This window comes from Mercenaria mercenaria, unplaced genomic scaffold (genome assembly GCF_021730395.1).
Source record: "Mercenaria mercenaria strain notata unplaced genomic scaffold, MADL_Memer_1 contig_4711, whole genome shotgun sequence".
NCBI lineage: Eukaryota > Metazoa > Mollusca > Bivalvia > Venerida > Veneridae > Mercenaria > Mercenaria mercenaria.
In genome coordinates this window covers 1-60,592 of record NW_026462961.1, presented here as the reverse complement: position 1 = coordinate 60,592, position 60,592 = coordinate 1, and the positions used below count along the sequence as shown (strand labels likewise).

Sequence of the window (60,592 nt, the reverse complement as noted above, 5' to 3'; positions counted from 1 at the left end):
AATCTGTTACAGTAGTTCATCAACTAATTGGCAAGCATCGTCTTCTTCTTAAAGAAAAAGTGGGACCTTAATGTGCTAACAAATAACTTCCTCTTCTTCATTTGCAACTATTTTCCCTATAGCAGAAACATACAGTCAGAAATGGTCATTACATTTGCACAGTTTTAAAACAATATCTTCTCTGTTATCATGGTATCTGTTCATCCAAAATACCCGATTATGCCTTGCTCGCAACCGATAGGCTAACCAAATGTCTATATTTACATTGGCCCTATTCTTTTCCATTGAAAATAAGAACGTGTAACAGAGTTATCAACTTCCCCCGCCTAAGGACATTTTTCATAAAATATATTGCATGCTAATACAACATCTTCTACGTAATAGGCAACATTCGAACAAAGTATATAAATCAAAACTATATATCAAATTCATGAAAATGTTATAAACTTTGACAAATGTCTGCAAAGCTGGTGAATGCTTTCAAATGCTAATATCTGTATTTTAAAGATTTAATACGATTTTATTTTTTTAATTTGTAAGGAAAAATAATAAATATATAATGAAATATTTAATCATATTAAAGGGAGGTAAAAAATAAACTAATGAAATACATGTCATTTATGTATATGGTACTAAAAAACTTGTTTTAAATTACACTGTTGCTCTGTGCAGAGCTGCACTGCATACCAACCTAACGTATTGCAACCACAGTAATGCTTCATTTACCTATACATTGTATATACCATTAAGTTATAATTAAATTTTGTATCTGTGGTCTACAGTTGTTAACAACTTTTTATATCTATCAAAACTAATCATCTCACTGAAACATAACTTCATTTTTAAATTAATGGGAAAGCTGATATGAAAACACATGATTTGCTCTTTATCATATAAAAGGGAGGTAATTTCAGGTACAGACAGAAGAAGATAATTATCTTGGGTGCCTGCGACCTTGACCTTTGCACATGACACAATGTCTTGTTATGGTGAATATTAATGCCATGTTATCTAAATATACACCAATGCATAAAAATGTTACAAACCAGACAAAAAAAATACAAAAAATGTTCTCCAAAAGTGACATTGACCTTGCAGCTAGGGGTCTGCATCTTGCACATGGTACATCAACTTATTATGGGGAAAATTTCTGCCAAGTAAATAAAAAACCCTTTCATGAATGACAGAGTTATAGACCGGACAAGTAACAGACCATGTTAACCTTTGACTTGTGATCTTGACCTTGGAGCTCGGGTCAAGGTCTTGTGCATGACACATACACACATTATAGGGACCATTTGTGCCAAGTAATTTTAAAATCCCTTGATAAATGGCTGAGTAATGAACCGTATAAATGGCTGAGTAACGAACCGGACAAGACACAGACTTTGCTAACCTTTACCTTGACCTTAGAGCTAGGGGTCTGGATCTTGCGCATGCCATATTGCCTCATTATGGAAAACGTTTGTGCAAAATCATTTTAAAATTCCTTCATGGATGGCAGAGTTAAGGACCGGACACGAAGTGTGACAGACGGGCGGACGGTCGGGCGGACGGACGGAAGGATGGGCGTTCCTACATATGGATATTTATATGGCTACTCTTTTGTTCTCTCTATTGTTCTTTTAGCTACGTAAAAGAAAAATAGCATAGCCACATGAAAGCCTTACTGACTGAATGACATGAAAGAAAAAGTTTTAAAGTTTTATTTAACTATTGTTCCCATAGCCCACTAGGTATGCAAATTTGGACACAGCCTATTTCTATGTCCCCCGTTGTTTTGTTGTTGTTGTTGTTTTTTCTTTTTTTTTTTTGAAAAAGGCGGGGACAATTATGACGTTCATTTTGTATGAACAGCAAAAGAAAAGGCGCGACAGTATCGTCGACGCTGCTTAGTGATAACGGGCCGCTGTTTTGACGAGGTCTGCGTAAAGTCAGGGAGATCGTTCCATAGATGACGTCGCAGTTGTTCCGTCTGGTAAACAGAGTGGCCGTGAAGCTGATTTTAATGTTAAACGCAACAAAACGTGTGCAGTTTATAATATAATATTGGTTAACAAATGGAAAGGAAATATAATGTAAATATAAGAAATGAAACTCTTTTTTTTCGGTGTTCATGCGAAATGAACGACAGAATAGGATCGGCAAATTCAACATGAATCGCTAGCGCAATTCATGGATTTGCCGGTCCTATTCCGTCGTTCGTTTCGCATGAACACCGAAAATAAATTATTTCTTAATTAAATATGTTTATTTACTCAATCAACACAGAACAATTTATTTCTGTTAAGCATTCGTTATCTACAAGCTAATTAAAATTTCATTTTGTTTAAAATACTAGGAAAAAGACCATGTTTAAAGTAACTGAATTTAGGAAAACAAGATCAAGTCAATACAACCTGTACGGACACCAGAGACTGCAAAACCGCGAAATATATTTTTCATTTAAATGAACAGAATAAAAAATATAGACAGCAACAATTACTAGAAGTCAGTAGGGATATCGTCTCATTCGTGGAGGCAATATAAACATTATATGATATAGAATTACAAAACATACTTATGGTGACCTACTGCATTGAGAAAACAAGGCCATCGGAACAGATGAGTTTTACCTTCTTTGCTGAAGACCTTATCATCAACGGCAATGTCTCTACGAGGTATAAATCTGTTATGTTTTTCCTCCATACAAAGCCTGCATCGTCACTTAAGTAACCTAGTATCAGCAAGTTGAAAAGAAGATTATCAACTCCTTGTTGGACCTAAGGAAGATATAATGTCATATTTTGTTATGATTATTATCAGTAACCGACATGTAGTTTACATAAAAGAATTTAAAATGTAAACAGAAATATTCTATTTTAGTTATGTTTCGTTTAAATGTTATAACAAGTCTTGAAGTGGCTCTCTGTTAAGCCTACAGTGTAGATGTATTTAAAACAGTTTCTGCTGGGACAAGAAGTCTGTAGGAGATTACGTTTTGGCAGGTCTGATCTTGTAAAAGCACGCTTAAAAGTAAATAAACATTATATTAGATAGAAACCCCACCACTATGGTAACACCTGACCAAAAAGCCAAACTTTTGAAATGTGACACATATCTTAATGACGTCTCTATATTTCTGAAGAAATAGCTCTCTGATAAAAGCTCGGCTACCAAATTATGTCTGGTGCTAGAATATCTTAATGCCTTAACAGTAAACCAAGTACAGACTATAGCAGTATTTAAGCCATGGTAAGTGTTATCTGTTCAGCGGAAATGTTTTGAAGGAACAATATTGTTGTGTACAATCTAGACAAAATATAAAGGCTAAGTAAGTAAATTGACATTGACAACACCTGAATAGAATTGTTACGCTGAATATAATTCCTACAAATAACCAGACAAAAATTTGTTGTTCGTAACATTTGTATTGCGTATTTTACATATATAACACAACACATGAAATAATTTTGTTGAAGAAATGTTTGTTTGAATTTACCGATACTGTTAATACTTTTTTTTCTTATAAAATTTCAAATTTTATTCATGAAATCCGGAATGCTGTCATCTAACTACCGCTACAGCTAGCTTTTTAAAACTACCAACTGCGGTCAAATAAATATTATAAAGCAATGAGTAATACTCGGGGAGTTTAAACCCCGTATATATTATTGCCAAACCTCACTACAAAATCACACCCTTGTTCCTATATAACAAGGCAGTGTAAATAGAATTAATGCCAACCATGTCATTCCCTTAAATACTAACAGGTAAACACAAGTACACATTGCATAACACAAATGTCCATGTAAATATGTTTCAGTCAAAACCCACGGAACCGTAACTTTATGCACGCAATGGGCACATTCGGCATACAAACCCGTGTAACTCTGACTAGATCACCCGAGTTCACCTGAGAGACACGAGTAACAATTGTAGTCCGAACGCTTTATCGGGTAACTGAAAATGTTTGAGAACGTTACCTATATGCTAACAGTTCAAAATCTTCCGAGCTGTAACAATAATAAAGAATGGTTGCTACTTTTGACACATAATGAGGACAGTCTAGTATCGTTGTTAGAGTTGAACTGGTACGACTTCTGTCAGAGTGAAAAATCAGACTGGATTATTATCAATCGACTTTTCAGATTCTGGGATCAAGTAACACTTGGAACTAGAGCTATCACTAAAGGTGACGAATGTACCCCCCCCCCCCCGCCCCCATCCCACCCCGCATGCACTGACACAGTACATTGCAATATGACGCACACAAGATTGCATAATTATGTGGACTGTATGCATATAGACTGTATGAATACAGTATAGTAACAAAAAACAAAGTCCCATAACTATGCAGAATATTTATCTAAAAGAATGTAATATGCACCATGCACAACTAGGATTGGTATTGATCACTTGTGTGAAGTTTCATTAAATTGTGTGTAAGGGTTTGGTAGATTAGGCACGCACAAGATTGCATATGCAGACTGTATGTACATAGTATGTTAACAAGAAACAAAGTCCCATAACTCTGCAATTTTTGTCGCTGAAAGAACATAACATGACCCATGCACAACTACTGTTGTTACTGATCACTTGTGTGAAGTTTCATTAAATTGTGTCAAGGGGATGAGGAGAGATGGTGCGCACAAGATTGTGTCTATGTATATAGTATAGTAACAAAAAAACAAAGTCCCATAACTCTGCAAATTTTTTTTCTAAAAGAACCTAACATGCCCCATGCACAACTACTGTTGGTACTGATCACTTGTGTGAAGTTTCATTAAATTGTGTCAAGGGGATGAGGAGAGATGGTGCGCACAAGATTGTGTCTATGTATATAGTATAGTAACAAAAGAACAAAGTCCCATAACTCTGCAACATTTTTTTCTAAAAGAACCTAACATGCCCCATGCACAACTACTGTTGGTACTGATCACTTGTGTGAAGTTTCATTAAATTGTGTCAATGGGATAAAGAGAGATAGTGCGCACAAGATTGCGTCTACGGCCAAGCGGACAGACGGACAGACGGACAGACAGAGAGTCAACCTGAAACCAGTATACACCCCCCCCCCCACCTTACAATTTTGTTGTCGGGGGTACAAAAATGTTCAGCCCATAATGTTTAATAGACTAGAAATTTCTATTTTATGTTAATTTACACTTTAAACTATTTCTGAAGCAAGAGCTCAACTTGTATTAATCCTCTTATGTCTACACATGACTCTACTACCCCGAACCATTTCAAATTAAAAGGGCGTTTGGTATAATTATTTCTTTTTTTTCATTGTTGTGACTGAAACTCATTTAAGAAAACAGTGGAGACCCTGATCACATGATCCGTCTTGCGGTGTTCAATCTGCACTCTTTGCCAAGACTCATCTATAGGACACTCGGCATAAAAATCACTCTGGACGGTAACCATTGCCACGCAGGTGTGAGAGAATCTATTTTCCACATTTGAACTGAATGCCAGGGACAGTTGCTGATACATTTACCATTCAACTATTTTTGTATATCTTGACAGGTGATCGAATCCACAACCTTCCATAGAAGAAATATGTTACGAAAATGAATAAGGTCAACTCTGCTGTCTCTATTCCTCCGAGCTTATGAATTTCTGTTTGTTTCTTTAAAGAAAATGTCTTTGTTTGAAATGACATAACTGAATTCACCATGCTCACAAACAGCACATAACAAACAGTATGCTTTTTTCAAACTTTGTACGTAGTACAGCCATGAAATGTGTTAAATGCTAGACTGACTTTTAGAAGAACAAGTACCAGTTCTTGATGTTGTTCAGTTGGGTTCATCACCATTTCCAACAATCATATTGCCATATATGACTGACGGTCACTAATGATAACAAATGTTCACTCTCCCTGGCAAGCTTAGCAGCCTAAGTGGCTTACCAGTACGCTTTCATAAGGAACTGACAACTATACATTCGTATGAACTGAGGTAGATTGCAAATGGCCATGGAAGGAATTTCTTCGCTAACCGGATCAAACCCGTAACCTTTGGACGGGCAGTACAGTGCATCAACTACTGAGCTAACTAGAGAACAGTACCATATGAGTATGAAAGAAGGTTTGTCGGCAAGTAGGGATGTTGAATTTTTTACTTATAACTTCAACATCAATGTGTGGCTTATTTTGTGGATTATTTGTCCTATCACTAATTATGTGTTCTTAAGCCTACATGTTTTTCTCAAAGTTGTCCCTTGTGAACCTAGAAAGAAAGCTTTAAGAATCAGATCGAGAACCCTCGAAATAGGCTTGACATGGATGTTGCTGTAAGAAGCAGATTTCTCAACCTCTGTCCTATTCAGATGGGGACATGAATGCCAAAAGAGCATTTCAAGGTTACTCTGCATTTAGAAGAAAGTAAAATGTTTTAAAATAACAATGACAGCACGCTCCACTATTCGAAGGCAATTGCCAATATGAATGACTTTCGGTTCTAGAACTGAAATAATGATTCAAGGATTATTTGACTTGATTCTATGATCTCGCTTTAAAACCCTGAATAGATATAAGAAGTTTTCAACCCAGTAACGCCCTTAGTTTTGACAAGAGCATTTTAATGGTAAAATTTTAACCGTCATTTTCTTACTACAAAACAAAGGGACATAACTTTGCCAAGATTAAAGTAAGTGTTATGGAACTTGATGTTTTTACCTTGCTTTACAACCCTGAAAACACGGGAGAATAGTAACTTGCATGCAAAGTTGCAAACACAACAATATCTATGCACAAGAAAGAGGGCATAACTTGTCCAAAATTAAGGTTATGGGAATTGATGCTTTGACCTTTCTTTACATCACTAGAGACATGTACAGAAGATTCAATCAAATATCTGCATTAGTTTCCGAGATAGTAACTTGCATGCAAAACTTTAACCAGCTTTTTTTAAATTTTAAACAGTGGGGCATAACTTGGCCGAAGTAAGAGTTATGGAAGTTGATGCCATGTCCTTTACAACATGGAAGATATGTGTGAAGTTTCAACCCAGTATCTGCATTAGTTTAAAAAATAACTTGCATGCAAACCTTTAACCCCAAAAAGGGGTCTGACTCAAGTAAGAGTTATGAGGCTTGTGATGTGTTGATATGACCTTATTCTACAGACCCGACGAAATGTGTGAAGTTTTAACCAAACATCTGCATTAGTTTGGATATACTAACTTCCATGTAAAACTTAAAACTGCATTTTCTAAGTCCAAAAGGAGTATAATTTTGTCAAAATACATATAACAGTAATGGGACTTTATCATCTGTGGTTAGTTAATGACCTTAAAAAGTAAAAATAGGTTTCAAAGCAATATGTCTATAAATGAGGCCCATAATTTACATTAGATTCGATCAAGAGTTATCTAATTTGATTTGTTTTGGTAGGTCTGATGAGTGGAAAAAGTTGTTTGAAGTTTCAAATTCAATATCATCTGTGGTTACTGAGATAAAGCCTAGATAGTAATTGCACTCAAAAGTTTACAAGTCTACCAATGACGCCATGTTTAAAGTGTTAATGCATTCGGATACGATCACCCGCCTTTCCCAGCTTCAGGAGGTGGGTAGAATTCGGGTGACACAACTACTATCGCCCGGGTTACACGAGTTATACTCGAGAAATACCCAGGGTGACTCGGGTTAGCTCGAGTATGTATGCCGAACGCGCCCAATGACTTTGCATAAATATAATTTAAATCTGGTAAACAGTTTCGTTCAAGTAATAACCTACCTCATGGGCGACATCAATATGGAATAATCTTGCAGACAACTCCTCTGGTTTGTTTGTATGTTCCAGAAGTCGCTGAACAACATTATGTGTGTCAACAGCTTTATCATGGAGTGGAATAGACACGCTCGTAGAAACTACATGTGCTTTGTTGAGATTTTGAAGTTCTTCCTCTCTACGCCGCTTGAACAAACTCTTTCCAACACCCGCTCGCCATGATTTTACAACACGCACTGTTGATCTGGTATTGAACATATGAAGCATTAGATGACGTATTCGTGTTTTCGCCTTATCAGAGTTGTCCCAATTATTGTGCGTTCTATTCGACCTGGCGGGGCGGAGTTAATCTCTGACTAATGCAAATAATGGTAATCTCAAAAAAACGAACAAAATAGGTAGAGCAATTTAATTGTTTATTTCCGTAAACTTTCGGTAATAAACGACGACTAAAATTCAACGCTACATTGGTTACAATGTAAGGCAGATGGCCACTGAATAAGAAATCAGGTTGTCGAATATACTACATATCCTGCACAATAATGCAATGGACCGTCGCGAAACCCCGCCCCGCCAGGTCGATTAAAACGCACAATAGCCAGTAATAGATACCAAACTAAGTGGAGGTGTGCATCGCTACAATAACCTGAGCCCGTGCAATTCGTGAATACCCAGCTGCGGGGCGGCGAGGTATTTACGCTTTGCACGGGCTCAGGTTAATATGCCATGCATACCGACATTAAGGCTCGTTATCTGATTTACCGCATGGTCACATTTAGTTTACATCCATGAAGGCTACGGGAGAATTAGACATGTTTAATGTAGAAGGGCCGTCTGAGGCTTTGGCATGTAGGAGTAAAAACAGTTTTGAACTAGAGCTGCTTTTGAGACAAGCGCATGTCTCTTAATTCTTTAGTGATTCGAAGTAGTGTGGGTGGTTTGGATGAATGGTTCTGATTAGTAATGTATTGGAGGTCTGGATGGTTTGGATGAGTGGCTCCTATCATTAATGTGTGGTTTGTCTGGATGGTTCAGACGAGTGGTTCCCATTATTAATGTCTAGTTTGTCTGGATGGTTCAGACGAGTGGTTCCCATCATTAATGTCTAGTTTGTCTGGATGGTTCAGACGAGTGGTTCCCATCAGTAATTCAAGGGCCATAATTCAACTGCCTGGGCGGATTTGGCTAGTTATCGAACTTGGCCGAGGACTTATGGTCAAACACATTTTGTTCAAGTTTGGTGAAGATCGGATGGAAAATGTTCGACTTAGAGTGCGGACAAGCTTTGTGACAGACAGGCAGACAGACACACTGACAGGAGTAAATCAATATGTCTCCCACACCACTGTGTGGTGGGAGACATAATAAATCAGTTTGATTAATATGAAAATAATTATGATAAGCATGCTGAATCTTTATAAATTGCAACTGCGTAAAGTAGAATTATTGACCAATACAAAAACAATGCAAGTGCAATCGATTAAACAGCCAGTCCGCCCAGTTAGCAAAGGTCTTAGAATAAAAATTTTGCGAGGTAAATGTAGATATCCGGGCGCGATACATGTTATCCTTCATAACTTCACAGAAACAGAACTGTTTTTGAAGTCATTCGTCCTCCATTTAATTGTCAAGTTGGCAAGTTGTAAGTTACATGCGGGAGCAAGTCATTAATAGCGCAGAATCCATGAATATTTTTAAGATAACTGACTGCCGCAACCACTACAGCTGAATACCACGACGTCAAACAGAAAAAAAAATCAGTAACCTCTAAACTCCTCTAAAATTTCACTGTTGGCTCGAAAAATTAGGCTGAAGTAATTTCATAGATGGTTTATTTTGCTCGACTGTGTTTTTTTTTTTTTTTTAGAATTTCTCAATAGTCTTCTGCTAAATGCTTTTACATTTTTTCGTATTTTCAAATGATCGTCCCCAGATAATTGTTTAAAATGTAAAGTGAATGTAGCACAGGATACCTCAATCAGTTGTACAACAAACCTGCCCGGTTAGAGAACAAGACTAGAAAGGTCGCGTGCTCGGTGCCCGGACGCGGTGAGGCTTCATCCTCCACCTACTTTTTATGACAATTTATCTATTACATGCGTAGAACAAGTATTCACAGTCGCGAGTTACGAAATCCAGAACACTGATTTTGTTAACTGACCTCCATATAACTGAAATAAAGTTAAAAATGTGTAAAAGTCGACCGGACGAACAATCAATCGGGGAACAGATATGAAATAATCAAGCTTTGAACATCTCCTTAACAGGCATACATGTAGTTTGCTAGATCTTACTTAGGAAGGTTGGATTTACTGCATGTGGTGTTACCTGAAAATACGTTTTTGTCTTTATATCCTTCTTGAAGAAAGCCACATTATATAATTTAGAAATGAAAATAACTTTTTGAATGAATCATGAATTCGTTTTTCGACATTTAAAACAAATGCATAATTCACAATATGCGTTACGTTTACCTGTACAGAATAGATGTATATTTGCAACATTACAGAATTCGATTAGGGGTATTGTTGTGTTTAGTCGCGCGACGGTACGGTACGAAACGAAACATTTCGTTAATCAAAAAAAAACGTACCTTCGCGCGTCTCGGTACAAAACACCGCCTGTTGCGCGGCCCTGACAACATTCCGTACTAAATAAGCCTTTTCAAAGTAAAATAATGTGCCTATCCAAAGCGCGTTCGTTATATTCTGACTGATAGATCCAAGGTATGCCCAACATGGTCATTTATTATGAATATACGTACATTCATACGAATTTAATTGTATATGTCTGTACAACATTTCGCCTGAAAAGAAACATTTTCTTTTAATCGGCACTTGTAAACTAACTCTTTCAAGCATATATGTTATGCATAAAATTTCAGCTGTAAGGTGTATATTACAACATCAGAGTATTCAAAATTATGTAGAAACCTACAAAATATGCAAATTTATACAATCTAAATTGATAGTATGAGATGAATTGCAGCCAAGTTTCCCTTTTGTTATCGCGTTACCATTGTAATTGCGAGTTTCGTTTTTGTAAACTAATAATGCTAATATTTACTATATGGCTTAGCGCTTAAACTAATAATTCCAAAATTCACTTTACCACTTAGCCCTAACTTTTTATTTAAAGTTTTAAGCAAACAAATATGTATTTTCTGGAGTTTGCCCGAGAAAACAGAACCTAACAAAAACATAACAATGTCTGTTGGACTGTTCGTTCATTACCTATCGGTAGTCAGTTAACAGTACAGAACATACTTTCAAACTAACCAGTGCTTGTGGAGTCCGCACCAGTACTGACTTGCTCTCTGAAGTAACTAACAACATCTCCATATGACTGTAGGACGTATGATTTAAGACACACTGTCATCTGTCAGATGGCTAAGGAGAATATATACCGCTCCCGTGATGCAAAGTACTATGCTCAACAGATTGGTTTAATTAACAAAATAAACGTCTAAATCTAATGTGGTACTCGTATACCTGAACTACAAAATGTGTAGTTAGTTTCAACACTATATTTATTCGTCAGTGTACCTCTGTATTCATACAATGTTCTCACAGTTTTGTAGTTTAATGACAGGGAAATTATTATAACTATGTCTACACGTACTTATCAATGTAAGAAACAAGTTTGATTGTTATACATACATTGTGTGTACGCCGCTTGCCAAGCACGAGCGCAGGTGGATATTCAGATACTAACCCACAGGTCAGGTAAGTATTTGGTTAGCAACCTGCGCTTGTACGCTTTTCGGGTTGATACACTCAATACTAACCCTATCAAAACAAAGGAGCCATGCAATAAGAATATAAGACTGACTTTTTATTCAAGGATATGTGAAACTATCTGTCGCGAAATTTCAATTAGAGATGTACACCCGTAAACCGATGTAAAGATGGACAGTGGATTAGCGACAAAAATGAGGGATCTTCTCAAACATATTTTAGATATAATTTCGGACACTTAACCATTAGGTCACGTTTTCATTTCTTTAGCTCACATATGATCGTCCTGTGTCCGCCGTCAGTTGCCATCATCAATTGGCTAATTAACACTCTAGATGTAACAAAGTTGGCCCATTCCTAATGAAACAGTCTAAGCTTGCAGAAACCTTAACAGTGACGATTTCTTGTAAAACATTACTATAAGTTTGTTACCTCTCCTTGTCTAGTGATGCAGCTGGCCTGATACCGTTTATACTGTTTGCCTGACAGACAAGCTTGTCCTTCAAGTAGTTTCTAATGACATCCATTTTTACAGGTAGAGCAGTACGCTTAAATTTGTCCAAAAATGTCACAAGAGATGACCTGTATTCATTCTCTGAACTACATATCACAATAAGCCTGTACTTTAGATCTGCAATATGCAATTAAATTTCCACTGTTACTGATCAAAGTTTATAGGTTAATTTAGACTAAAACTGAAATACAGTCGAAACCCTAAAGGACACAAGAGCATGATTAATAATTACATAGTATGAGAAAATGTATGTTCAAAAGCTTACATTTTGTCCCGAGCATTTTCGGCTTTAAGAAAACTAGAGCTATCACTGAAGGTAATGAATGTACTCCCCGCACGCACTGATACAGTACATTGCAAGTTGACGCACACAAGACTGCATAATTATGTGGACTGTATGTATATAGTATAGTAACAAAACACGAAGTCCCATAACTCTGCAGATTTTTTTTCTGAAAGAACCTAGCCTGAGCCATGCACAACTAGGGATGGTACTGGTCACCTGTGTGAGGTTTCATTAAATTGCGTTCAAGGGTCCGGGAGATTAGGCGCACACAAGACTGCATATGCAGACTGTATGTATATAGTTTACTAACAAAAAACAAAGTCCTATAACTGTGCAGAATATTTTTCTGAAAGAACCAACATGCACCATGCACGACTAGGGTTACTACAGATCACTTGTATTAAGTTTCATTAAATTCTGTGCATGGGTTCAGGAGATCAGGCGCGCACAAAATTGCATATGCAGACTCTACGTATTATAGTATAGTAACAACAGAAGAAAGTGTGTGAAGTTTCATTCAATTGTGTCAAGGGAATGAGCAGAGATGGTGCGCACAAGACTGTGTCTACGGACAGACAGACGGACGGACAGACAACCTGAAACCAGTATATCCCCCTTACAACTTCGTTGTTGGGAGGTACAAAAACCTTTTTCCAAGAATAACATAATACCACAACAATAATTACGTATTTTTGCCTGTAATACAATTCAATAATGAAATATTATGAAGTTTTTCAAAAAAATGTCATAAATTTCATTATTAAAATACAACAGTCCTCGGCAAAATAACAAAGCAAATATGAAATCATCTAACTAACATCGTTATAATACAGGCAAAAACACGCCATTATTTATTTCATATCATGCTACCCTTGAAAAAGGCTTTTGGTAAAGCCGAAAGCGCTCGAGTTTATACTCTAGTTTTTGGCGCTGTCTGACATTATATTTTGTCATACTTTGGCCTCTCTTTACAAATATTTGATATATATTGAATAGATAGAATGACTTCGCATGCCTTTCGAACAGGATTTAATTACAAAAGAATTCTACCTTTCGTGAATAGACTCAGTTGCACAGAGTTTGTATTGAAAGTGCTTTTACCTTTAAGTTAAAAGAAATGCTTAAAATTACGTTGGAGTCAAAGATACTGTCTTAAATGTAAACTAGAAATGTGTCCATGGGACACAGATGTCACCACTACATGACAAAGGACACAAATGTTTTCCTAGGTCAGGGGCCATAACTCCTACAATACTGAATGAATCCGGACGCGAAACCCCAGGTGCATAACCGCAAATGCTGATCAACATTCCTTTAAACTTTGGTGACTCTAGGTCAAATACTTTTGGAGCTATGCGCGACACAACATTAAAATGACCAATTTTTAACTAAGTCAGGGGCCATAACTCCTACATGACTGAATGAATCTGGACGCGAAACCACATGTGCACAACTGCACATGCTGACCAACATTCCTGTACACTCTGGTGACTCTAGGTCAAATAATTTTGGAGCTATGCGCGACACAACATTAAAATGACCAATTTGTAACTAACTCAGGGGACATAACTCCTACATGACTGAATTAATCCAGACGCGAAACCCTAGGTGCACAACTGCACATGCTGACCAACATTCCTGTAAACATTGGTGACTCTAGGTCAAATACTTTTGGAGCTACGTGCGACACAACATTAAAATGACCAATTTTTTACTAAGTCAGGGGCCATAACTACTACACAACTGAATGAATCCAGAGGCAAAACCCCAGGTGCACAACTACACATGCTGACCAATATTCCTGTAAAGTTTTGTGACTCTACGTCAAATACTTTTGGAGCTACGCGCGACACAACATTAAAATGACCAATTTTTACAAAGTCAGAGGCCATACCATAACTCCTACATGACTGAATGAATTCGGACGCGAAACCCCAGGTGCACAACTACACATGCTGACCAACATTCCTGTAAAGTTTTGTGACTCTACGTCAAATACTTTTGGAGCTACGCGCGACACAACATTCTTGGAAGGACGGACGGACGGAGAACGGACGGAAGGACGGACGGACAAGGGCAAATCTATATGCCCCTATCCCCCAAAAGTTGGGGCATAAAAATGTACAAAAGTTAAAAAAGGAGATAGTTCTATAAAATGTAAGATAGTACAGCCTTGCCTGCATAGCCCATAACATTGGAAGACACCTGCAAAATTGTAAGCAGATGCTGAAGGGTATACATATTATAACAATTATCAACAGCAACTTACCCAGACATCTGCTCTCCAGAAGGTAGTCTTCTAAGAGCTTTTCTGCTGGTTCACTGACATCAAATCGTAGACAATCTGCATTGACAAGACAGTGTATTTTCTGACCGTTATCAAATAACGCTCTTCTCCAAAATATGTCGACCTGTAATGGGATATTATGCCTTGAATCAATGGTGAGCAACATTTCAAAGTTAACAAGTATAATGCTGCGTCTGAAAAGAGATACGCAATTTAAATAAGTGAATGAAACTTTGCTTCTGGAATTACCTCTACTGCAACATAATCTACATATCTGATATATATCAATGACGCATACAAAATATTAAGCTATACATGCAATAAATTCTAATAAGAAATGTTTGGGTATGAATATTAATATACAAATAGTTTTAAAACCATTTCATTTTAAAATTGTTGGGAAAAGAGAGACAAAAATATAATGAAATTCTTTATCATAGTCTTCTCTTAAGAGAAGTAATTCAGAAGAAAATATACCAAAATTACTTTTTACTTGGGTCCATTAGACACATCAGCTTATTATGTTGTGTTATGACATTGAACTATAACCAAGGGGTTTGGAAGTTGCGCATTACACATTGTCTCATTATTGCAAACATTTATGCCAAGTAATATAAAAGTCATTTGATGGATGACATAGTTATGGAGCGGAGACACAGCCTTTGACTTCTAAGTGCGACCTTGTCCTTTAAGCAAAGGGTCGTGCTTTGCGTCATACATATCGTACTGTTATGGTGTTTTTGCCAAGTTATTTCAATCCGTGCATAGCAAAATCACAGGCAAAATAAAATTTACCAAACATTTCTAACCTCTAAGGACTTTGTCCTTTGAACTAGGGATCTTGGTTTTGCGCATGACATGTCATTTCATTAAGGAAAAAATATATGTAAAGTATTTATAACAATTCATGATTGGATGAAAGAGTTATACAAAGCCTGGCAACACTATATTAACCTTTGACCTTCAAGTGCGACTAACAATCCCTTGATCGGTGGTTGAATAATGGAGATGACAAGAAAAATATCCTGTGACTTTGAACTTTAACCTAGGGTTCTGGGTGTTACGCATGACATGTCAACTCGTTACGGTGGACATTTGTGCAGAGAAAATTAAAATCCTTTGACGAATGGCTTTGGATCAGACACGAAACTTCGGACACGCTAGAAATTATTAGTTTTTACGACCATCACATTTACGGAAGCAGACTGTGGCATAATGTAGTATAAAGGTATATGAAAGTATGTCCGACCTATATAGGAATTTTATCTGTTAACATTTAAATTTGCAATTATTTATTGAAATCGCCTTATTAAAATGTTACCCCTATTAAAAAGCTACTTGTCTGAAAGCAGCCGCATTTGCTATTTCCTTTTTTATCCTTTCAAAGCAAATTAATATGTATTAAGTAAAAACATGTTTATAAACATTTAAAGGGCTAAGAGATTTAAACAACAAACCGATATAAATCGTTTACTTACTTCATCTGTGCTGGTCTTTTCTGTGCACAAAAGTATCTCGTCCGGTCGAGGTAGTGGATGATTTGAGTCGAACACATAAACTGACAATGCTGTTGCAAGAATTTCATCTAAAAATAAAAATGTCGCAAATTAAGGGCCATAAATCACTTAACCATTATTTATTCCAACAATGTACACATCTAGGCTTCGTAGCGGTAACTCCTGTGAAGATTTGTTTACCTTAAACCAGAGATCATAGAGAAGTAGTATAGATCAAAGAATTAGACAAATCAAAGGCCATGATTCCGCTGAAAATCCTTTAATCAGAACATAATATGCACAACAACGCTTCACAAATGTTCACTCGTGAGGTCTGGTGGAATTCAGCCAAACTGTATACAGCCAGTAGTGTAAATATTGTAATATATCACAAATCAATGGCCATAAATCTCTGACCAAAATTTCTAAATCTGAACATACTGATACTATGTATAACTAGGCATGGCACTCAGTCTGATAACTGCTGTAAGGTTTGGTGGAAATCTGCCCATATGTGTAAGAGAAGTTATCATAAACTTGGAACATAAGGAACAGTAACTTCCCTGAAAATCACTGAATACAGGGAAAAGTGACCATGCCCCCTGGCAGCCATGTTTTTTTGTTGTTTCTTTTTTTTTTTTTTTTTTTTTTTTTTTTTTTTTTTTTTTTTTTTTTTTGCGAATCGGAATAATTCAATAATCTTGATAGAGGGTCACACAAAGACAATTTGTGTAAATATACAATATATAATCGGGCTAGCAGTTTCACACAAGAAGATTTTTATATTTTCCACTATATACATATAGGAAAAAATGACCACGCCCTCTGGCGGCCATGTTTTTTGACGAATCAAAATAATTTGAACGATCTTGGCAGAGGGTCACACAAGGACCATTTGTGTAAACTTATTTAAGAATCGGGCCTGCAGTTTCACACAAGATGATTTTTTAAATTTCGAAGTTTCAAGTTTTCAAGTTTCTATTTTACAACTTGGCCCATATGGGCATCAGCATTAATTATACATTGCATGTATAATAATATTGTCATAGCAAAAACATCATAGCAATGACCATGAACTAAACATATAAGCATGAATGCATGACATTTGTAATTAAGCACCATGAAGGTGGTAAATACTACTTGACAACAGACATAATCTTCTGTCCAAAAACAGCTTGCTTCATTAATACTGTTCATTAATATTGTTCTATCATTACTTGCAAATAGTTGTTCAAAGTTGGACATATTAGGCTCTTCTTAAGTAAATGGGTATATATTTTCTGCGATCAACAATAAAGTCAGAGCTGAAATTTATCACCTAATGTGTTATTTGGACAGGTTCTCAAATTACGAGCTAAATTAGTAAACATCCCTTTTCAATAGGGAATTTGTGGCTACTGCATCTAAGCGGCAAAGCCAGACAGCAAGCATTTTCGGTAATAGCTTGACGTAAGTTTCAAGTTCAAAAGAAGATTTAACTAGAGTTATCACTGAAGGTGATGAATGTACTCCGTGCACGCACTGACACAGTACATTGCAATTTGACGTACACAGGATTGCATAATTATGTGGCCTGTATGTATATAGTATAGTAACAAAAAACGAAGTCCCATAACTCTGTAGAATTTTTATCTAAAGGTACGCAACATGCAACATCGAATGATACAGTTATGGTGTATTTCACTTTGTTGGAGTTATAAAGACAAATTCAAGAAATTATAATGGGAAAAACACGAATAAGTTTGATTCTGTTTTGATACTAACTTATTATTAACCGGTAACAGAATTTTTAGAACAAAAGACGTTTAACCATCAATAGAGATGATTTAATTGTAACAAACCAGTTGTCGTACTCTTGGAAATATAATTACAAGAGGGCCAGGATGGTCCTATATCGGTCACCTTAACATAACGGCATTTTCTTTGTTCTTCTAAGGTCATTACTCAAGTTTAAAAAAAAAACACTGTAGAAATGCTCAGAATGTTTACAGGTAGGCCATGTCGTTTTGTACGGGAAGATTTTCAAAGTGTTCCCTATATAAGTCTAATTAAAGCATGTGACCCCCAGGACGGCGGGGCTATATTTGACCCTAGGGGGATAATTTGAACAATTTTCATAGAGGACCACTAGATGATGCTACTAACCAAATATCAAAGCCCTAGACCCTGTGGTTTTGGACAATTATATTTTCAAAGTTTTTCCCTATATAAATCTTTCAAATCATGTGACCCCCAGGACGGGGCCATATTTGAGCCTAGTAATAAAATTTGAACAATCTTGGTAGAGGCCCACTAGTTAATGTTACATACAAAAGCCCTAGGCCCTGTGGTTTTGGACAAGAAGATTTCCAAAGATTTTCCCTTTATAAGTTTATATAACCATGTGACCATCAGGGTGGAGCCATATTTGACCCTAAGGGAATGATGTAAACAATCATGATAAAAAAGACTACTAGATACTGCTACTTAATTACCAAATATCAAAGCTCTAGGTCCTGTGGTTTTGGACAATAAGAGTTTCAAAGTTTTTCCTTATATTAGTCTGTACAAACATTGTGACCCAAAGGGATTTGAATAATCTTGGTAGAGGACCACTAGATGATGCTACATACTAGATATCAAAGCCATAGGACCTGTGGTTTTAGACAAGAAGATTTTTACTTTTTTTACAGTTTATCCTATCGGGTGCCATGGCAGCCAGAGTTCTAAACCAAATTCCATTCTTTGAACACTTTTCAAAGAAGACAATTCAAGAAACATTCCTAAAATTGGCCTGGTGGTTTAAGAGATGTTATTTAAAGGAAAATGTTAACGAAAGACGGACAATCACTTACCACATTTGTTCACCCTTGAGCTAACAAGAATATGTTTAAAGATTCATTAAATTTTAACATAGTTAACGCAATTCTAGCCTGCTCTCAATAGTTAACCGAATACTTTGAAAAAATGTGTAAAATTATCATACAACTGAAATATTTACATATTTCATGATTTATTTTACTTGCCTGATCGACAAACAACTAAGTTGGGATTCCCTTCTTCAAAATTTGGTGGAAACTTTCTCTCCACATTCAAATCTGGAATTGAGTAAAAACTACTAAATTCTGCAGCAATAATTAAAAATATATGGAGAAATCCTTTCAAACTCAGTTATTGGCAAAATTGTTCTTGGAAGCATTAGAACTACTGAGAAATCTCAAGATATTTGTAAGTATTATACAGAAGAAAATAAATTTGCCGATTATTACCAAACTATCTAAACTGTCTAATTTTCCTCAGTAAGTAATTCGAATAAATGCTTAATTAATTTACGCGGTTTCTCTTTCCAATTCTCGGGTAATATCTTGAGAAAAGTTTGGCTGGGCTATTCTTAAAGAAGTGTATTATATCACGATACTGTATCCTATATTTAACCTAAAATGTTACCTCTGAACTGAATTAAATCAAATATAAGTTTTAAGGCAGATACTTGACCCATTTACATTAAAAGATTTATACATTTTGATGTCTGCGTTATGCTTGACAGCTGCAACTAACCAGCTATGGATAGATGTTTCAGTATCAACCCAAGGTGTTCCAAACTCAAGTAATCTTGGATATTCGACGATATCGATTCCAAGAATTCATTCCATATCACTGTTAGATCCTGAAGTAACGGCGCTGACCCCGTTCCTCTGAAATATATATTTCGCTAATTTTTAAACCGAAAATTAAATACTGGTTACCTAATATATGCTAAGTGACTTGTGCATTTGTTAAATAAGGGAGCGTGGATATTGTATGTATTTTATTTACAACATTGAACATGTTACTTATTATCAAATAAAATTACATGCTGTAAATTATTTTGCTTACATGGTATACCAATGTTAAAAGTCAGTAATGTCACAGTTCTAATACTGTTCAACACTGATCCTAAGTACATGCTTCTGCAGGCCTTAATAGCTTATAATCAACTACAAACCATTAGATTCTTTTATACAAGTATAGAAACACTGAAAGCTAATGCTAGCCAAACACATGTCGGCTTGTTAGGCTGGACCCTCAAAATGTATGGAGCCGACCGTGGAATTACCGACTATTGATTTCCACACAAGGTAGCAATCTGCATAGAAATTCTCTGAGAGAGACAAAATTAGATAAAACTAAAACCTTTACAAAATTACACCACTCCTTGTGTTCATTATGTAAAATTAGTCAATTCGCAACTAATTCAAGGGTCATAACTGTGGTGTTTTTCAAACAATCTATGAACAATATTGCTATCATAAATTATTTCCAAATTAATTTAGACGTATACCTTCAGAAAGGCAGTAGAATTCTATTAACATATTATATCCTTGTATTCCTTAGTCTTGCAATGTCATATGACAGTTTATTAAACGTCAATGAGCTTTTTAAATATTTGATGTAATTAGTTTCCAGTTACGGTAAGTATTTAGTTCATACTATACACAACAGACTGATAATGGATACGAAGATCTGAGAAAGTTAAACATTATGCAATTATAGTGCCAAATCTACCTTGCTGCTTATATTATGCACTATTAAGATGAAATTTTGTTTTTCTTAATTAGTTTGTAAAATTAGATAAACACATTGTGTATCAATTAGAAAATAAATGTGCGTATACCCTTGTTTCTTCATGGATTTTATTCGTGATGTAATTATGTCCAAAAAAGACTCGTTTGATTCATTCCATCGTGTGAAAGAAGGAACTGTGTTTTGTTCCTGTGGCAGTTCTGCATCTTCCTCAGTCGGTTCGTCATTTTCATCAGCATGTTCCATACACCATTCAAATCCTTTAAGTACATAATCAAATACTTCTATCACTCTCTTAATAGTCATTTGCAGTCATATGCACATAATTTAGAAATATAGCTGGATTATAGTTGTATGTGTAACGAGTCAAGATCCTTCAGTTTAGAATTTAATAAAATCAGTGACAGTAAATAAAAACATCTCCTCTAATATACGGAAAATAATTATGAAACAAAAAGAAGTATGGACCAGGTTTAAACTTACATTATATGGGCAAATTACTAAACTCACTAATACTGTTGATAAAGCACATATGCCTCAACTATATCCTGACGGCCTTTGTTGAATACGTAAACTACTGAACAAGCAACACTTTTGCGATGGGAAATGATTGCTTCCTCTTTTATTTAATGACCAAAGACACTCAAGAAGTATGACTGCTGATGTCCAAGTGTTTTAGGAAACCGTTTTCTATCTCAATGTAACTTCAATGTGATCTTAAATTATTACGTTCTATCTGAAATAATTCGGCAGTGATCTACTGACATAGGCAAAAATCCTTTCAGGTTTACTGTGACATTATGTATGCATACAAACCACAAACTGATAGCCAAGAGGCCATTTACTGAACAGAATCTATCATGGTATCACGTTTGAAAGAGGAAGATATCAAAAAGTCTTAGCGTTTTTCAGTTAATGGTGTAAAAATGTTCAAAGCAGTAGTCATTGTAGCTCTGCCTTTTGACCTACTGCATCCACAGACAATCACCATTATGTGACCGCAACAGACCAAAGCATCTTTCAGGTTCAACCGGACTTTGAACTTAACTTTTGACCCAACAACCTTCTTACCACAAGCACTCGTTGTGTTTATTTTAATAGTAATATGCCAATTACTTATGAATAGAATCTGTAAAAAGATACTATGGAAGCACAGAATGCACCCAAGCAGTGTAATAGCAGACTCGGTTTGATTGAGTCTGTTCATGAGAGGTAGTGGAAAGTGCAACAACCCTCACGCTCCCTAGCAACGGCTTAAACAGAACTCTATTACCCGTGAACATTGAATGGACTCCATGACCTTAAAGACAAGAAAATATAGCAACACTGAATCCAAGGAAAATAACAGCAGACTCGGTTTGATTGTGTCTGTTTATGAGAGGTAGTGGTAGTGGAAAGTTATTGATTGGAAACGGTCTTAGATACCGACTGACTGAACGACCATAAGAGCAACCGACAGCTGAAAAGCAACATACACCCTTTTCGTCAAAAGAGGTAATAATACGGAAACAATTGCCATTGTAATGCATGAAAGGTTTAACAAATCCGAGATAGTTAGAAATTATACTTGCAATATACTGAACAAAAATGCTAAAGCAAATAGTTTTAATAATTGATGCGTCTATTCTCTACAACAGCTACACTTATTTAACAGCCAATACGGCTTAAGTGTTTAAATGTAGTACTTACAGGTCAGGCAAAGATACAAACATATTAAATACAGTCTAAAACTGTATTTCTAAGTCCTTAATACAGACAAAAACTATTTGAAAAATGTACATTTCAAACAACATTTGTTTATATCACTAACTAATGTTTAATTAAGTCTAATTACTTAAAAGTAACGTCCAACAATTCGATAATAAAGTGAAGTGGCATTTATTATCTTAAACTGAATACATTTTTGCTTTTAATAAAACGTCACTTTTATGAACAGCTGCTGTAGTACATCACAGATAAGATAAGTAAAAGTATGATTATATTGATCTGTATTATCTATGCCTAGGTCTGGATTTTTGTTCAGAATGTTCAAGCAAACATTCTTTCAAACTTTATAGTAAATATATTCCTCTCATATAAACAATAGCTATCATCAAATGTTTTAGGCATGGAACTGAGACAAGTGACCGTGGCCGTGTGGTCTACGTGTCAGCTTGATAAAGTCAACACTTGACACAACTTTTATGAAAATCCTTCCGGAAGTTTAAAATATATCGAGCGAAAATGAAATAAAACTATTTGACCTTTGCCCGCCAAGAGTGTCCTTCATCTTAGACAATGTGACCTTAGCCATTCGCGTCATCTCTATGGATTAACAAGGGATGTTATCTTTATCACGATCCTTGAGCTATTTAAAATTATGAAGCTCTTTGATATTAGAACTCCAAGAGTGACCTTGACCTTGGACCAAGTGATCTGGGTCATGCGTTCTGGCCATCGTCTTATTGAAACGAACAACTAATGCTTGTTTTAAGAAAATCTTCAAACAGTTATGAAATGGACACGAACGTTATTTATGAAATAATTCAGGCCTGCAAGAGATTTATTGTCTGCTTTACCATGTTTTTGAGTTTAGATGTGTAAAAGGTGGTAAAATATTTAAGCACCTCAACTATGAACCACATGAATGCCTTGTTTCATTTATTCCAACATGTTCACTGAGATATTAAGATAAAACCTTTAATGAAATGCAATCATCCGAAAGGATTGTAACATTTAACTGACAGACACATCGAATTATGTCAGAACTGACCTTTGACCTCAAACAGTGACCTTGACCTTTGATCTAGTTTTTTCGCGAATCTTGTCCGATGATGATGATCAACATTTATATGTAGTCATTTGAAAATATTCTTATCTTTGGATATACAATGTTATAGTTAATATGTTGTTACTAAACTAGCCCTCTCGAAAATCTTTGTCATCAAAACCGGGTTACCTACTTTTAGCCCTTTAACTAGCAAACACAATTTTGTAACACGGGACTACTTTTGAAAAAGTGCATGCCCCTATACTGCTTCATTTGAATGGAAGTTGTAAGTGATATGTAGTAACTGGGCAAATGTTTAGTCAAATCCATCTATGAACGACAAAATTACAGACCGGACATGAAATCGGAATGGACATTCAATAAAGAATATTTACATTCGCCCTATTCTCTTCCATTGCAAATTGTGACGTTCATTTCGTATGAACAACAAAAGGAAAGGCGCGAAATTTACGTCATCTCTGTTTAGTGATAACCGACCGCTGTTCTGACGACATCCGCCTATAATCAGGGAGAACGTTCCTTAGATGACGTCGCAGTTATTCCGTGTGATGAACAGAAAGGCCGGAAAGCTGATTTTAATGTTAAATGCCACAAAATATGTGAAATTTATAATATTATCTTGTTTACAAATGGAAAGGAAATATAATGTAAATATATGAAATGAAACTATTTTGTTTTCGGTGTTCATGCGAAATGAACGACATAATAGGATCGGCTAATTAAAAATGAATCGCTAGCACGATTCATGGATTTGCCGATCCTATTCTGTCGTTCATTTCGCATGAACACCGAAAACAAAATTCATTTCTTAAGAGATAATTAAAAAAAATAGGATGGATAGATGACAGTACTTCCTCTAAATATTCTCTATCACTGTGTGCAATTTGCATATATTCCTTCAGTAGCTTTAGAGTTATGCCCTGGACAAGAACATTCAATAAAGAGAGATAACAACTAGATGTTGTCCATGAACACAGGTGCCCCCACTCTTGCATAGTGTATTCTTCATCAAATTATGTTGAAAATCGTTGTTTTACTGATAAATTTATGATAAAAACATTCGTCTACTATTTCTGATACCGGTTTCCTGGCTTATAAAAAAAACCGGAATTCCCGTCAGCGAGCACCTTGCAAACATCACGTGACAGTGAAAGAAAATAACACCAACCATGAATATCAATAGAGCGCACATGTAAAGGTATCGCACAATATTATGACGTTTTGAAATATAAACAAACAAAACAATAACATAAAAAGAAGTCAGTACACTTAGTACGTTTACGATGCAGTCAGTTATTTCTCGTTGGCTGAGCGATTACGGTAGTCGTATTATACTTTTTTTCGTCGTGAATTCGATTCCCAGACCCATTAAATTTTGTCTTTAAAACTGTATTTAATTTCTTTTTTTTAAATACGATTCAATGAAGCCAAAACAAGTTAGAAAATCTAGTTCTAACATGTTCACGAAAATTATAATGTCACAACTGACACGTAACTATGTTTAAATACACTCTTCTTTATATGATCTAATATTTTTTAAAGCTTTCCTGTGATTTTTTAAATCTGTATGGGCTAGTTTCATAAGGTTTATAACAATTACACTTCCCTTTAATAAAAGCATTGACCGGCCATAATTTCAGGATCGATTGATTTAAAAATACTACCAATTTTATAAGAAAATAAGAAACAAAACAATAAATTAGAAACCAGAGAAAAGCAAACTTACACAAAGTATGTAATGCAAACTAAAAAACAATTGGAGATCGAACTCACGACGAAAATGTATAATACGAATACCGTACCCGCTCGGCCAACGAGAAATCAGTGACTAAATCGTAAACTTAGTGTATCGACTTAATTTTATGTTAATGTTTTGTTTTCACTTCTAAACGCCATAAAACTGTGTGCTACCTATAGTCCGGTTTTGAGGTCAGCGATGCTTTTGTATTTTTAATAATGGAACGGCCCGTTGTTTTGGTAATGCTATTCAGTACGATAATGATTCTTACCTAAGTAAGGCAACATATTTCCCTAATCGGACTAGACGAGTCTATAAATTGAACCATCAAACTGTATGCGCAGTTTTGGTTTGCTGCCCACGTGATGACAGCGTCTAAAAATACTGTCGCGTCTCGTTCTATATTTATCAATGTTTACAGAAATAAAGCGTTGCAACGGTTTATAAAAGTTCATGAGAAAAACTGCAGAATCTCGAATGGTTCCGAAATTCTGAAAACTATAAACTGGTCAACTATTATGTTTCATGTAAATATATAAAACAGTGGTAGCATTTTTCCTTTCGGTGATAAATTATTTTAAAAATCACAAGTCACAATGTGTTAGTCGCTTTAAGGTCCTTGAACGCAACATATCGTCATGACATGCTGATCATACGTGCAAAGTTTTATCGAAATCCATCCATGAATGACAAAGTTCCAGACCGGACACGAAATCGGGATGGACATTTAATAAAGCGAGATAATATAAAAAGTAAGACGGGTAGATTTATGGTATCTGTATATTGCATTTTTTCTAAATGTTCTCTATCATTGTGTAAAATTTGCAAGCATTCCCTTCAGTAGTTTTAGAGTTATGCCCTGGAAAAAAAAACACTCAATAAAAGGAGATTACTAAAAATGGAAGGATAGGCTTATGGTTCTTGCATATGATCCATGATCATGTCATGCTGATCACTGGTGATAAGTTGTTTTAAAATCCATCCATGGATGACAAAGTTATAGACCTGGCAGAAAATCCGGACGGACATTCAATAAAGGGAGAAATTCAAAAAGTTAGAGGGATTAGTTTAAGATTGTTCCCGCGACACATTGTCATGTCATGCTGATCATAAGTACAAAGTTTTATCACAATCCATCCATGAACGACAAAGTGTCTGGGTCGACACGAAAACGGGAAGGGCATTCAATAAAAATAAAGAAAGATAATTCCAAAAGTACAACGGTTCATGAATAACAAAAATGCAGACCAGACACGAAATCAGGAAGGGCAAACAAACAAACGCACGGACGGACGGACGCTGCACTACTATATGCCTCCCCCACGGCAGTGGCGTGTGCGAGGGGTGTAAAAAAACACTGTATCATAACAGATAAGAAGAAGAACTTGTTTAACGGTTATTAAACTTTTAGCTTGTCTTGCCTGTAAAGGGGTAAAGGGAAACCATTAGCAACAATAAGAGCTAGAACTTTATATGGTGCTTCAGACCAAAAGTGTAAAAGGTCCAACAAGTGGTTAATGAGAGAAGTTTATTAAATATTTATCTTTTTAGCTTTGGTGGCTCTTATTAGGTGCGAAACTATTTGAACAACCTTCAGCTACAGACCAAGTTGCTGAAGATCCACCAGGTGGTTCATGAGAAGACGTCATTTGTAAATTTATCTGATTTTGTTTCTGGTGGAGCCTTAAAGGGTTCTACCCTACCAATTTGAACAAATCCGAGAAAGAACCTATCAACATCCTACAGACCAACCCTAGTGAAGAACCATCAAATGGTTCAGGAGAAGAAATTGTTTAAATAATTATCTTTTTCAAGTTCTGGCGACTTCTAAAAGGGACTAAATGGAACTATTTGAACATAGTTAAGAGAGGACTTTATAAGAATGCTTATTAACCAAATTTAGTAATGATAAACCAAATTGTTGGAGAAAAGTCATTTAATGGGGTTCTTTTTTTCTATTTTATCTCTGATGGCTTTTAAAAGGAGCCAAGCAAAACCATTCGAACACAGTTTAGAGATGTCCATACAAGTACGCTACACATCAAGTTTGATGAGGACCTTTCAGGTGTTTTATGAGGAGAAAAGGTATAAATGTTTTATACAGTTTTAGCTATCTTTGCCCCTAAAAGGAGCCAAGCGGAATAACTTGAACACACTTGCGAGGTCTATACCAGGATTAAACTGACCAAGAGGAGGGAAGGTCCAACAAGTGTTTCATGATATGTCGTTTAAATGTAACTTCCTTCTTCCTTTTAAGCTCTGGTGAGCTCTAAAACAAACCAGACAGAAACACAGAGGTCCATAAAATGTTACTACCTATAGACCAAGTGTGGCGAAGATCCATCAAAAGGTTCATGAGAAGAAGTCGTTTAAAGGGTTTGTTTTATTTTCTAGCTTTAGTGGCTCCTAAAAGAGACCAAGCGGAATCATTTGAACAACCTCAGAGAGGTTTATACCAGTATGTTTCATACAAGGTAGGTGTAATTCAAACCAGCTGTAACAGTTAAAACATTAGACGAAGGAAAATGTACGATTGACCATCGAACAATACTTATTGCACGTCCTGAAGAAAGATAAGGTGAGCTAAAAATATACATTCACAAATGCATAAACAAACAAGACACGACACTAGAATTATTTTAAAACTATCTGCATTATTACTAATCAGAGATGACTTACAGTAGATATTAGACGTTCATGGAATTTTATCGAATAAACATACTAACCATCAGATGCATCCGGACCAACTTCTTTGAAAGCCTTTCGCGCCAAAGACGCAGAAAATCCTTGATCAACCAGAGCGTTAATAAAGTCAATCTCGGTATCAACATTCAATTCATGCGCCTGGTCACCATCCACAACTTCTTCTGGCTGTGCTTTTTCAACTTCTCCGTCGAGTTCAATTTTAGCTTCCACCATAGCAGTATGCAGGTTATCTATTCATTTGTAGTTGTTGACAAAATAATTTCTTTATACATACATACATCAAACATACAGTCTGTTATGTATCCACGAACTAAAGTTTTCAAGCACATCTAACGAGAATCTTATAACTACATTGCCTCAACCTAGATTTTTAAAATACATCACTTTCTATGCGGAAGAAGCATAGCATGAGAATTAAGCACTAATCAGATGTCGACAAACCAAAATGAGTCATTTTATCTTGACGCCTCGTAATTATTAAGAAGTTCTTAAAGCCTTTAATATTTAGTGCTAGACTTTGACACCTTCTGCAAACTAGATTCTGAGATATATAAATACAATTTATTTAGTACGGGGGCCAAAGATGTCTACTTGCCCAGGTGAGCTAAAAATGTTCCCATGAAAAATCTCCTTCACATTTTTTATTTTGAAATTGCTTGCCCTGCCGAACAATTTGGTACCGAGGGGAAAAAGTGTAGAGGGGTGCATGGTAGATGTCTTTGGCCCCCGTACTAATTACTTTGCTGCTTATCATGTAGAATAAACAAGAGCTCGTCGAACAAGAAATACCCACTTGATGCATTCAGTAATTGCACAAGGAACAGAAATTATATGCTCACTGTAAACAAAGGTTGTACTGTTTTAGTTCAATGTGACCTTGACCTTACACCGATTGACCTAAAAATCAGCAGGGGTGATCTGCTGGTCATGAGTAACCTCCCTGTTAAGTTTCGTGATCCAAGGCCCAAGTGTTCTCAAGGTATCGTCCAGAGTGTTTAACTGTTCCGGGTCAATGTGACCTTGACCTTTGGCCTACTGATCTCAAAATCTATAGGGGTCATCTACTAGTCATGACCATCCTCCCTATCAAGTTTCATGATCATAGGCCCAAGCATTCTCAAGTAATTGTCTGGAAACGGTTTAAATGTTCCGTGTCACTGTAACCTTGACCTTTGACCTACTGACCTCAAAATCAATAGGGTCATCTGCTGGTCATGATTAACCTCTCTATCGTCTTTCATGACCCTTGACCGAAGCGTTCTGAAGTTATCGTCCAGAAACTGTTTAACTGTTTCTGGCCAATGTGATCTTAACTTTGACCTTATTACCTCATAATCAATAGGGGTCATCTGCTGGTCATGATCAATCTCCTATCAATTTTCCTGATCCTAGACCCAAGCCTTCTTATCGCCCGGAAACCATTTTACTGTTCAGGGTCACTGTGACCTTGACCTTTGACCTACTGATCTCAAAATTAAGAGGGGTAATCTGCTGGTGATGACCAACCTCCCTATCTACTTTCATGTTCCTAGGCCCAAACAATCCTGAGTTATCATCAGGAAACCGTTTAACTGTTCTGGCTCACTGTGACTTTGATCTTTGACATACTGACTTCAAAATCAATAGGGGCCATCTGCTGGTCAACCTCCCTTTCAACTTTTTATGTTCCTAGGCCCAAGCGTTCTTGAGTTATCATCCAGAAACCGTTTGACTGTCCAGGGTCACTGTGACCTTGACCTTTGAAATACTGATGTGAAAATCGATAGGGGTCATCTGCTGGTCATGACCAACTTTCCTATCTCTTTTCATGATTCTAGGCCAAAGCGTTTGAGTTATCATCCGGAAACTGTTTAACTGTTCAGGGTCACTGTGACCTTGACCTTTGACATACAGATCTCAAAGTCAATAGGGGTCATCTGCTGGTGATGACCAACCTTCCTATCAACTTCTACATTCCGAGCGACCGACATCTGCAAAACAATATACCGCTCCTTCTTCGAAGGGGGGCATAAAAACAAAGTCGAGCAGAAAAAATCTTCCGGATCTAAAACTGTATAATGTTTCATTCAGTAAAGTTCAAACCTCTTGTGCAATCACTTTTTACAGCCGAAAGAAGTGGATAAATAAGATGTGAAGGCTCTTCACTCGTCCCAATTTTCACAAGCTCTCGTTGCAAAATGACAAGTTGATCGGTTGTGAAGTAATTTAGGTGTCGATATTTCTTTCTTTTCTCTTTAATAAACTCCATCCATCTGTCAAAGCAGGATTCCATAAACCCAGCAAGTTTCGGAATAATATCTTTTAATTCTTCTGTCTCTGACTGTCGTCCCTATATAACATCAATCCATCAATTTCGGGTCGATTTTGTGTTTTTTTATCTAGAACTAGTATTTATAAACAAAGATCCACCATTTTCATATTTTGTTAAAAATAACTCAAAGACATATCAAACTGACAATTCTTATACTTCTTCAGACATGTTATTGTAACACGCTATCTACGAGTTCGTCCCAAAGATCAGAATACGTTTATTAATGCTTCCAAGCGAGCCCCCACACCCCCAACCCATATCTTAGAAATATCTAAACAAAATGAAGACACAATTTTCAACTTCAATATCAATTGGTCGGCAGCAAACGCTGCTGAAAGTGAATTATTAACGTTGTGTTATTAATGCTAAAACTCAAAATTCTAATTGAAACTACCCGATAAGACTAAAAATCTCAACATTTACACCAAAAGCAAACAATTTAATATGCTATTATACAACTTTCAGTAAGTCCAGAAAAACTCACCTCTAAAACTTGTAGTAAGTCAAGTCTAAAATATGTGTGTAAAACACGCACGCCCGCTAGGCTGAAGGACAAAGCGTTCTTCAGTTATCTATAGGAAACCGTTTTCAGTCTCAAGATCACTGTGACCTGGATGTTTGATCTACTGACTCAAAAAACAATAGAGGTCATCTACTGACCACAGAAAATAATCCGCTGAAGTTTGAAGCATGAAGGCAAAGCATTCTTCAGTTATAGATCCGAACTGTTACGTTGATCTTTGGCCTACTGACCCCCAAAACACAATGGTCTTGTTATGACCACAGGTAATCATACTATGAAAATAAAACAGTGGAAAACCACACGTCGCCAAACACGACATAAATGAAAATGTTGCATGCTCGGTTTGACTGAGCCTGTTCATGGACGATAGTGGAAATGCAAGCTACCGTCTACGCCCACTAGCCACAGGTTGAGCAGAACTCAACATTTACACATATACAAGTACCAGAATACAATTTTGAGACATCGGCAGATGTATTTATACGGCGGTGCACATGGAACCTTCAATGATGCACAGAGTAAAATTCCATGAAAAGCGGCGTATGGTCCCCAGATAAAAAAAATGGCTTTGCCCTAAACGAGAAAACAATGGGCAGGACTAAACAACTGAAATTTAGCGAGGGGATCTGTGGTTATGGAGCCTGAAGTTTTACGCCTCTAGGCCTAATTATTGTCGATCGAAAACGGACAGGTGGACAGACGGACGGACGGTTCGACTACTATATGCGTCCCCGTTGAGGGCATAAAATTCATTCTGAGACATAATGGCAGAAGTTGTGCTGTGAACTGTACAGCTACCTTCACGTTCAGTGAAGTATGACAGTCGTGCAAAAATGCAAAATTATTGGCATGTAAACTGTCGGCAAACCTTTAATTGTGACTCGGTTTCCCCAAATTCGAGGATAGCACAAACAGGTCTCCCTTGGTCACAGAAGAAACAGGCCGTCCAGTTCTTGAAAAGAACACACCCGGCAGAGCATAACTTTACATACACGTTGCTTAGTCTCAGTGCACCATCGAATATCTAAAAGAGAAATAAAATCCATGTTCCTATAACCGATTTCTACTGATCATTTCCAAGTCCCATGAAAACTGAAACAAAGGCCAGCTTTAAATGTTCTTCGGATTGCAACTAAAGTTAAAAAGTGAAAACTGGTTGTTTTTTATTTGTAGCAGAAACGGCCATGACCTTAATTCTAGAAATCCAAAAACAAACTTAAGCTATTTCTTTAAATAACTTGTTATATACAAAGTTTGGTGACAACACGTCAGTCTAATCTTAAATTATTTACTATCTCTGAAATTCACAAGAACCAAAAAAAATAAGTTCTTTGAATAATTGTTACCTTGACACCACAAACTAGATGACTAAAATGTATTAAATCATGACAGGGATCTTAACTGCTTCCCGTCCATGCTCAAAATTCATACACTAAGAAAGATGAAAGGTACTATAGAGCTTCGCCGTAGCTAATATGGTCACTGCTAAGTTTTGTATAGTTGGGAATATGCAACAAAATGTAGTTATGGCGACCTTCATCCTGACCCGCCTTACCATGCAATCAAAACATTTTTTTCTATAATCTACTTAACTTTACTCAATTTTTATGTCAATATATGAATCTAAAATTGAGTAATGAAGTGGAGACTGTTTTTATGTAGTTTTAGTAACAATTACCTTAACCTTGATTCCAGCGGCCCATCCGACAACCCAACTGAACGCAATACCAAAATCTTATAACCAGTGTTTTTAGGAAAATCTGGTTACTAGTAAACCGCAATACAGTGTTACTTCCGAAAACCGGACCTTCTGAAAACCGGAAACCTTTGAAAACCGCACGAAACTCAAGGTCCCGTTTTTTTCAGTTCTGATTTCTATTTAGCTTTAACTTCTGAAAACCGGAACTTCCGAATTCTGAAAACCGGACGATTTTTGAAGGACTGTTTTCATTTCAACACTAAAATTGACTTCCGAAAACCGAACAGCAAAATTTTTGCTGGATTAAAAGTGTCACCTGTTAATCCAAAAAACGCTGTCAACATGTTCTTTTGTTTATCTATAAGTGGCGCGCATTTATTTGGGCACACTAGATAATCACAATGATCATATGATGCAAAAATAAAGAAGCAATCAGTGGTAACTTTCAGTTGTATTCAATTTATGAAAACGTGATAAATTAAATATCTTACCTGTGAAAAACTTTCTTAATCTTTGAACGAAAGAAAAATAGGTGTTTAATTGATTTAGTTACATCGATTAAACTGTTCATTGTCAACGTTAATTATATGTTGAATTCGGGACTCCAAAGATGGTAAAATGTAAATGAAAAATGTTTGCGTATATGCTATTATTAAAGGTGTGTTGTTTGTTTTTATATTTGTTATTTATGTATTTTTATCCTTAATGTTTGTAATTAATTATAAAAATTATTCAATTAATTATTTACTTTTGATAAAATTGTAAAATTAAAAAGGATAATAATCTCCTTCATCCTACGTGTAAGAAAAATAACTTGTGCACCACGTCCACAAATATAAAAACAACTTTCAAACTTCTGAATTCCGGAAACTTCCAAAAACCGAACTTTTAGGCTGGTCCGGAGGTCGTTCGGTTTTCGGAAGTTACACTGTATAACCTAAATTTGACTGATGTGAATTAAAACGAGACTAAACAAAACAGCAAAACGTTCACCCATTTATCTAGGCTATACATTAATTTATGTGAAAGTCTCTTTGAGTGTAATGCAACGGGCATCCTTCTGAATAATTAGAACATAATTTTAATTTTTTCTATCGGACGGGTACAAACAGTGTCCCCTGTGGCCGAGTGGTTAAGATTGCTAACTTTGAACCACTATCTTGCCCGTCCCTAATCGCATTTGGTTTGAAACCTCGCGTAGCGTGTAGCAAAAGCCAACCATTTGACGATTTGTCGGCGATTTTACCCAGGTACCCGCCTATGCCTAAACTAATGCGAGGCGCCCGGAGTCTTCTTCTATCATCAAAAGTAACTGCCAGCTTCCCCACACGAATCAGAGTTGGAGGACGAATGATTCCAGACACAATGTCTTTTATGAAATCGTGCCTCGCCTGGGGATCGAACTCACGACCCCGCGATCCGTAGATCTGCACTCTCCCTACTAAGCTAAGCGGGCGGGTTTAAATGAATTAAGAGGAAGGTCATCAAAGGAACATTTTTTTATGAAAAATGGTTTAAGAAATTTCGTTTGATGATTTTTATATTGCAGCTGTAGTTACCATGTTATCAAAAGAATCAGAAAAGAATGAACAATCATGATAAAGAATCATCCAAAATACATAGCAGTTTCGTAGAAGACTTTTAAATTTCGTGCTGCCTACATAAAAGGAAAAAGAGACAATTCCATCTGATGACAACGCGTTTTACAAATCCGATTTATTTGAAAGATCTTTGGGAAAGGTCCTGCAAGTTCTTATGGTATAAGTATAAGAAATACTTACCAATCCCCACTTGCAGACATGCTTTTTGGCGAATTGGAATAATCTGACTAATACTCATAAGGAAAAGTGACCACATCCCCTTACTGCCATGTTTTTGGCAAATTTGAATAACCTTGGAAGAGCATTTAAGAAATTATTTAAAAATCTGGCCAGAAGTTTCTGAGAAAAAGATTTTTAAAAGAGTCCACTATTCACATGATACCGTATGCAGGTTCAGGCCTCTGTGACCTTGACGTAACTGACCCCAAAACAATTAGGGTCATTTCCTTCATAAGCCCAATTATGCTGTCAAGTTTAAAGGTTCTGGGTTAAGTGGTTCTCAAGCTATCTGGTGGAAATTGTTTACAACGTTCAGGCCCCTGTGACCTTGACCTACTGACCCATAACACAATAAGAGTTATTTAATTCATAAGCCTAATCATGCTACCAGGTTTGAAGGTTCAGGGTCAAGTGATTCACATGTTGTCGGATGAAAACCCTTTTCAAGATTCCGGCTCCTGTGACCTTGAGCTTTGACCTATTGACCCCAAAGACTATAGGGGTCATCTACATCATACGTCAAGTGGTTCTTAAGTTATTTGGTGGAAACCGTTCACAAGGTTCATTCCCCTGTGACCTTGACCTTTGACTTACTGTCCCAAAATACTATAGGAGTCATTTACATGATAAGTCCTATCATGCTACTAGGTTTGAAGGGTCCTGATCAAGTGGTTCTCAAATTATTAGGCGAAACCGTTTACAAGTTTCAGGCCGCTGTCACCTCGACGTTTGAGCTATTGACCCCAAAACTATAGGGGTCATCTACTTTATAAGCCAAATCATGCAATCAAGTCTCGAAGTTCTTGGTCAAGTGGTTCTCAAGGTATCTGGCGGAAACCGTTTGCTCTAAGTTCCAACGCGACACACATGTGCAAAGCAATATATCCCAGCTTCTTCGAAGTGGGGCGGGGGCAAAAACGTTTATTACCATTGTAAATTTCTCTACGCTTTCTGCCCCTTTGTCAGAGTTTCCTGCGACTAACATCAAGCGGCTTTGCAAGTCTTGGAGGTTTTCATAATTGTAATTCCTGGTCTCCCTTTTCCCGTCTTCTCCAGGAACTGTTAGTTTGAGTATATCCTTCAGTTGCTGGAATAACATTAACATTTATAAGCGGCATGCATTGTTAATTTTGGTCTTGAATAGACGAATAGCAGATACATAAACTGGATATGCGCTATAAACATAGGACACGAATGACTCGCTATTGCCATGTGTATTGCCATGGTGGTCATTTGTGCCAAGTCCTACTCTGCACGAACCTCTATCCGTGCATTACAATAGATGGCCCTAGGTCGCTAACCTAAGAAACACACCATTACAGTGTGAACATGTTGGACTTAGTGATTTCATGGACACAAATATTCTGGCCAATTTTCATTAGGATTGGACCAAAATGTGGTCTCTTGAGTTTAAACAAGTATTTCCTTTGATATGACCTAGTGACCTAGTTTTAACCCCAGATAACCTATATTCAAACGTGACCTAGATTTCATCAAGGCAATCACTCTGGCCAAATTTTATGAAGATTAATTCAAAAATACAGCCTCTATGGCATACATAAGGTTATTCTTTGATTTGACCTAGAGACCCACATTTTAAACCTGGATGACCCGTATTCGAACTTGACCTAGATTTCATCAAGGCAATTATTCTCACCAAATTTTATGAAGATCAGTTGAAAAATACAGCCTCTCACATACACACTGTTTTCTTTGATTTGACCTAGTGACCTAATTTTTGATCCTAGATGACCCTTATTAAACCTCGACCTAGATTTCATCAAATTTCAGGAAGATCAAGTGAAAAATACAGCCTCTATCGCATACACAAGGTTTTTATTTGATCTGATCTAGTGACCCAGTTTTTCATCCCAGATAACCCATATTCAAACTCGACCTAGATTTCATCAAGGAAATCATTCTGAAAAAAATTCATGAAGATCAATTGAAAAATACAGCCTGTATCGCATACGCAATGTTTTTCTTTGACTTGACCTAGTGACCTACTTTTGGATTCCGGATAATCCATATTCAACCTCGACCAAGAGTTTATCAAGGCAATTAATTCTGACCAAGTTTCATGAAGATCAATTGAAAAATACAGCCTCTATTGCATACACAAGGTTTTTCTTTGATTTGACCTAGTAACCTAGTTTTTTACCCCAGATAATCCATTTTCGAATTTGGCCTAGATTTCATCAAGGCAATCATTCTGACAAAATTTTATGAAGATCAATTGGAAAATACAGCTTCTATCAAATACACAATGTTTTTCTTTGCTTTGACCTAGTGATCTACTTTTTGATCGCAGATGACCCATAATCAAATCTGACCTAGGTTTCATCATGGAAATCATTCTGACCAAATTTCAAGAAGATCAAGTGAAAAATACAGCCTCTATCGCATGACCTAGTTTTTCATGCCAGATGACCCATATTCAAACCCGACCTAGATTTCACCAAGGCAATCATTTCATGATGATCAATTGAAAAATACAGCCTCTATCGCATACGCAAGGTTTTTCTTTGATTTGACCTAGTGACCTTCTTTGTGTACCTGGATTATCCCTATTCAATCTCGACCTAGATTTTATCAAGGCAATTATTCTGACCTAATTTCATGAAGATCAATTCAAAAATACAGCCTTTATTGCATACACAAGGTTTTTCTTTGATTTGACCTAGTGACCCACTTTTTAAACCAAGATGACCCATATTTGAAATTGACCTAGATTTCATCAAGGTAATCATTCTGACCAAATTTTATGAAGATCAATTGAAAAATACAGCTTCTATCACATACACAATGATTTTCTTTGATTTGACCTAGTGACCTACTTTTTGACCCCAGATGACACATATTCAATCTCGACCTAGATTTTATTAAGGTTTCAAGAAGATCAAGTGAAAAATACAGCCTATATCGCACTCACAATGTTTTTCTTTGATTTGACCTAGTGACCTAGTTTTTCATGCCAGATGACACATATTCAAACCTGACCTAGATTTCATCAAGGTAATCATTTCATGATGATCAATTGAAAAATACAGCCTCTATCGCATACGCAAGGTTTTTCTTTGATTTGACCTAGTGACCTACTTCTTGACACCGGATGACCCATATTCAAACTCGACCTAGATTTTATCAAGGCAATTATTCTGACCAAGTTCCATGAAGATCAATTCAAAAATACAGCCTCTATCGCATACATAATGTTTTTCTTTGATTTGACCTAGTGACTTATTTTTACCCAAGATGACACGTTTTCGAATTTGGCCTAGGTCATCATTCTGACAAAATTTCGTGAAGATCAGTTGAACAAGAGGGCCAAGATGGCCCTAGGTCGCTCATCTGAAAAAGACACCATAACAGTGTAAACATGTTTGACCTAGTGATTTCATGGAAAAAAATGACCAATTATCATTAAAATTCGAGCAAAAAATCTTGAGTATAAATAAGTTTTTTCTTTGATTTGACCTAGTTTATGTTCCCAGATGACCCATATTCGAACTTGAACTAGATTTCATCAATGCTATCATTCTGACCAAATTTCATGAAGATCAATTGAAAAATAGAGCCTCTATCGCATACACAAGGTTTTTCTTTGATTTGACCTAGTGACCTAGTTCTGACCCCAGACTACCCCTATTCAAACTTGACCTAGATTTCTTCAAGGCAACCATTCTGACCAAATTTTATTAAAATCCAGTGTAAAATGCAGCCACTATTGCATACACAAGGTTTTTCCGTGATTTGACCTAGTGACCTAGTTTTTAAACCCAGATGACCCATATTCGAAAATGACCTAGACTTCATCAAGGCTATATTCTGACAAAATTTCATAAAGATCAGTTGAAAAATACAGCCTCTATCGCATACACAAGTTTTTTCTTTGATTTAACCTAGTGACCTACATTTTGACCCAGATGACCCATATTCGAAACTGACCTTGATTTCATCAAGGCAATCATTCTGACCAAATTTCATGAAGATTAATTGAACAAGAGATCACAGAGTGATCTTGGCGCCCACCAATGTGCCATTTTTGAGTGTTCCAAATTTCAAGACTTATTGACTACCTCAAGGTCAAATTTCATTTCCATACACAACACTGTGCATTGGTCCAAATTCGAAAGCTGTAGCTTGAGAAATGTGAAAGTAGGTCACTAGGTCAATGTCAAGGTCAAAGTTTGTTTCGGTACACAATCCTATGCATGTGGTCTAAATTTGAAGCCTGTAGCTACAGAAATGTGAAAGTAGGTCACTAGGTCAATCTTAAGGTCAAAGTTCATTTCGGTACACAAAACTATGCAAGTGGTCCAAATTTGAAGGCTGTAGCTTGAGAAATGTAGAAGTAGGTCACTAGGTCAAAATCAAAGTCAAATTCTATTTCGGAATACAAAACTATGCATGTGGTCCAAATTTGAAGCATGTAGCTTGAGAAATGTAAAAGTAGATCACTAGGTCAATTCAAGGTCAAATTCTATTTCGGAATACAAAACTATGCATGTGGTCCAAATTTGAAGCCTGTACCTTCAAAAATGTGAAAGTAGGTCACTAGGTCAATGTAAAGGTCAAAGTTCATTTCGGTACACAAAACTATGCAAGTGGTCCAAATTTGAAGGTTGTAGCTACAGAAATGTGAAAGTAGGTCACTAGGTCAAAATCAAGGTCAACTCATGTCAAGGTTCATCTTGCCACTCAAAAATATACATGTGGTCCAAATTTGAAGGATGTAGCTACAGAAATGTGAAAGTAGGTCACTAGGTCAAAATCAAGGTCAACTCATGTCAAGGTTCATCTTGCCAATCAAAAATATACATGTGGTCCAAATTTGAATGTTGTAGTTACTGACAAGAACATTTTAAAAGCTTTTCCCTATATAAGTCTATAAGAACCATGTGACCCCCGGGGCGGGGCCATTTTTGACCCTAGGGCGATAATTTGAACAAACTTGGTAGAGAACCACTAGATGATGCTACATTACAAGTATCAAAGCCTTAGGCTTTGTGGTTTGGACAAGAATTTTTTCAAAGTTTTTCCTTATGTAAGTCTATGTAAACCATATGACCCCCAGGGCGGGGCCATATTTGACCCTAGGGGTATAATATGAACAATCTTAGTTGAAGACCACTAGATGATGTCACATACAAAATATCAAAGCCCTAGGCCCTGTAGATTTGGACAAGGGGTTATATAAAGTTTTTCCCTATATAAGTCATTATAAACTATGTGACCCCCAGGGCAGGGCCATATATGACCCCAGAGAAATAATTTGAATCATCTTGGTAGAGGACCACTAGATGATGCTTCAAACCAAATATCAAAGCCCTAGACTCTGTGGTTTTGGATAAGAAGGTTTTCAAAGTTTTTCCCTATATAAATCTATGCAAAATATAGAAATAAACAAAGGGCCATAACTCACTCATAAATTGTTGAACCAGTCTGATTTTCAGGGGGACACAACTAGGGTACCAATACATCATTCTGACAAAGTTTGGTCAAAATCCCCCCAGTAGTTTCTGAGGAGATGCGATAACGAGAAATTGTTAACGGACGGACGGACGGACGGACGGAATGACGGACGGACGGACCACGGACGCAGAGTGATTTTAATAGCCCATCATCTGATGATGGTGGGCTAAAAATACAGCCTCTCTCGCATACAGAAGGGTTTTCTTTGATTTGACCTAGTGACCTACTTTTTAAACCCAGATGACCGATAATCAAACTCATGGTAGATTTTATCAAGGCATTCATTCTGACCTAATTACATAAAGATCAATTGAAAAATACAGCCTCTATCGCATACACAAAGTTTTTCTTTGATTTGACCTAGTGACCTACTTTTTATCCTAGATGACCCATATTAAACCTTGACCTAGATTTCACCAAAGCAATCATTCTTATTTTAATTTCAGGAAGATCAATTGAAAAATATAGCCTCTATCGCATACACAGTTTTTCTTTGATTTGACCTAGTGACCTAACTTCTGATCCCAGATGACCCATATTCAAACACGACCTAGATTTTATCAATGCAATCATTCTGACCAAATTTCATGAAGATCAATTGAAAAATACAGCCTCTATCGCATACACAATGTTTTTCTTTGATTTGACCTAGTTACATACTTTTTGAACCCAGATGACCCATTTTCAAAGCCGCCCTAGATTTCATTAAGGTTATCATTTTGACTTAATTTCAGGATGATCAATTGAAAAATAGAGCCTCTATCGCATATACAAGCTTTTCCTTTGATTTGGCCTAGTGACCTACTTTTTGACCCCTGAAGAACCATATTCGAACTTGACCTAGACTTCAATTCATGAAGATTAATTAAAAAATACAGCCTCTATCGCATACACAAGGTTTTTCTTTGATTTGACCTAGTGACCTAGTTTTTGACCCCGGATTACCCTTTTTCGAACTCGGCCTAGATTTCATCAAGGTTATCATTCTGACCAAAATTCATGAAGATTGATTGAAAAATACAGCCTCTATCGCATACACAAGGTTTTCCTTTGATTTGACCTAGTGACCTAGGTTTTGACCCCAGATGATACACTTTCGACCAAAATTCATGAAGATTAATTGAAAAATAAAGCCTCTATCGCATACACAATGTTTTTCTTTGATTTGACCTAGTGACCTAGTTTTTGATCCCAGATGACCCATTTTCGAACTTGGCCTAGATGTTATCAAGGTCATCATTCTGACAACCTCAGCAATGAGTGAGCTAAAAACATAGACAAAAGTCCAACAGGAAAAGCCAAATTAAAAGAACAACACCCACGCAGCCGCCCATACAGCACTCCACATGGAAACGTGGGTTTTTGAAACCGAGACACGTATACAGTGGCTGAGCACGTGTACACAGTAACACCGACAAAGGTCATAATAACAAACAAGAAACAAACAGCACAAACATATATGAAGAAGGAACACATTAGGGTACAGGTCAGTTTACTGGCACCAAAGCTCACGTATTAAGCCCTACCATGTTCGTACATAACAAGACAGTGGTGTAAATGAAGTATTGCCATGCAATACAATGTCCCCTAATGGAAGGTGATTAATTATCTCAACTGCAGTATAACCTTAATAATTTGATATATGTCAACGTTGATGGATCACAGAGTTGACTGGACAGGAAATGAAACCCTACTGAACTCTTATCTCCATGAGTGACCTTGACCTTTGAGCAAGGGACCTGAGTGTTTCGCATGACACGTTTGTCTTGTTATGGGAAATATTTCTGCCAAGTATCATCAAATTCCCTTGATGGATGACAGAGTTACGGACCGGACAGGAAAAACCCCTATTGACCTTCGACCGTGACCCTAACCTTGGGGCTACGGATATTGATGTTGCGCAAGACAAGTTGTCTCATTATGGAAAACATTAGCGCCAAGTAATATTAAAATCTTTTAATGGATGACAGAGTTAAAGACCAGACAGGTAAAAAAATCTATTTACGTTTGACCTACAGGTGTGACTTTGACCTTTAAGCTAGGGGCCTGGATGTTGCAGCGACAAGTTGTCTGATAATGGAAATATAATGTGCTAAGCAATATTGGAATCCCTTTATAGATGGCAGAGTTCTGGACCGAACACAACTTTTACCGCTGAGTTTGACCTTAACCTTTAAGCAAGGGGTCTGAAAGTTTTGCAAGACACATCATCTTATAATGGATAACATTTATGCCAAGTAATATTAAAATCCCTTTATGGAGTGTTGAGTTAGAGATCGGACAGGAAGAAAGCCCTGTTGACCTTTCACCCCAAAGCGTGACCATGACCTTTGAGCTAGGTGTCCACAAGTCGTCTTATTATTGTGAACATTTGTGCCAAGTAATATTAAAATTGCCTTGATGAATGACAGAGTTATAAACCGGACACGAAATCTCGGACGGATGGACAGAATAAGTGAATGACGGATGGACGGAAAGGCACAATCCTATAGTCCCCGAAAGTGGCTTTCAGCAAGTAGGGGACTTTCAAAATTGCTCTCCGTCAGATGAATCCCTAGATACAGTTTTCATTTCCTAGCGTGATCCAGGCCTTTAAGATAGGTATCTGGTTCTTATACGCTACATATTGTCTTATGATTAATGTTTGTGCAACTTTATTTGAATATCAATCAAAACATACAAACGGAATATTTTATTGCCTTATAAATGTGACTTGGACCTTTAAGCTAGTGATAAAGTGTTTGGCACGTTGCACATTGACTAGATATACTGAAATGTTTATATATATCCATGCACGAATAGAAAATGTAAAGACCGGGGTAAAATAAAGTTACATCTTCGACCTCTCAGTGTAACATTAACCATTAAGCTTGAGATGTGGGTCAATTCCTTGTCTGATTATCATGCTTTTGTAATACGGCATATATCAATGCCTATTTACTTGTACGTCGGAAGTAGCATAACTAGAAATATAGCATCACTACATAACGACCTTATGTCGGATTTTAGAAACAGCACTGATATCTGAGCAACATCTTAAAATGTCTTGAGTATCAAAGCATGTAATTTTTTCATAATGGTGAAATAATCTGGCTTACTATCATTGACATTGTAGTATCTTGCAAAACTTTTGTCTTTGGCCAAGCATTTGAACCAATTGTGTATTCCCCATATTCGTTGCATGCCTCGACTTGCATCATTGACGTCACTTCCACCGACCCGTGTGCCCTCTGAATGTTGTCTAGCCATTGTAGATGGCGTGCTGTATCTTTCTGTATTCAAGAAGCATTACTTTCTAGCTAATGATTATTCCTTGAAAAGTATGGAAACGCATAGCTACTAAAGTCAGGAGTGGAACGATTTTTCGACGCTGGTGATACATCGAATAGCCTTATAAATATTGTTTTTACTACATTTTTTTCAGCGAGTGTTCGACATATTAGAGTAACATATATCTGACTGTTTCACAGTAATAAAGATCAAAATGTTATATTTGTCCCTAATAAGAAGCAAAATATCTAAAATTTAATTAAAACATTTAAAAAAACATACTTTTTTGTTTTACATGTAAGATCAAACTACCGTGAACACTTTATCTTACATTATCACTCTGGCTACGTAACTTCAATATTTCTTTTGGTGTCCACGTGGTTCTTACGCTGAAACTACCAAATATCCTCATCTTTTGTCTTTATATTATTAAAACTGGAAGAACTTATAGCACTGCCTTTCGGTAAATATTCCAACACGTTATTTTTGTGGCCATCACTTGACCGAGCATTTATACAGCCTTTGTAAACTTATCGTCTCATACTCATCCGTGATGAAACGAAGTAAAACAGGTCGAAAAAAATATAATTCTATCACTAAAATTCATAAATACTGAAGAAATATGTAAATAAAATGTAAGAATCAACTCTGTAATACAACTGACATCACTAAAATGTCGCATATACATGCACACAATTTTGATTATTTCAATGGTAACCGAAAAAGATGCAGTTAAACTATATTTAGAGATCATGTGTGTGTGCGCGCGCGTGCATGGGTGTGCGTGTGTGTGTGTGTGTGTGTGGTAAGGATTTTTGAAACGCAAGATTTACATCTGTCATGAACAGAAACATTTTCACTAACATCATCTTGGATATTTGGTGATTAGTTCTCATTATGATAAAAAGAACATGTCCTCTATAAATACCATATTCATCTAGCAATTTTGTCAGTAAATTATACCTTATATGAAAAACATTTATAAAAGCAATGACCTTTTGTTACTGATCAAACTGCACGTTCGTTACTAGAAATAACACTGAGAATACGTACCAATTTATCGGGTAAGGAAGGGTTCGCCTCGAGCTCTTTCCATACGTTTCTGCATAGCTGTAGTAATTCTTCAAAGTCAGCATCGTCTTTCAAATCGAATATCAGTGGGGCATATCCCGTTACAGCAGTGTGTAAACATTGAACTCGTGCAATGTTCATCGGTTCTTCACCAGCGGACATCAATGCTAGGTCTACAAACACTTTCAACTCCTTGAGCCCAGCTATATAAACAAAAACGTTGATGTGCCGTATTAATTAAATCGGCTGAACTACGGTCGTACCTGAATGATACAGCAAATTCAATGAATTCATACGTTTTGATATGTTTTACCCGATACATATCCAAGCATTTTTTATGTCTGATATATTCTGCTATTTAGTCAAACTTTGCACGTTCAAATCAATTAGCAAACATCAAGGCCATATTAGGAATATACAGGAAATACTTATAAACTTACACCTTTTCATTAATTTGACAGGAAACATTCTTGGAAATTATGAATTAAATATAGAACTATTCAATTGTTTACTACAGAAATGTTTTAAGTTTGCCCTCAATATTCTGCAGCTCTTAGAGATAAGATTTCAAGATATTATTAAACAAACCATTTTCCATAGATTTTTTCAACCAGGAGATCAGTTCTGTACAATCGACAAAAGCCTTCAAGCATTCTGCTTGTTCTTTTGTCAAATCTCGCAGACTTTCACACGTTGCAATTAGTGTCTCATCAAATGCTTTCATCTGCATGTCGTTTTCGTCGTACTGAAGTAAACGAATATCATAACCCGATAAGCGAAACTATTGTTATAATGAATAAATGCACATGATTTGGCAGGAATCACATTCAATTTTCAAAACCTTGATTTCTTATATACATTTCTACTTTAATAACAAGTCTTTTAATTTCATAAAATTAATTTTATGTAGAATAAACGTGACTAGTTTAAAGTAAAGTATTTTTCTAGATGATATTATGTGAACTGAAATAATGAAGACAATTCTTAAAACTCTAACGCATTCAACGATTTTATATGAAACAGTAACCGGATAAGATGTATGCGAAACATCAGCGTTATGTACTGATAATTGTAAAGTAAGGAGATATTTTACAACCAAGACACCGCAGAGAAAAAAAACTGGGAGGGGGAGTGTCCATATGACCTTGAACTGTTCATGTGGTGTTATTCACTTTGTGAAGTTTTAAGGCCGTAGCTATTATACTTTCTTAGTGTCAAGAAACGAAAACATTAACTGCACTGACCGCAACAACAAATGGAATCTTCCACTGGGAGTACTCTGCCATTGTTGAAGACAGACTGAAAGCTGTAGCTATTATACTTCGTGACTTAGGAGTCTGGAGACCATTTTAAGTCTACAAGTCAATGTGGCCTTCACGCCAAAACAATAAAAATCCCCCTAAAGTGGTGTTGATCCGTCAGGTAAAGTTTAGCAACTGTAAATATTATATTTTATGACGAAGAGCCCAAAAGACTAAGAGTCCAAACAAGCAAAAAAATCAGAAGTACGGTCTGATCCTTGTGACCTCATCCCAAATGGATTTGTCTCTTATGGGAAATATCCACTGTGTACAACCTGTAAGCCATAGCTAGTATACTTTATGACTATGAGCCCGGAATTATATTTTAGTCTCAAGGTCACTATGACCTTCGACATATTGATCACCAAAACAATACGGATCTTTATCATCATGTAAAGTTTGAAAGAGGCAGTCTTTATAATTTCTTACTTAGATTCGGGAAACGGAAAATGTTGACAGACAGATAGACAGACAACGCCATAATATTAACAGCATAATAAACGATACATTTTTTATTTTGATGGGAAACTCAGTGACCTCGACCTTTTGGATCATTAATCAAATGGTGTCTTCCCTCTAACAAAAACCAGACCACATGCAAGCGTAATGATAATAGTGTGGGGACACAAGTTAAGAAGTTACAGCTTTTAGAACTAATCCATAAAATTTGAGTCTAGTGACCTTGCTCTTTGATGTACCTGACTCTTACCCAAATTAAGTCTACCCAGATCAACATTAATCCTTATATAATGTATGATGATTATAAGGGTAGATGTTGTAGATGGAGACCAGGTTTTACACATCCGGGGTAGTTATAAATGTTTCTCAACTGTAAGAATGAGATCATGAAATGAAAACAAAAGTTGGAATAAAACATGAAAATACAATATATTTTATCCTTCCGGCCCCATATGACCTTCAGATGGATAAATGGGTTCTAAGAATCGCACACAAAATCATAAAGTGGCAAATATTTGTACTAAGATTAAAATCGGAATACGGATAACAAAGTTCTGTGCTAAGGCATTTTCTAAGTGAAAAGGGAAATACTTTTGTTCTTTTATTATGGGACTTGATGATTTTTTTATTTGATCTGGGTACCAAACAGAAAAAAAATCTCACTTAAATCGAAATAAAATGAGGTGTGTAATCAAACTTTTATACCTCCTGGAATCATAAAGATACAACCTAACAAAGTACTCGGACACTATTAGTTTACGATCGTGCAAGGTTAAAACAGTGGCTCCTTTCCACAAATTGCCCTACTACCTCATGAGAGACCCCGCCCGCTCAGCTCAGCAGGTAAGAGTGTTGGTCTACGGATCGCGGGGTCGCGAGTTCGATCCTCGGGCGGGGTGCATGTTCTCTGTGACTATTTGATAAACGACATTGTGTCTGAAATCATTAGTCCTCCACCTCTGATTCACGTGGGGAAGTTGACAGTTACTTGCGGAGAACAGGTTTGTACTGGTACAGAATCCAGGAACACTGGTTAGGTTAACTGCCCGCCGTTACATGACTGAAATACTGTTGAAAAACGGCGTTAAACCCAAAACAAACAAACAAAACCTCATGAGAACTTGTTTTATGATCCTACAGACCTGTTGTTAGTATCATATTAATTCTGTTCGGGTTCCAGAGATATTCAAGAAAGCCAATTTGTGATTCCCAGTACAGACTTTGGCTGGGTGTATTAAATCGCTTTAAGAGCAAAGTTATGCCCCGAAAAACAATGCAATATACTTTTCAAGACCCCACGGAGACGGAGGTGTCCGGACACTTATTTATTTATTTATTTGGGTTTTACGGCGCATCAACACAGTATAGGTTATATGGCGCCAAACAGGACTACAAATTTTGGTTTCACATCTCATTTACATCGAAATAAAAACATGAGGTATGGAATCAAAATTTGCATACCTGCTGGAGTCACAGAGTTACAGCAAAACCAAGTGTTAAGACCCTATTAGTCGCCTCTTACGATCATGCAAGGGTAAGGCAGTGGTGCTAATTCTTTTCATATATAGATCGTCCCAGAACCACATGGGGCTGTCCGGACACTGACGGACGGACGAGATGGCTACTGTAGGATTTCTACCAACAAATAGATCCCTAACACCCATACACCCATAATAGCTGTGACTCAAAAATGCTTTGTATTAGTAACGAATGTTTTTTTCCCATGGTGAATGTCTGTGCCAAGCTGTTATGATACCCTTTAATACAAATGTTAATTTATAGACTGGTCAGGAAAACGAAGTTAAAATTTTGACCCCATAGTGTGGCTTTGATTTTGGAGCTTATGGTTTTACGTCGTGCTACGACCACATCGCCTTGTTATAGTCGGGTTTATGCCAAGTCATTTGAATCTGCATACATGCGTAAAGATGCAAATATTCTACTAAGAAAAACAAATTAACTGTTTAACCTCTCCAAATTTGACAATGACTGTTATGCGATCCTGGGTCCAGCAAGTGGCACGTTGTTTTGCTTAGTGAAACGTTGTGCCAAATTAGATATCCTACCGGACACAAATAACATAACATAGTTTACTTTTATATGTGACTTGGACTTTCAGCCAGGGTTCTCAGTTCTGCAAGTAACTCATCTTATTATGGCGAATGTTTCTGTCAAACTATTTGTATATCCATCCTTGCGTAAAAAGTAAAAGACCGAACAAAAATGACTTGACCGCTTAGTTTGACATTGACGTTAAAGCTTGACAAATGTTCTTGTTATTATAAAGTTATGTTAAGCCTATCTGTGGTTAGCTTGTGCGAGTGCGTGCGTTTTTACGTGCGTATGTCTATTTGTGTGTGTGTGTGTGTGTGTGTGTGTGTCAAGTAATTTGAATTTACATAATAAGGTATTAACAGGACAATAAAAAATATCTAAAAACTTTTAACTTGAACTCGGAGCTATGATTATCGGTCTTCCGGTCGACAAGTCGTCTATTTGAAAATCTAGCCCTGCATAAAACAATTACAGACTGGATAAAGAAAAATACCTGAAATATTTTGTCTGTATGTTTGGCAAATTGTTGTTGTTGTTTTTTGCGTGAATTTCATAAAGATTCCTAAAGAAATGTAACTACTAATAATTATGTGGAAATGTTAAAATCAGTTACAATCCGGACTAATTCAATGGACATATTTCAGGTGTTACTAAAGTATTCTTGTCCATTATCAAACCCGTCTAAGGTTGTGTAGCCATAAGTATAAGTTTCATGAGCAATACCTCTGGTGTAACGACAGACCTCTGGTGTTACCACAGTACTCTTGTCCACTGTCAACCTTGGTTATGACATTGGGGCCATTTAAATTTTACGTAAATTACATGACGATTGGTAAAGAAATGTGGTCTCCAAGAATAAAAGAGTTGACGACGGACGAACGTTGATCAAAACAACAATTTCACACTTTGTTCTCAGGTTTGCTTAGTTCAGCCGATCTACAAATGAACTAGAAGACGCTTTTATAGACAAGCGCATGTCTCCCCCAAAGCATAGTAGTAATAGGCAAGAAGTCAATAGGCGACAGGAGCGAATATCAAAGAGACACTGATGGTTGGATTAGTGACTGAAATGCAGTAGGGATCCGTCTACTCAGCATGTCCAATCATCCAATGAAGTTTCCAACATTCAGGGTCAAGTGGTTCTCAAGTTATTGATCGGAAAAGGTTTTCCATATTCAGGCCCCTGTGACCTTGACCTTTGATGGAATGACCCCAAAACCCAAAACATAATAGGGGTGATCTACTCTATAAGCCCTATCACCCTATGACGTTTAAAGGTTCTGGGTCATTATGTTTCTCCAGTTATTGATCGAAAATGAAGTGTGACCAACCGAAGGACGGACGGACAGGGCACAGACAATATGTCTCCCCACCACTATTGGGGAAGACATAATAATGACTGTTCAATACGTCGGCTAAACAATTAAAACCTTAAGATTAGCTCGAACTTAAACTAACAATTCTTTAACAAACTCGAGCTTCATATTTAAACCAACTTAAAATGAAAAAAAAAACTCACTAATGCAATTGCACGGATTTGTTGGAAGTTGCCAGTTAAGTTATACTGTTTAACAAATTCAAGAATGCTTTTTGCCCCAAACACGCATGTTTCTAGCTGCTTATACTTTATCAGCTGATCGATTCGAGTATTAATCACTTCAGGCGTTATACGTATGTTTCTTAGTTCTTTTTTCATTGCAAGAAGATCATCTCGGAATTTGTATCCAAACAGTCGCTCAAATTCATTGAATGTTGTTTCGCCAGCTTCAATGTTTTTGGCCAGAAGGTCAAAACTGCAAAGAAGAAATGCTTAGTTAAATTTTTATATAAACATTTATTGCTCGTAAACTAGTTTTAAATATGTCTTTGTAAATTTTTGCCTGAAAGAAAGATACACGAAAAAACGAATCAGAGATATAGTTTCCTGACTTAAATAGTCACTCGACACACAATTTGCTATATGTTGTCATTACCTCTCTTTCACAGCTTTCCAGATGGAAGTAATCACACTATCTAGTGTCTTACAACCGCCACCTACTTCTCGACATTTCTGTAACCACATGTCACAAAACGTACTACTACTGTAACATTTCTGAATCTCTGGGAGTGTTTCAGCAACTTTAACACTTATGTCAAAATCTTTTGTCTTTGGGTGTGAAGTATATTCGTCACTTCCTTCATTTATTGCTTCTACCTCACAAAGATCGCTAACTTTGCATTTGCTGATTTCCGCTTGTCTTTCCATAACACTACTTATCTCTGTCTTGTCAACTGCAACACAAATATGGAAGAAACAATTATACCGAATTTGCAAGAAATGCATCTAAAGTTGATAACTTACTTTATGTAATAGTAAGCATTCAAGAGTTAACATATTGTGTTCTTACCATAAAATAAGCACTGCAAGTTAATATGTACTAGGTAATACAACACAACACTTAGACAAAATTCTACATTCTACTAAATGCAACCAAAATTGCCATAATAAATGTAGCTGTACATTATTTGACTTAGTAGCAAAAAATAAAATTAAATATTGCTGACAAATTGTTGTTCAAATCAAAATCAAAGTAACATTACACTCCTTTCATTGGCGTCATTGTTTTCTTTCTTTCGTTTGCTACAGATAAAAAATCTGAAAACGCAAGTAAATAAGGGCGGTAGAAAGGACAAACAGCTCGTTTGCTTATATACAGAAATGGCTGAAAACAGTGGGCACAATGTACATGTAACGGGGATACTAAGAAACAATATCACAGGTTCAAAACTGGGTCAAAGGGGACCATGATGGTCCTGAATCGCTCACCTGTCCCCACATGACCCAGTTTTTGTAACAGAGTATGATGTCGTTTTTTTTTCTATTATTTGACATTGTGACCTAGTTATTAAGCTCATGTGACCCAGTGTTGAATCTGACCTAGATATCATTAAGATAAAAATTCTAACCAATTTTCATGAAGATCCATTGAAAAATATGGCCTCTAGAGAGGTCGCAAGATTTTTTATTATTTGGCCTACTGCCCTAGTTATTGATGGCATGTGACCCAGTTTCGAACTTGACCTAGATATCATCAAGGTGAACATTCTGACCAATTTTCATGAAGATCCATTTAAAAGAATGGCCTCTAGAGAGGTCACAAGGTTTTTCTATTTTTAGACCTACTGACCTAGTTTTTGACTGCAGTTGACTCAGTTTCGAACTTGATCTAGATATCATCAAGATGAACATTCAGACCAACGTTCATACAGTTCCCATGAAAAATATGGCCTCTAGAGAGGTCACGTTTTTTTATTATTTGACCTACTGACCTAGTTATTAGAAACACGTGACCCAGTTTCGAACCTGACCTAGACATCATCAAGGTGAACATTCTGACCAATTTTCATGAAGATTCATTTGAAAGTATGGCCTCTAGCGAGGTCACAAGGTTTTTCTATTTTTAGACCTACTGACCTAGTTTTTGACTGCAGTTGACCCAGTTTCGAACTTGATCTAGATATCATCAAGATGAACATTCAGACCAACTTTCATACAGATCCCATGAAAAATATGGCCTCTAGAGAGGTCACAAAGTTTTTTTATTATTTGACCTACTGACCTAGTTATTGAAAACACGTGACCCAGTTTCGAAATTGACCTAGATATCATCAAGGTGAACATTCTCACTAATTTTCATGAAGATCCATTGAAAAGTATGGCCTCTACAGAGGTCACAAGGTTTTTCTATTTTTAGACCTACTGACCCAGTTTTTGACCGCAGTTGATCCAGTTTCGAACTTGACCTAGATATCATCAAGATAAAAATTCTAACCAATTTTCATACAGATCTCATGAAAAATATGGCCTCAAGAGAGGTCACAAGGTTTCTTTGTTATTTGACCTACTGACCTAGTTATTGATGGCATGTGACCCATTTTCGAACATGACCTAGATATCATCAAGGTGAACATTCTGACTAATTTTCATGAAGATCCATTCATAAGTATGGCCTCTAGAGAGGTCATAATGTTTTTCTATTTTTAGATCTACTGACCCAGTTTTTGACCGCAGTTGACCCAGTTTCGAACATGACCTAGATATCATCAAGATAAACATTCTGACCAATTTTCATAAAGATCCCATGAAAAATGTGACCTCTAGAGTGGTCACAAGCAAATGTTTACGCACGCACGGACGCACGGACGAACGCACGGACGACGGACGATGGACGCTGCGCGATCACAAAAGCTCACATTGTCACTTTGTGACATGTGAGCTAAAAATGTACATGGAAAGAATAAGGAAAAAATGCAGAAAAAACAGAAATTATACCCTTTTAACCTTCGGATGGGGTATAACGGGAGAGGGTTGATAAAAACGATTAATTACTTTTTGGTTAAAGTGGTGGGTGTGGTTATGATTTAATTGAGGAGGAAGAGGCGAAGAAGATCTGACTGTTTACATGTAGTGAAATAATATGCTGATATAAAACAAGAGATCACAGAGTGATCTTGGCGCCAACCATTGAGCCATTTTTGATTGTTCCAAATTTTAAGACTAGCTCAAGGTCAAAATCAAGGTCAAATTTCATTTCAGTACATATAAACGTGCATGTGGTCCATGCATGTGATCCAAATTTGAAAGCTGTAGCTTGAGAAATGTGAAAGTAGGTCACAAGAACAATTTCAAGGTCAAATTTTGCTATACAAAACTATGCATGTAGTCCAAATTTGAAGCCTGTATCTTGAGAAATGTTAAAGTAGGTCACTAGGTCAATCTCAAGATCAAAGTTCATTTCGGTACACAAAAGTATGCATGTGGTCCAAATAAGAAGGCTGTAGCTTGAGAAATATGCAAGTAGGTCACTAGGTCAATGTCAAGGTCAATGTTTTTTCGGTACACAAATCTATGCATGTGGTCCAGATTTGAAGGCTGTAGCTTGAAAAATGTGAAAATAGGTCACTAGGTCAAAATCAAGGTCAAGTTAAATTTGAAACACAAAACTATGCATGTAGTCCAAATCTGAAGGCTGTTGCTTGAGAAATGTGAAAGTAGGTCACTAGGTCACTAGGTCAATGTCAAATTTCATTTCGGAACACAAAAGTATGCATGTGGTCCAAATCTGAAGCCTGTACCTACAAAAATGTGAAAGTAGGTCACTAGGTCAATGTCAAGGTCAAAGTTTTTTTCGTTACACAAAACTATACATGTGGTCCAAATTTGAAGGCTGTAGCTTGAGAAATGTGAAAGTAGGTCACTAGGTCAATGTCAAGGTCAATGTCTTTGTCGGTACACAAAACTATGCATGAGATCCAAATTTGAAGGCTGTAGCTTGAGAAATGTGAAAGTCGGTCACTAGGTCAAAATCAAGGTCAAATTTCATTTCGGAGCACAAAACTATGCATGTGGTCCAAATTTGAAGCCTGTACCTTCAAAATTGTAAAAGTAGGTCACTAGGTCAATGTCAAGGTCAAAGTTTTTTCCGGTGCACAAAACTATGCATGTGGTCCAAATTTGAAGGCTGTAGCTACAGAAATGTGAAAGTAGGTCACTAGGTCAAGATCAAGGTCAACTCATGTCAATGCTCATCTTGCCACTCAAAACTATACATGTGGTCCAAATTTGAATGCTGTAGATTATTGACAAGAAGATTTTAAAAGCTTTCCCTATATAAGTTTATATGAACCATGTGACCTCCGGGGCGGGGCCATATTTGACCCTAGGGGGATAATTTGAACAAATTTGGAGGTTTTTCAAAGTTTTTCCCTATATAAGTCTATATAAACCATGTGACCCCCAGGGCGGGGCCATATTTGACCCTAGGGGGATAATTTGAATAATCTGAGTAGAAGACCACTAGATGATGTCACATGCAAAATATCAAAGCCCTAGGTCCTGTGGTTTTGGACAAGATGTTTTTCAAAGCTTTTCCCTATATAAGTCTATATAAACCATGTGACCCCGGGGCGGGGCCATATTTGCCCCAAGGGATATAATTTGAATCATCTTGGTAGAGGACCACTAGATGATGCTTCATACCAAATATCAAAGTCCTAGGCTCTGTGGTTTTGAACAAGAAGATTTTCAAAGTTTTTCCCTATATAAATCTATGTAAATTATAAAAAAAACAAAGGGCCATAACTTACTCATAAATTGTTGAACCAGTCTGATTTTCAGAGGGACACAACTAGGGTACCAATACATCATTCTGACAAAGTTTGGTCAAAATCCCCCCAGTAGTTTCTGAGGAGATGCGATAACGAGAAATTGTTTACGGACGGACGGACTGACGGAATAACGGACTGACGGACCACGGACGCAGAGTGATTTTAATAGCCCATCATCTGATGATGGTGGGCTAATAAAAGTGATAAGACATCACAAACAAGAGATCACAGAGTGATCTTGGCGCCCACCATTGAGCCATTTTTGATTGTTCCAAATTTCAAGACTAGCTCAAGGACAAAATCAAGGTAAAACTAGAAATTGCTTTTGTAAAAAAGCGCATGTCTTCCCCAATAGTCCTATAGGCAAGAGGTCAATAGGGGTCTGAAGCGAAAGTCAAAGAGACACTGATGGTTGGCTGCAATAGGGATCATCTACTTGGCATGTCAAGTCATCCCGCTAAGTTTCAACACTCTTGGCCTAGTGGTTCTCAAGTCACTGTTCAGGCTCCTGTGACCTTGACCTTTGATCAAGTGACCCCAAAATTAATAGGGGTCATCTACTCTGCATGTCCAATCATCTTATTAAGTTTCAACGTTCTAGGTCAAGTGGTTCTCAAGTTATTTTCCGGACATTATTTTACATGACCAGGCACCTGTGACCCTGACCTTTAATAGACTGACCCAAAAATCAATAGGGGTCATCTACTCTGCATGTTCAATCATCCTATGAAGTTTCAACATTCTGGGTCAAGTGGTTCTCAAGTTATTGATCAGAATTTGTTTTCCATGTTCAGGCTCCTGTGACCTTGACCTTTAACAGAGTGACCGCAAAATCGATAGGGTCATCTACTCTGCATGTTCAATCATCCTATGAAGTTTCAACATTCTGGGTCAAGTGGTTCTCAAGTTATTGATTGGAAACGGTTATCATTGTTCAGGCCCCTGTGACCTTGACCTTTAACAAAATGACCCCGAAATCGATAGGGGTCATCTACTCTGCATGACCAATCATCCTATTAAGTTTCAACATTCTGGGTCAAGTGGTTCTCAAGTTACTGACCGGAAATGGTTTTCAATGTTCAGGCACCTGTGACCTTGACCTTCAATAGAGTGACCCCAAAATCAATCGAGGTCATCTACTGTGCATGACCAATCATCCTACAAAGTTTCAGCATTCTGGGTCAAGTCGTTCTCAAGTTATTGATCGGAAATGGATTTCCATGTTCAGGCCCCTGTGACCTTGACCTTCGACGGTGTTACCCACAAATACAATAGGGGTCATCTACTGTGCATTACCAAACATCCTATACAGTTTCAACATTCTGGGTCAAGTCGTTCTCGAGTTATTGATCGGAAATGGTTTTCGATGTTCAGGCCCCTGTGACCTTGACCTTTGACGGAGTGACTCCAAAAGCAACAGGGGTCGTCTCCTCAATAAGCCCTACCAACCTATGAAGTTTGAAGGTTCTAGGTCAAATGGTTCTCCAGTTATTGCTCGAAAAAAGAAGTGTGACGGACGGACGGACGGACGGACGGACAGGGCAAAAACAATATGTCTCCCCCAGAGCGGGGGGGGGGGGGGAGAGAGAGACATAATTTCATTTCAGTAAACATCACTGTGCATGTGGTCCATGCATGAGGTCCATGTTGTAGCTTGAGAAATGTGAAAGAAGGTAACAAGATCAATTTCAAGGGAAAAGTTCATTTCGGTATACAAAACTATGCATGTGCTTCAAATTTGGAGGCTGCAGCCTGAGAAATGTGAAAGTAGGTACTAGATAAAAATCAATGTCAAATTTCAATTCAGAACACAAAAATATGCAAGTGGTCCATATTTGAAGCCTGTAGCTTGAGAAATGTGAAAGTAGGTCACTAGGTCAATCTCAAGATCAAAGTTTATTTCGGTTAACAAAACTATGCATGTGCTCTAAATTTGAAGGCTGTAGATTGAGAAATGTGAAAGTAGGTCACTAGGTCAAAATCAAGGTCAAATTTCATTTCGAAACACAAAAACTATGCATGTGGTCCAAATCTGAAGCCTGTATCTTCAAAAATGTGAAAGTAGGTCACTAGGTCAATGTCAAGGTCAAAGTTTTTTTCGGTACACAAAACTATGCATGTAGTCCAAATTTGAAGGCTGTAGCTTGAGAAATGTGAAAGTAGGTCACTAGGTCAATGTCAAGGTCAAAGTTTTCTTCGGTACACAAAACTATGCATGTGATCCAAATAAGAAGGCTGTAGCTTGAGAAATGTGAAAGTAGGTCACTAGGTCAATGTCAAGGTCAAATGTCATTTCGGAACATAAAACTATGCATGTGGTCCAAATTTAAAGGCTGTAGCTTGAGAAATGTGAAAGTAGGTCACTAGGTCAATGTATATGTCAAATTTCATTTTGGAACACAAAACTATGCATGTGGTCAAAATTTGAAGCCTGTACCTTCAAAAATGTGAAAATAGGTCACTAGGTCAATGTCAAGGTCAAATTTCATTTCAGAACATAAAAATATGCATGTGGTCCAAATTTGAAGGCTGTAGCTTGAGAAATGTGAAAGTAGGTCACTAGGTCAAAATCAAGGTCAAATTTCATTTTGGAACACAAAACTATGCATGTGGTCCAAATTTGAAGCCTGTACCTTCAAAAATGTGAAATAGGTCACTAGGTCAATCTCAAGGTCAAAGCTTTTTCCTGTGCAAAAAAACTATGCATGTGGTCCAAATTTGAAGGCTGTAGCTACAGAAATGTGAAAGTAGGTCACTAGGTCAAAATCAAGGTCAACTCATGTCAATGTTCATCTTGCCACTCAAAACTATACATGTGGTCCAAATTTGAATGTTGTAGGTTATTGACAATAAGATTTTAAAAGCTTTTCCCTATATAAGTCTATATGAAACATGTGACCCCCGGGGCGGGGCCATATTTGACCCTAGGGGGATGATTTGAACAAACTTGGTAGAGAACCACGAGATGATGCTACATAAAAAATATCAAAGCCCTAGGCTTTGTGGATTGGACAAGAAGATTTTCAAAGTTTTTCCCTATATAAGTCTATGTGAACCGTGTGACCCCCAGGACGGAGCCATATTTGACCCTAGGGGGATAATTTGAACAACCTTAGTAGAAGACTACTAGATGATGTCACATGCAAAATATCAAAGCCCTAGGTCCTGGGGTTTTGGACAAGAGGTTTTTCAAAGTTTTTCCCTATATAAATCTATATAAACCATGTGACCCCGGGGCGGGGCCATATTTGACCCAAGGGATATAATTTGAATCATCTTGGTAAAGGACCACTAGATGATGCTCCATACTAAATATCAAAGCCCTACACCCTGTGGCTTTGGACAAGAAGATTTTCAAATTTTTTCACTATATAAATCTATGTAAATTTTAAAAATAAACAAAGGGCCATAATTCACTCAATAATTGTTGAACCAGTCTGATTTTCAGGGGGACACAACTAGGGTACCAATACATCATTCTGACAAAGTTTGGTCAAAATCCCCCAGTAGTTTCTGAGGAGATGCGATAACGAGAAATTGTTAACGGACGGACGGACCACGGACGCAGAATGATTTGAATAGCCCACCATCTGATGATGGTGGGCTAAGAATTGAAGAAAAAATGACAACAAGACCAGAGTGATAAGATGAAAAATGATCAACAAATACAGACGTTCGATTTGGGGGTTATCCCCAAAGGTCCTGGCGTCTAGTGTCCCTAAACCAAACGCTGACATTCTAGATAATACATGTATGACACATGTAGTAATTGTTAATAGTGCGCAGGTATATTGTGGCGTCATTAAAATACTTTACTATAATTGCTTGAATTTTCATTTCATTGACTGGCTGTAATATTTTTACAATCGCACTTATCAGTACGCATGCTCGCAAGATAAGCAAAAGCAATGAATAAGACGTTTACCTCGGGCCACTAATACATCTAATGGATGACAATGCAGGTGAAAACAAACTAGAATGTGTCTGTAGGACACAGAGTGTGCCCCCCCCACTGGTACATTTGTCACAAATAAAGGGAAATAATTCAAATGTTTGCAGTCTTAATGGGGTAGAGCCTCAACAAACATTTTATGAAAAGGATTCATTATTCTAGGCCATATACTTTTTGAGCTATGAGCACCACAAACAAAAAACTACTATTTTGGCTATTTCAAGGGCTGTAACTCTGTAATAAGCGCTAAGATTCTCAAGAAGAATGCCAAGTGCGCAAGGTCACATCATAATAAATACTCAAGCAAGGTTTCATGAATTGACATCAAATACTTTTTGAGCTATGCACATAATTAAATGAATGAATGAGTTGGGTTTTACGGCGAATCGACACAAAAAGGTCATATATCGCCGAGTATGCACATAATTAGGTAAAAATGTTCATTTTTTTGACTATTTCAGGGGCCATAACTCTGAAAATAGGGGGCGGAGACAGACAGAAAATAGGAGGTTCGCAAGTTCATATCATGATAAAGACACGTGCAAGGTTTAATCAATTTATATGTAATACTTTTTGTGCTAGGTACGTCACAAGGTGAAAATGTGCATTTTTGACTATTTCAGGGGCCATAACTCTGAAAATAGGGGGCGGAGGCAACTAACAATTAAAAGTGCGCAAGTTCATATCATGATAATACTCTGAAAATAGGGGCCAGAGGCAGACAGAAAATAGGAGGTTCGCAAGTTCATATCATGATAAAGACACATGCAAGGTTTAATCAATTTGTATGTAATACTTTTTGAGTTAGGCGCGTCACAAGGTGAAAATGTGCATTTTTGACTATTTCAAGGGCCATAACTCTGAAAATAGGAGGCGGACCCAGATGAAAAATAGAAGGTGCGCAAGTTCATATCATGATAAAGACTCATGCAAGGTTTAATAAATTTATATTAAATACTTTTTGAGCTAGGCGCGTCACAAGGTGAGGTGGAAATGTGCATTTTTGACTATTTCAGGGTCCATAACTCTGAAAATAGGGAGGGGACCCAGATGAAAAATAAGGGGTGCGCAAGTTCATATCATGATTAAGACTCATGCAAGGTTTCATGAATCTATATCAAATACTTTTTGAGCTACGCGTGTCACAAGGTGAAAATGTGCATTTTTGACTATTTCAGGGGCCATAACTCTGGAAATAGGGGGCGGAGCCAGACGAAAAATAAGAGGTGCGCAAGTTCATATCATGATAAAGACTCATGCAAGGTTTCATCAATTTATATCGATTACTTTTTGAGCTAGGCCGTCAAGAACTTCGGACGGACGCACGCACGGAAGGACGGACGGACGCACGCACGCACGGACAAGAGCAAGTCCATATGCCCCCACCACTCATGGGGGGGACACAAAAATGAGCAATCATGGTAACATTTGTTTTGATGTCGGGTGTGTAATAGTGTAAATTTACATATCAATTTACCTTCACTCAGCGTCTGACACAGTGTAGAAAGTGTAGCTACTTCTTTAGCCAACTCTTTGAATGCATTTACCTCGCTTTCACGAACATTGATAGCTTTAGTTACACAACTCGATGGTGTTTTCTTTGGAAGCAGTTTGATCAACTCAAAAAGCCTTATCCGCTTTTCCTTAATCAAATCGAGATTATCTACTGTGACAGATCCATCTAACAGAGTTTCCAACAAATGTTCCACCATTGATAACGACAAAACCACCTTTTCAATACATTCCTCACTAAGCATCTGCATACGTCGCTTGTCATTGCCTAATAAAGTTTAAACAATATATTCATCATAATATCATGAGTAACCCAATGCTTTGTAACTGCGTATCGTTAAACTTCTCTATGATACAGTTTCTTCAAAAGTGAATTCTTATAAGATTCTTTCACTGGTTATAGGTGCAGATGGGAATTTCCGGCCTCGAGGGTAACTGTTTAGGCGGTAACGAGGTTCCTACCGAGAAATATACTATGAGGAAGAAAGAGGAACTGTCAAGGTATTGAAGTTTTATTCCGTTTTTCGAAATAAAATATTAATAACTACATAAATCTTCTACATATATGTAGTTCGTAATACGTCATTTAAAGCACGAGAGTCATCTTACACCCCGGGGTGTAAGATGGATTTTTCCAGCACCGGTAAAAATACCGGAAATCCCCGTCTGGTATGCAAGAATATAAAAAAAATTCACTGGTTGTAGGTACAGATGGGAATATCCGACCTCGAGGGTAACTGTTTAGGCGGTAACGAGGCTCCCTGCCGAGTTACCGCCTAAACAGTTACCCGAGAGCCGGATATTTCCATCTGCACCTATAACCAGTGACAGAATCTTTTTCTTGCATACCGATTTCAAGAAATAATAATATAAATAAAATCAATCGAACGGCTTTTGTTTAGAACTATTTCTTATGGCAGTGTATTTAAACAAAGCGCGGGAAACCAACGTCCGTAAACAGAAAAGACGCCATGACGTTTCAAAACAAACAACAATGTTTAGTTCCGGTTTTGTTTTATCAGTTGCGGCGTAACGTTATGAATTTTTGATGAAATAACGTGATTTGAATCGAGAAATATACTATCAGGAACCAATAGGAACTGTCAAGGTACTGGAATTTTATTCCATTTTTTAAATAAAATATAAATTTCTACATAAATCTTTTACATGTATGTAGTTCGTTATACGTCATTTACAGCACGAG

At 36.9% G+C, this 60,592-nt stretch overlaps 3 protein-coding genes across 3 annotated transcripts; all 3 read right to left on the bottom strand.

The window, feature by feature from the left end:
• Positions 1-2,615: 2,615 nt before the first annotated feature.
• On the bottom strand, positions 2,616-17,282 carry LOC128554094 (E3 ubiquitin-protein ligase rnf213-alpha-like; the record flags this gene model as incomplete). The annotated part of the gene is made up of 6 exons (XM_053535328.1): positions 17,255-17,282; positions 16,020-16,126; positions 14,524-14,665; positions 11,887-12,085; positions 7,724-7,961; positions 2,616-2,762 (listed from the first exon to the last, which is right to left on the bottom strand). Coding segments are annotated over exons 1-6 (861 nt in total), but the record flags the coding sequence as incomplete, so codon positions are not given.
• Positions 17,283-19,989: 2,707 nt separating this feature from the next.
• Positions 19,990-44,151, bottom strand: LOC128554093 (E3 ubiquitin-protein ligase rnf213-alpha-like). The gene is made up of 8 exons (XM_053535327.1): positions 43,945-44,151; positions 42,720-42,893; positions 35,075-35,233; positions 31,496-31,651; positions 29,876-30,122; positions 27,814-28,023; positions 20,671-20,839; positions 19,990-19,993 (listed from the first exon to the last, which is right to left on the bottom strand). Exons 1-8 carry the CDS (start codon positions 44,122-44,124, stop codon positions 19,990-19,992), a joined length of 1,299 nt encoding a protein of 432 aa, XP_053391302.1. The 5' UTR covers positions 44,125-44,151.
• A 364-nt stretch (positions 44,152-44,515) lies between these two features.
• Positions 44,516-50,178, bottom strand: LOC128554092 (E3 ubiquitin-protein ligase rnf213-beta-like). The gene is made up of 3 exons (XM_053535326.1): positions 49,751-50,178; positions 49,297-49,570; positions 44,516-44,707 (listed from the first exon to the last, which is right to left on the bottom strand). The coding sequence occupies exons 1-3, from the start codon at positions 50,098-50,100 to the stop codon at positions 44,516-44,518; spliced, it is 816 nt and encodes a 271-aa protein (XP_053391301.1). The 5' UTR covers positions 50,101-50,178.
• Positions 50,179-60,592: the final 10,414 nt, after the last annotated feature.

What these genes read in the sequence shown, in the direction of transcription:
- LOC128554093 (XM_053535327.1), bottom strand. Translation starts at nt 44,124, where the DNA reads ATGTCCGCTGGTGAAGAACCGATGAACATTGCACGAGTTCAATGTTTA. An exon ending in CTTCCTTACCCGATAAATTG is followed by an intron (nt 42,894 to 43,944) that starts GTACGTATTCTC and finishes TCTTGAATACAG; the next exon opens with AAAGATACAGCACGCCATCT. An exon ending in AAACCGAGTCACAATTAAAG is followed by an intron (nt 30,123 to 31,495) that starts GTTTGCCGACAG and finishes GATGTTATATAG; the next exon opens with GGACGACAGTCAGAGACAGA.
- LOC128554092 (XM_053535326.1), bottom strand. Translation starts at nt 50,100, where the DNA reads ATGCATTTCTTGCAAATTCGGTATAATTGTTTCTTCCATATTTGTGTT. An exon ending in TGGAAAGCTGTGAAAGAGAG is followed by an intron (nt 49,571 to 49,750) that starts GTAATGACAACA and finishes TCTTCTTTGCAG; the next exon opens with TTTTGACCTTCTGGCCAAAA. An exon ending in AAATCCGTGCAATTGCATTA is followed by an intron (nt 44,708 to 49,296) that starts GTGAGTTTTTTT and finishes CGTTTACTTCAG; the next exon opens with TACGACGAAAACGACATGCA.